The 72,089-nt window shown below is 46.4% G+C and overlaps 1 protein-coding gene and 1 long non-coding RNA gene across 4 annotated transcripts; one reads left to right on the top strand and one right to left on the bottom strand.

The window, feature by feature from the left end:
- Positions 1–19,153: 19,153 nt before the first annotated feature.
- LOC137349281 (zinc finger protein 132-like) lies at positions 19,154–23,271 on the bottom strand. 3 transcript variants are annotated; one of them, XM_068014817.1, is made up of 2 exons: positions 23,202–23,271; positions 19,154–20,255 (listed from the first exon to the last, which is right to left on the bottom strand). In XM_068014817.1, exon 2 carries the CDS (start codon positions 20,144–20,146, stop codon positions 19,277–19,279), a length of 870 nt encoding a protein of 289 aa, XP_067870918.1. In that variant the 5' UTR covers positions 20,147–20,255; positions 23,202–23,271; the 3' UTR covers positions 19,154–19,276. The 3 variants fall into 3 exon arrangements, with proteins under 3 accessions (XP_067870918.1, XP_067870916.1, XP_067870917.1); XM_068014815.1 differs by having other exon boundaries at positions 23,100–23,250; XM_068014816.1 differs by having other exon boundaries at positions 23,115–23,250.
- Positions 23,272–23,836: 565 nt separating this feature from the next.
- LOC137349310 (uncharacterized) lies at positions 23,837–55,636 on the top strand. The gene is made up of 3 exons (XR_010969319.1): positions 23,837–24,065; positions 27,445–27,561; positions 54,067–55,636. It is a non-coding gene; the product is annotated as an uncharacterized lncRNA (long non-coding RNA).
- Positions 55,637–72,089: the final 16,453 nt, after the last annotated feature.

The raw sequence follows: 72,089 nt of genomic DNA, 5'->3' as shown, positions 1-72,089 counted from the left end.
TCAAAGTTTTCATGTTTTTATTTGGAACTGATCGGGTAGATGGAGAGAAACTATTTCCGTTAGTTGGGGAATCCAGTATTCGGGACACAGTCTAAAACCTAAAGTCAGACCTTGCATTGTACTCCATCTGCTCATTTTCCCCACTTACTTAACTATCTGTTTCCCCTTGCAGACACTTTGTTTCCTCCTCACAACGTGCTTTCCTACCTACATTTGTATCGTCAGCAAGTTTGACTATAATCCACTCTGTCCCTTTATCCATGTCATTAATATAGTTCAGAAGTAGTTGGGACCCCAGCACTCATCCCTGTGACACTCCACTAGTTACAGTTTACCAATCTGAAAATGCCCCATCTATCCTGATTCTGTTTCCTGTTAATTAGCCAGTCCTCTAATCATGCTAATACATTACTGCCAACACCATCTTGTGTAATAACCGTTTCTGTGACACCTTATTGAATGCCTTTGGGAATCCAAATACACTACATCTGCTGGTTCCCCTTTATCCACCCGGTTCATTACATCCTCAAACAGCTGTAATAAGTTTGTCAAACATGATTTCCCTCTCATAAAATCATGGTGCCTCTGTTTTATTGTATTATGATTATCTAAACAAAGTGACTCCTGACAACGCAGCGGCCTGCTGACATCATCAGCGCGCTCCAAGCTGCGCACAGGAGCAAATGTGGAAACGGTCTCCTGCACTCGGATGCCGCACATGCGCAGCCGACATCTTTGTGTTGACAGGACTAACTGGCGCACGCGCAGGAAAACGCTCTCCCCGCTCAGCCACTCACTCCAGGCAACTCACTCCTCTCTCCTCCCCCACCCCCCACTCCGGCTGCTCGCTTCCCCCCCTCCCCATTGCCACTCCTTCCATCTGCCCAGCTTCATTTCCTAAAACTAAGTCTAAAACTGTGCCTTCTCTTGTTGGACTTGCTACATACTGGGCAAAAAGGTTCTCCTGAATGCACCTCAAGAATTCTGCTCTCTCAATTCCTTTCACACTAAAACTATCCCAGTTAATATTGGGGTACTTAAAATCCATGACTATTACTGCCCTATTGTTCTTGCACTTCTCAGAGATTTGCCTACATATCTGCTCTTCTATCTCCCTCTGACTGTTTGGGGGTCTATACACTCCCAGCAGTGTGATTGCCCCTTTTTTGTTCCTTAGCTCAATCCATATGGCATTATTTGATGAACATTCCAACGTATCGTCCCTCCTCACAGCTGTAATAGTTTTCTTGTGCAAAATTGCCACTCCCCCTCCTTTCTTATCCCCCTCCCTATCACGTCTGAAAACCCTGTAACCAGGAATGTTGAGCTGCCATTCCTGTCCCTCCTTAAGCCATGTTTCTGTAATAGCTATGATATCATACTGCCACATGTCTATCTGTGCCCTCAGCTCATCTGCTTTATTTGCAATACTCCTTGCATTGAAATAGATACCCTTGAGCACTGCCAAACTTAAAAAAAAAAAATTTCCAGCCTTTGTTTCCTCTGTCCTCCAGACTCATCCATTAATTTTCTGCCTTCCATTTTCATTTCTGATTTTGTCCAAACTGAGTCTACCCTCAGGTCCCCATCCCCCCGGCCAAACTAGTTTAAACCTGTCCCTTCTGCTGTTTGCAATGGGCAAGGTACAGGCCGTACTCAACCAGCCCGTGCTTTCAAAACTCAAAATGCAGTGTCCAAATTTTAGATGTGATTCTGCGATTGGCGACATTAGCGAAATAATCTGCAGTGTGTTAAAAATTACGCTGACAACCAATTTACGATTGTCAGTAGGTTTCGCAGTGTGGTGCATTTGCGCATACTGCAAGTTACATATATTAATACACAGGGCCCTGCTCTTTCCGGACTGAAAGAAGATGGACAAACCATGTGCTGTTTCAGCTAAACAAAATAAGTGACAGCCATTCGCTCGTTCATTCCTCAAGCAAATGTCTTGACCAATCAGAGACAAGCTCCCTGGTTTAAATTTCAAACAAAGCTTGGCAGTTAACTGTCAGTCACCATTAACTGGTGCATTCTCCATGGCAACACCTCTACCAATCAGAGTTCACTTGCCAACCAATCAGCACTCCCCTCATGCAGTATAAGTTGTTGTTTTCTCTTACGTTGGTTATTCTTGCGATTGTCCTGATGAGTGCAAGACAAAAAGCTTCGACAACATGTCTGTATTTTCAGCAATACTTCCCCAACAGCACTAGCAAAATATCCCACGTCATGTCACTTATATTGTACCTATTTGCTTACTGGTGAGACTATTTTTTATCAATCTGACATTGTTAAATATTCTTTATTTTGTATTAAATAGAATTATTTAGTTGCCACGATCGCTGTGGTGTTGTCCCCTTCTGAATGTCTGACAGAAGAAATTCATAAACAACAGTTCTCCGACTGAAGGAAAAATTCCTGGGAGAAATCCTGATCTATTCCACCAGATGGCAGCAAAACTTCAGGAATTATCGCGCAGCCTCTGTCTGGAAAAGCCGATGTCTGCCAGGATTATACAGGTCACAGTAACTGAAACTTTCATTCACTCTCACACTAGTTTAGAGGGTCTTGCAACACCGCAGTGTTTCAGTCTCTGTGGTGCAATCGGCTAGCACATTCGGCTGTTAACCGAAAGGTTGCTGGTTCGCGGCCACCCAGGAGAGTAACCTCTCACTGATTTTCTCCCCTTCAGCATTCATTGCCAGTTGCCACATAGTTCTGGGTTGTCAATGTGTACTTTCCTGCAGGAGCTGTTCTTCAAGCATTATCAGCTCTGCTCTTATGCATTAAATTCTCACCGGAAGTTTCATCAATGTTAATTTCAAATCAAATGAGGAAAACAACATATAAATGTACCGTCTACCTACATCTAACCCATAGGAATTACATTATATTATGGGCTGCAAAGAAGCGAATGAGAATTGATTCTGTGAATGCACAAAATGGGGCTAATGTACAGCTGGTATTTGGCAGAAGAATCCTGAACAAGGTGGATTTTATCATTTTAATGATTTAAAAAAAAACATTTTTTTTATTCATTCATGGGATGTGGGCATCACTGGCCAGGTCAGCATTTATTGCCCATCCCTAATTGCCCTTGAGAAGGTGGGGGTGAGCTGCCTTCTTGAACCACTGCAGTCCATTTGGGGTAGGTAGACCCACAGTGCTGTTAGGGAGGGAGTTCCAGGATTTTGACCCAGCGACAGTGAAGGAACAGCGATATAGTTCCAAGTCAGGATGGTGTGTGACTTGGAGGGGAACATGCAGGTATTGGTGTTCCCATGTATTTGCTGCCCTTGTCTTTCTAGTTGGTAGAGGTCGCGGGTTTGGAAGGAGCTGTCTAAGGAGCTGTGGTGCATTGCTGCAGTGCATCTTGTAGATGGTACACACTGCTTCCACTGTGTGTCGGTGGTGGAGGGAGTGAATGTTTGTAGATGGGGTGCCAGTCAAGCGGGCTGCTTTGTCCTGGATGGTGTCGAGCTTCTTGAGTGTTGTTGGAGCTGCACCCATCCAGGCAAGTGGAGAGTATTCCATCACACTCCTGAAATGTGCCTTGTAGATGGTGGACAGGCTTTGGGGAGTCAGGAGGTGAGTTACTCACCTCAGGAATCCTAGCCTCTGACCTGCTGTTGCAGCCATGGTATTTAAATGGCTGCTCCAGTTCAGTTTCTGGGCAATCGTAGCCCCAAGGATGTTGATAGTGGGGGATTCAGCGATGGTAATGCCATTGAATGTCAAGGGGAGATGGTTAGATTCTCTTCTGTTGGAGATGGTCATTGGCACTTGTGTGGCGCGAATGATACTTGCCACTTATCAGCCCAAGCCTGGATATTGTCCAGGTCTTGCTGCATTTCTACACGGACTGCTTCAGTATCTGAGGAGTCACGAATGGTGCTGAACATTGTGCAATCATCAGCGAACATCCCCACTTCTGACCTTGTGATTGAAGGAAGGTCATTGATGAAGCAGCTGAAGATGGTTGGGCCGAGGACACTACCCTGAGGAACTTCTGCAGTGATGTCCTGGAGCTGAGATGATTGACCTCCAACAACGACAACCATCTTCCTTCGCGCTAGGTATGACTCCAGCCAGCGGATGGTTTTCTCCCTGATTCCCATTGACCTCAGAATTGCTAGGGCTCCTTGATGCCATACTCAGTCAAATGCTGCCTTGATGTCAAGGGCAGTCACTCTCACCTCACCTCTTGAGTTCAGCTCTTTTGTCCATGTTTGAACCAAGGCTGTAATGAGGTCAGGAGCTGAGTGGCCCTGTCGGAACCCAAACTGAGCGTCACTGAGCAGGTTATTGCTGGGCAAGTGCTGCTTGATGACACTGTTGATGACGCCTTCCATCACTTTACTGATGATTGAGAGTAGGCTGATGGGGCGATAATTGGCCGGGTTGGACTTGTCCTGCTTTTTGTATACGGGACATACCTGGGCAATTTTCCACATTGCAGGGTAGATGCCAGTGTTGTAGCTGTACTGGAACAGCTTGGCTCGGGGTGCGGCAAGTTCTGGAGCACAGGTCTTCAGTACTATTGCCGGAATATTGTCAGGGTCCATAGCTTTTGCAGTATCCAGTGCCTTCAGTCATTTCTTGATATCACGCGGAGTGAATCGAATTGGCTGAAGTCTGACATCTGTGATGCTGGGGACTTCAGAGGAGACCGAGATGGATCATCAACTCGGCACTTCTGGCTGAAGATTGTTGCAAATGCTTCAGCCTTATCTTTCGCACTGATGTGCTGGGCTCCTCCATCATTGAGGATGGGATATTTGTGGAGCCACCTCCTCCAGTTAGTTGTTTAATTGTCCACCACCATTCACGGCTGGATGTGGCAGGACTGCAGAGCTTAGATCTGATCCGTTGGTTATGGAATCGCTTAGCTCTGTCTATCGCAGGCTGCTAATGCAGTTTGGCATGCAAGTATTCCTGGGTTGTAGCTTCACCAGGTTGACACCTCATTTTGAGGTATGCCTGGTGCTGCTCCTGGTATGCCCTCCTGCACTCTTCATTGAACCAGGGTTGGTCTCCTGGCTTGATGGTAATGGTGGAGTGGGGATATGCCGGGCCATGAGGTTACAGATTGTGGTTGAGTACAATTCTGCTGCTGCTGATGGCCCACAGCGCCTCATGGATGCCCAGTTTTGCATTGCTAGATCTGTTCGAAATCTATCCCATTTAGCACGGTGAAAGTGCCACACAACACGTTGGAGGGTATCCTCAATGTGAAGGCAGGACTTCGTCTCCACAAGGACTGTGCGGTGATCACTCCTACCAATACTGTCATGGACAGAAGCATCTGCGGCAGGCAGATTGGTGAGGACGAGGTCAAATATGTTTTCCCCTCTTGTTGGTTCCCCCACCACCTGCCGCAGACCCAGTCTAGCAGCTATGTCCTTTAGGACTCAGCCAGCCCGGTCAGTAGTGATGCTACCGAGCCACTCTTGGTGATGGACATTGAAGTCCCCCACCCAGAGTACATTTTGTGCCCTTGCCACCCTCAGTGCTTCCTCCAAGTGCTGTTCAACATGGAGGAGTTCTGACTCATCAGCTGAGGGAGGGCGGTAGGTGGTAATCAGTAGGAGGTTACCTTGCCCATGTTTGATCTGATGCCATGAGACTTCATGGGGTCCGGAGTCGATGTTGAGGACTCCCAGAGCAACTCCCTCCCCACTGTATACCACTGTGCCACCACCTCTGCTGGGTCTGTCCTGTCGGTGGGACAGGAAATACCCTGGGATGGTGATGGCAGTGTCTGGGACTTTGTCTGTAAGGTATGATTCCGTGAGTATGACTATGTCAGGCTGTTGCTTGACTAGTCTGTGGGACAGCTCTCCCAACTTTGGCACAAGCCCCCAGATGTTAGTTAGGAGGACTTTGCAGGGTCTCCAGGGCTGGGTTTGCCGTTGTCATTTCCAGTGCCTAGGTCAATGCTGGGTGGTCCGTCCAGTTTCATTCCTTTTTTATTGACTTCATAGCAGGAATGTGATGTTCAGGCAGCTGCCAGGATTAAAGATGGCACTGCTCAATTTATCACAGGAAATGCTGACGGCTAGATCGTTCGAGCAAACTAACCTCAACTTAAGTTGGATGGAAGCCCAGTAATCTGCTCCAATGTAGTTATAGGATACTAAGTGTCATTCTCAGATCCATTTAATATTCCAGTAATTCTGTTAAATACAAAGGGAATTTTATGATTGAATTTCCATTGGACAATAGTGAATTGGCACCCCGATCGATGGAAAAGACTGAAAGTGAAACGGCAGGTTTAAATTTCCAGTCTGAAGATGACTGTGGTAATTATTTTACAAAACTTTAATGTGTCTGTGTGACAGTCCTGAGACAACCATTTTAAGGCAGGTGATAACTCATTTAAAATATACTTGTTTAAAATAAATTGGTTAAAGTCTGCATTAAAATAGCAGTCGCAGGAGTTCACAGGAGCCTGTTAACTGCTGGTACAATTATACAACAGACATTTGATCTCCAGATAAAGAAGGGCCTGCAGCGTGTTTCCAGGAATTCCCTGTTTTATTGATTAGTGAGTGTTAGACACCAGGATAACTAAAAATACACAACCCGGAACATGCACAGGGGTGCGATCCCATCAGTTACTCTGGGATCACTCCCACTGTGGAACTCCACCACTGACCCTGTAGGCTCAGGGAGTGGGGCCTCCCGGAGTTGATGGTAAGAAAGTTGTGTTTCAGTATCCTGACAGATACATGGTGAGGAACCAGAGGAATCCTTACTAAGGAACTGTCTGGGGTTTTACCTGCCACTGTACTCCCCAAACTGTCTAACATTGAACTCAGTTTGGAACAAGATGATTTCAGTTTCTGAGAGAATAGGGACAAATATCACCCACAATTGAGGGAGACAAAAGCAGCCATTAGAGAAACTGAGATATCTTTGGAAAAGAAGATGGTTCACGATTGTGGTGACAGTGAAAGCTTTTCCAGCTATGTTAGGAGTCAGAGACATAGTAACATAGAGTTATATAAAATTACATCCAGTACATAGAGTCACAGCGAATCAACAGCAGTGGTTCACACATTTTTTTGCTTGAAGGGCCCCTTTATAAATGGATTAATAATCACAGAGCTCCCCCTCCCCCTTCCCCAACCTCCCATCTAAATTATACCAATAACTCCTTGTACATTTACATTTCTGAATGTAAAGTTCATCAGTGTCCTGTTAAAGGGACTTGCAGGAAAGTTTACCAGGTCTGTTCAATATAATGAACATTGATGTGATTGGTGATGTGAAAACTTTTATCCTCCCTTCAGCTGAAAGGTAACCCGACAGGAAATATCCACTGAGTCTCATTGTAAAATTAATTAAATAGTGAAAATGATACATTTGAGTTTAATTCAGCTTTCTCTCACCTCCCAGTGGGTCTGTCCTGTCCTGTCACTGCTGGGTCAGGCCCTGTCCAGTTCCACCAGCCCCGATAACATGGGACCATCTCGACATCCATGTGTGAGAAAGACAATCCCAGATCTGATTTGCTCCAAATTAAAGTTCATGTTTAATTGAAGGGCCTCATTTCACTCCTGGGGGTGGTTTGTTTCTTGAGGTTAAGATTATCATTAAAGTGACAACACACACTGTGTCCACCCATCATTCTCCCAGACTCACCATGACCTCCCAGTCAGGATCATGTGTCTATGAAGGGGAGGTTGTTGTCCTGTCTGGACCACCCTGAATACCCGTTCTCCATAACTGTCAGGAATAAAAAGTTCTGGGATTGTGAGAGGAGCCTCAGGGAATCAGTCTTGGTGATCCTGTAAAATAGAGGAATATTCAGCCCTTTCAGCCATACAGTTACATCATGACTGATCTGTATCTCAGCTACATTTACCCAGTTTGGTTCCATATCCCTTAATAACTTCTGCCAGTAAAAATGTCAGTCTCAAGTTTTGATATTCACTGTCTGTCTCTCTCTGTCTGTCTCTTGATTTACAGATGCCCTGACCTGACTCCATTTCTCCTTCATTTATAGACCCTCTCTAACCAGTCCCATTTCTCCTTTCTCTACTGATACTCCCCGACCAGACCCCATTTGTCAGTCAGGGCTCAGTTGAAGGCACTCTTGGTTAGTAAGTCAGAAGGATGTGGGTTCAAGACACACTCAAGGACTTGGGCACAAAAATCTCGGCAGGCGTTGCAGTGCAGGAGGTGCCGATATTAAACTGAGGCCTAGCCCGCTCTCTCAGGTGGACGTAAAAGATCCCATGGCACGATTTCAAAGAAGAACAGAGGAATATTCCCGGTGTCCTGGGTAATATTTAGCATCACATTAAACATCACAGAGAGAGATTATTTGGTCATTATCACAATGCTGTTTGTGAGATCTTGCTGTGCACAAATTCCTACTGCGATTCTGACATCACACTGATGACACTTGAAAACTCCTGCATTAGGCTGTAAAGCACTTTGGAACATCCTTGGTCTTGAGAAGCATTCAAGAAATTCAAGGCTTTTCTTTAAAAAAAATTCTCCATTTACAGACACGCCCTGACAAGTCTCCATTTCCCTTCTATTTACAGATGCTCCCTGACAAGTCTCCGTTTCTCCTCCATTTACAGGCGCTCCCTGACCAGTTCATATTTCTCCTCCATTTAGATACTCCCTGACCAGTCTCTCTTTCTCCTTCATTTACAGATACTCCCTGACCAGTCTCTCTTTCTCCTTCATTTACAGATACTCCCTGACCAGTCTCTCTTTCTCCTTCATTTACGGATACTCCTTGACCAGTCCCCATTTCTCCTCCAGTTAAATATGCCCGCTGACCAGTCTCCATTTATGCTCAATTTACAGATGCTCCCTGACCTGTCCCCATTTCTGTTCCATTTACAGACGCTCCCTGACCAGTCCCCATTTCTCCTCCATTTAGAGACGCTCCCTGACCAGTCCCCATTTCTCCTCCATTTAGAGACGCTCCCTGCCTCTCCTGGATTTTGGGACAGTCTCTGCTCTCGACTCTTGTTGAGATTGGGGCCGGAGGGAAGCGGTGGAGGTGCGGCTGGGGGTTGATCTAGTTGTTTGTTATGATCTCGCTGTTTAGATTGTCTCCTGGCTCCACACTCGGTGTCTATCAATCTCTATCTGTAAGTCTGTAATAGACCAATACAACGTCATTCTGTTATGGTTTGCATTTAAAAGGAATTATCAGAAGTTTGTACCACTGTGAGATTGGGTTGTGAACAGTAACATCTTCAATCTTTTATGTTGATCTTGTGCAGAAGAGCTGATGTGGATAAAAGGAGCTGATCTGCAAGGTAGGAGGTGTCTGAGAGTGAGAATGGAATATTCTTATATCAGAGTTCAGTGAGATCTGATCACTTACCCAGTGAGTGAGTCTGTATAAATGTAACTCAGATAGACACAGCTTGTGTCATAGTTCAGTGAGATCTGATCACTTACCCAGTGAGTGAGTCTGTATAAATGTAACTCAGATAGACACAGCTTGTGTCATCGTTCAGTGAGATCTGATCACTTACTGAGTGAGTGAGTCTGTATGAATGTAACTCAGATAGACAGCTTGTGTCATCGTTCAGTGAGATCTGATCACTTACTGAGTGAGTGAGTCTGTATAAATGTAACTCAGATAGACACAGCTTGTGTCATAGTTCAGTGAGATCTGATCACTTACCCAGTGAGTCTGTATAAATGTAACTCAGATAGACACAGCTTGTGTCATAGTTCAGTGAGATCTGATCACTTACCCAGTGAGTGAGTCTGTATGAATGTAACTCAGATAGACACAGCTTGTGTCATAGTTCAGTGAGGTCTGATCACTTACCCAGTGAGTGAGTCTGTATAAATGTAACTCAGATAGACACAGCTTGTGTCATAGTTCAGTGAGATCTGATCACTTACTGAGTGAGTGAGTCTGTATAAATGTAACTCAGATAGACACAGCTTGTGTCACAGTTCAGTGAGATCTGATCACTTACCCAGTGAGTGAGTCTGTATAAATGTAACTCAGATAGACACAGCTTGTGTCATAGTTCAGTGAGGTCTGATCACTTACCCAGTGAGTGAGTCTGTATAAATGTAACTCAGATAGACACAGCTTGTGTCATAGTTCAGTGAGATCTGATCACTTACCCAGTGAGTGAGTCTGTATAAATGTAACTCAGATAGACACAGCTTGTGTCATTGTTTAGTGAGATCTGATCACTTACTGAGTGAGTGAGTCTGTATAAATGTAACTCAGATAAACACAGCTTGTTCGAAGACTGACCTGAGGAGAATGAAGCTCTGAACTATGTACTAGACTTTTCCTTCTCCACAATTTCTGTACATTCAAAAATACTGATAATGTCATCAAAGAAAATATGTTGTTGTGAGTTGAATTATTTTGGTAGAATTAGAGTCAATGAGTGGGATTGACCCTGAGCCTCAGTCACCAATTTAAGGACAGGAAGAGAGAGAATCTGGAGAGGAGAAAAGAATTATTGGAAAACAGGCCCTGAAGCGGGAACAAGGAGCAGAGAGTTTGGGGGGGCGGGGGAGTGTATGGGACAGGGATTTATAGACCTAGGGAAATGAAAGGAGAAAGAATACTTCATAGAAACTCAGCCTGAAATGTTCGGCCCCCTGTAGGAGCGGGCTGGAGGTGAGGGGGCGGGGGGGGGGGCGGTGCGGGTGAGGAGGGTGTAAATTGAGTGGGAGGCAGGGGGTGTCAATCTTGTCACCTTCCTGCCCCCGCTGCAATTTTACAAGCAGTGCTGGAGGTGCCAAATGGCCCACCCGCCCCAGGCCAATTAATTGTCTATTAACTGCAGGAGGTTCAGTAGCTCAGAAGGCCGCCCTGTAGAACCTGGCAGCCTCCCTGTGGGCTGTGGGGAGGCCCTCCTGATACACCCCCCCACCATGACACAAGCCGCCCCACTGGAGCACCTCCCATCCCCCCCCTCAAGTGACCCCCATCTGTCTCACCAGTGACCAGCCGACTGTCCCCGACGAGGCCCCACACACGTACCTGGATTCCAGGGCCTCGTCCATGTTGCCCGTCCTGGCAGTGGGCCTGAAGAGTTGACAGGCCACTGATTGGCCAGCTGTTCTTGGAGGTGGGACTACGTTCCTCAGAGAGGCGGAAGTCTAGCCCGAGGCCTATTAAGGGCCTGGGCCACGTAAAATCATGGCCTCGCTCCCAGACCCGGCAGAGGCGGGCACGTCACTGACTTTTACTGCCAGTGGGCAGGGCCTCCAGCCCAATGTAAAATACTGGCCTAGAACTGTCTGTTCTGAATTTCTATCCTGTACTTACAGTCATGACTTTTGTAAACTCCTTTTTCAGGATCTTACAAGGAGAGGATTTGCAGACAGGAAACTCAAACCAAAATTCTTGGCAATATCTTCCAGAATCACTTAATTCATGTACAATCAGCCTCCAATTATGGAAGGAGAAATCTTTCTTTGTTCTGTCTGTGGCAACAGGTTTAAATCATTACTGAGGCTGGAAACACACTGAGACACACACACACCCGAGTGAGAGTGTTCCAGTGCACTGACTGTGGAAAGAGCTTTAACCAGTTACACAGCCTGAAAAAACATCACCCTTCACAGTGGGGAGAAACCGTCCACGTGTTCTGTATGTGAACGAGGCTTCAAGCGATCGTCCAAGCTGGAGAGACAGGCACCATGGAGGAGTGTGGAAATGTGAGGACAATGGAAAGAGATTCAATTACCCATTAGGTCTGGAATCTCATCTGCTCAGTCCTACTGGGGAGAGGCCGTTCACCTGCTCTGTGTGTGGGAAGGGCTTCACTCAGGTCAGGCAAACTCCTGTCGCACTGAGCTGTTCACAGTCAGGAGAGGCCATTCACCTGCTCTGTGTGTGAGAGATTCACCCAGTCATCCATCCTGTAAAAACACCAGCGAGTTCACATGTCACTGCAGGGGTGGATTCTGTTGTTACTGTTGTTAATCACACCCAACAACTTGCCTTCATATAATGTTTTGAACATCCCAAGGAGAGTTATCAAAGAAAATTTGACATGGAGCCAGATAAGGAGAAATTAGACACAAAGCTTCTTCAAAGAGGCAAATTTGAAGAAGCATCTCAAAGGAGAGGAAGAGAGGCGGGGAGTTTTCGGGAATGAATTCCAGAACTTGGGAACCAGCAGCTGAAAGCACAGCCACCAATGTTGGAACAAACAAAATATGGGACGTCCAAATGGTCAGAATTGGAAGAGGGCAGATGTCGTGGAGGGTTGTAGGGCTGGAGGAGATTACAGAGATAGGGAGGGGTGAGGACACGGAGGAGATTACAGAGATGGGGAGGGGTGAGGACACGGAGGAGATTACAGAGATAGGGAGGGGTGAGGACACGGAGGAGATTACAGAGATAGGGAGGGGTGAGGACACGGAGGAGATTACAGAGATGGGGAGGGGTGAGGACACGGAGGAGATTACAGAGATGGGGAGGGGTGAGGACACGGAGGAGATTACAGAGATGGGGAGGGGTGAGGACACGGAGGAGATTACAGAGATGGGGAGGGGTGAGGACACGGAGGAGATTACTGAGATAGGGAGGGGTGAGGACACGGAGGAGATTACTGAGATAGGGAGGGGTGAGGACACGGAGGAGATTACAGAGATAGGGAAGGGTGAGGACACGGAGGAGATTACAGAGATAGGGAGGGGTGAGGACACGGAGGAGATTACAGAGATGGGGAGGGGTGAGGACACGGAGGAGATTACAGAGATGGGGAGGGGTGAGGACACGGAGGAGATTACAGAGATAGGGAAGGGTGAGGACACGGAGGAGATTACAGAGATAGGGAGGGGTGAGGACACGGAGGAGATTACAGAGATAGGGAGGGGTGAGGACACTGAGGAGATTACAGAGATAGGGAGGGGTGAGGACACTGAGGAGATTACAGAGATAGGGAGGGGTGAGGACACTGAGGAGATTACAGAGATAGGGAGGGGTGAGGTCACGGAGGAGATTACAGAGATAGGGAGGGGTGAGGACACGGAGGAGATTACAGAGATAGGGAGGGGTGAGGACACGGAGGAGATTACTGAGATAGGGAGGGGTGAGGACACGGAGGAGATTACAGAGATAGGGAAGGGTGAGGACACGGAGGAGATTACAGAGATAGGGAGGGGTGAGGACATGGAGGAGATTACAGAGATAGGGAGGGGTGAGGACATGCAGTGATTGAAAACAAAGATAAGAATCTTAATATCAAGGGATTACTTGACCAGAAGCCAGTGTAGTGCAGCGAGCACAAGGGTGATGGGTGAACTGGATTTGATGTGTGTTAGGACGTGAGCAGTGGAGTTTATGATGACCTCAAATTTACCGAGGGTAGAATGTGGGAGGCTGACCAGGATCGTGTTGGAATAAACAAGTCTAGAGGTAACAAAGACATGGATGAGGGTTTCAGCAGCAGATCAGCTGGGGCAGGGGCAGAGTTGGCCAATGTTAGAGGTGGAAATAGACAGTCTTAGTGATGGGACAGATAAAAGAAAATGGAGCAGTGTTGACCATATGGCTCTGCCATTTAATACACGCATGGCTGATCTTAGACTTCAACTCCACTTTCCCACCCACTCACCATATCCCTTAATTCTGTAAGAGACCAAAAATCTATCTATCCCAGCCTTAAATGTATTCAACGATGGAGCATCCAGAACCCTCTGGGGTAGAGAATTCCAAAGATTCACAATGTTTTGGTGTCGCAATTTCTCCTCATCTCAGTCCTAAATGATTGGCCCCTTATCCTGAGACTGTGTCCCCGTGTTTTCGATTCCCAGACTAGCGGAAGCAATCTCTGTGTCTATCCTATCCAGCCCCTTCAGAATCTTGTATTTTTCAATTCGATCACCTCTCATTCTTCTAAACTCTGGAGAATATCGGCCCAGTTTACTCAACCTCTCATCATAGGACAACACCCTCATCCCAGGGACAAATTTAGTGAACATTCACTGTACTGCCTCCAGTGCATGTCTATCCTTTCTTAAATGTGGAGACCAAAGCTGCACATGGTACTCCAGATGTGGTCTCACTAAAACCCTCTACAATTGTAGCAAGACTTCTCTATTCCTGTACTGCAATCCCCTTGCAATAAAGGTCAACATGCCATTTGCCTTCCGAATTTCTTGCGGTACCTGCATGCTAACTTTCTGCATTTCTTGTACAAGCACACCCAAGTCTCTTTGAACATCATCACTTACAAGGTCACACCTTTTAAAAACTATTCTGCCTTTCTATTCTTACGACCAAAGTGAATAATTTCACACTTTCCTACATTATATTCCATCTACCATCTTGTTGCCCGCTCACTTAACCTGTCAAGATCTCTTTACAGCCTTTGTGTCCTCCCTGCAGCTTATGTTTCCACCTACTTTGTATCATCAGCAACCTTAGCTACATTACTCCCTATCTTTTCATCTAAGTCATTAATATAGATAGTAATAGCTGACACTCCAATACTGATCCTTGTGGCACTCCACTATTCACTGCCTGCCAACTTGAACTTGCCCACTTGTTGCTTCCTGTCCATTCACCAATCCTCTATCCATGTGAATATATTACCCCCAACACCCTGAGCCCTTATCTTGCCTATTCACCTTCTGTGTCGCACCTTATCGAATGCCTTTTGGAAATCCAGGTATATTACATCTACTAGTTCCCCTTTATCTACCCTACTAAGAAAGAAAATGTTGTCGAGGAGAATACTGAGATTCAGGCTACTTGGCTAGATGGGATTGAGGTTCACAAGGAGGAGGTGTTATCAATTTTGGAAAGTGTGAAAATAGATAAGTCCCCTGGGCCAGATGGGATTTATCCTAGGATTCTCTGGGAAGCTAGGGAGGAGATTGCAGAGCCTTTGTCCTTGATCTTTATGTCGTCATTGTCGACAGGAATAGTGCCGGAAGACTGGAGGATAGCAAATGTTGTCCCCTTGTTCAAGAAGGGGGAGTAGAGACAGCCCTGGTAATTATAGACCTGTGAGCCTTACTTCGGTTGTGGGTAAAATGTTGGAAAAGGTTATAAGAGACGGGATTTATAATCATCTTGAAAAGAATAAGTTCATTAGCGATAGTCAGCATGGTTTTGTGACGGGTAGGTCGTGCCTCACAAACCTTATTGAGTTTTTCGAGAAGGTGACCAAACAGGTGGATGAGGGTAAAGCAGTGGATGTGGTGTATATGGATTTCAGCAAGGCATTTGATAAGGTTCCCCATGGTAGGCAATTGCAGAAAATACGGAAGTATGGGGTTGAAGGTGATTTAGAGCTTTGGATCAGAAATTGGCTAGCTGAAAGAAGACAGAGGGTGGTGGTTGATGGCAAATGTTCATCCTGGAGTTTAGTTACTAGTGGTGTACCGCAAGGATCTGTTTTGGGGCCACTGCTGTTTGTCATTTTTATAAATGACCTGGAAGAGGGTGTAGAAGGGTGGGTTAGTAAATTTGCGGATGACACTAAGGTTGGTGGAGTTGTGGATAGTGCCGAAGGATGTTGTAGGGTACAGAGGGACATAGATAGGCTGCAGAGCTGGGCTGAGAGATGGCAAATGGAGTTTAATGCGGAAAAGTGCGAGGTGATTCACTTTGGAAGGAGTAACAGGAATGCAGAGTACTGGGCTAATGGGAAGATTCTTGGTAGTGTAGATGAACAGAGAGATCTTGGTGTCCAGGTGCATAAATCCCTGAAGGTTGCTACCCAGGTTAATAGGGCTGTTAAGAAGGCATATGGTGTGTTAGCTTTTATTAGTAGGGGGATCGAGTTTTGGAGCCACGAGGTTATGCTGCAGCTGTACAAAACTCTAGTGAGACCGCACCTGGAGTATTGCGTGCAGTTCTGGTCACCGCATTATAGGAAGGATGTGGAAGCTATGGAAAGGGTGCAGAGGAGATTTACCAGGATGTTGCCTAGTATGGAGGGAAGGTCTTACGAGGAAAGGCTGAGGGACTTGAGGTTGTTTTCGTTGGAAAGAAGGAGGAGGAGAGGTGACTTAATAGAGACATATAAGATAATCAGAAGGTTGGATAGGGTGGATAGTGAGAGTCTTTTTCCTCGGATGGTGATGGCAAACACGAGGGGACATAGCTTTAAGTTGAGCGGTGATAGATATAGGACAGATGTCAGAGGTAGTTTCTTTAGTCAGAGAGTAGCAGGGGCGTGGAACGCCCTGCCTGCAACAGTAGTAGACTCGCCAACTTTAAGGGCATTTAAGTGGTCATTGGATAGACATATGGATGAAAATGGAATAGTGTAGGTCAGATGGTTTCACAGGTCGGCGCAACATCGAGGGCCGAAGGGCCTGTACTGCGCTGTAATGTTCTACTAGTTACATCCTCAAAGAACTCTATTACATTTGTCAAACAGGATTTCCCTTTCGTAAAACCATGTTGACTTGTTCCAATCACACTGTGCTTTTCTAAGTGGATTGTTAAGATTTCTTTAATAATAGATTCCAGCATTTTCCCAAAGACTGATGTTAGGCTAACTGGCCTGTTGTTCCCTCGTTTCTCTCTCCCTCCTTTCTTGAAAAGTGGTGTAACATTTGCCAACTTCCAACCTGATGGGACCATTCCCGAATCAAAGGAATATGGCAAATAACAGCGAGCACATCGACTATCTCTGCAGCTATCTCTTTTAGATCCCTAGGGTGTAGACCATCAGGTCCAGGGGATTTGTTAGATTCTCGGCCCTTGTGTTTCTCCAGTACAAAAAGTATCTGCTGTTATCAATATCCTTAATTTCCTCACTCTTTTTAGCCCCGAGATTACTGTCTATTTCTGGGATGGAACTTGTTTCTTCTACTGTGAAGACAGACACAAAATATTTGTTCACTGCCACTGTCAGTTCCTCGTGCCTCATAATTTCTACTGTCTCTACTTCTAAGGGACCAACGTTTACTTGAGCTACTCTCTTCATTTTTATATGTCCATATAACTCTTACAATCTGTTTCTTATATTACTGGCTAGTTTACTTTCATATTCCATTTTTTTCCTTTTCTATCAACTTTTTGGTGGCCCATTGCTGGTTTCTAAAACATTGCCAATCCTCAGACTTGGTACGCTTTTTTGCAACATTGTAAGCCTCTTCTTTTAAGCTAATACTACCCTTAATTTCCTGAGTGAGCCACAAGGTGAATCTTTCTTGCTGCATTTTTGTTTTTGAATGGAATATATTTTTGTTGAACATTTTGAATTGTTTCTTTAAAGGTTTCCCACTGTTTTCCCATTGTTCATTTGCCACCATACCTTTTAGTCTATTTAACCAATTTACCGTAGCAAGTTCTCCCCTCATACCTGTGTAAGTTTGTTTAAGTATCTGATTGTTGTTTGTGATTGGAGTATGTCACTTTCAAACTTAACATGAAATTCAATGGTATTATGATTACTATTTCCCAGTGGATTGTTTACAAACTCATCTTCGAGACCACTCTTGCCAATTTCCTTGTCCCAGTCTATATGAAGATTAAAGTCCCCCACAATTGTTACATTGCCTTTGTTACAAGCTCCAATAATTTCTTGTTTTAATGCTCTGTCCAATGGTATAACTGCTTTTAGGTTCCTATAAAGTACTCCCACCAGTGTTTTCTGATTCTTGCTATTCCTAATTTCCACCCATACTGATTCTACTTCATGATCTTCTGAGGCCCGATCCAGTCTCACTAATGTCCTTAATTCATCCCTTATCAGGGCTACTCCTCCTCCTTGTCCATTGTCTGTTTTTCTGAAATATTGTGTATGCTGGAATATTTATTTACCAACCTTGATCACCATGTAACCATGTCTCTGTAATGGTTATTAGATTGAAATCATTTACCTCTATTTGTGCCACTTGGTCATCTGTCTTATTGCAGATGCTTCACTCATTCAGATAAAGAACACTTCATTTCTTTTTTTAAAACTTCTATTCCCTGCAATGACCTTATTCGCTGATGTACAATTTTCGTTAAACTCTCTTTCCCTACCTGTCCCATTCTGCTTGTCTTTACCCACAATGCTATACTGTTCCAGGGACTAGATCTGTGGTCAGAAGCTCATCTTGGGGCCAAATAGGGCACCAAGGTTGCAAAACACCTGGTTTAATCTCAGGGAGAGGGGAGGGATGGTGGAGTGGAGACCAAAGACAATGGCTTCAATCTTCCCGATACTAAATTGGAGGAATGTTCTGCTCATCCACCAATAGATATCAGACAAACAGTGTGATAATTCAGTCAGGAGAGATGGTCGTGACGTCGAGCTGGGTACGATCAGCATACATGTGAAAACTAACACTGTTTTCAGATGGTGCTGTTGAGGGACTGCATGTAGATGAGAAATAGGAGGAGGCCAAGGATAGATCCTTGGAGGAGACCAGAGGTAACTGTGTGGGAGTGGGAAGAGAAGCCATTGCAGGTGATACTCTGGCTATGATTAGATAAGAATGGAACCAGGAGGGTGCAGTCCCACCCAGCTGGATAACAGTGGAGAGGTGTTGGAGGAGGATGGTGTGGTCAACCGTGTCAGAGGCTGCAGACAGGTGGAGAAGGATGAGGAGGGATAGTTTACCTTTGTCTCAGTTACATGGGAAGTCATTTGTCATTTTCATAAGAGTTGTTTCTGTCCTGTTGCAGGATCAGAGACCTGATAGAAGGGAGTCAGACGTGGAATTCCAGGAAGATGGGCATGGATTTGGGAGAAAACGAAATGTTCAACGATTTTGGAGAGAAATGGGAAGTTGGGGATGGGGCTTCAGTTTGCAAGGACGGTGAGGTTAAGGGTTGGTTTTCTTGAAGAGGGGATGATGAAGAAAGATTTAAAGCAGCAATGTACAGTACCTGAAGAGAGAACCATTAACAATATCAGCGTACATGGGGAAGTTTAGTGGGAATAGAGTCGAGGGAGCAGGAGGTGGGTCTCATGGACAATATGAGCTCGGAGAGGACATGAGGGAGATAGGAGAGAAACTAGAGAAAAATGTGGGTTCAGGGCTCGGGCAGGAGGATCTTTAGAGGCAGTTTGACCTGGTGGGCTAGTGGAAGGGAGGGAGCCAGCTGATCCTCACACTTGGAGGAGAGGGAGGAGGAGACAGGGGAGAGGGAAAGCACTTCAAAGAGAACTAACTTGTGTTTGAGTTATTAAAAAGACTCGACACACTGTGTTTAACACAAAACTGATTTATTTGACCTTTATCCAGAATATTAACCCAACAACTGGGCTGGAATTTATCAGCAGAAACAGACCCCAGTGAACATGGTTCAGTCCTGCACGTGATTAACAGCAGAATCCAATCACCGTAGTTACATGTGAACTTGCTGGTGCTTCAGAAGGCTGGATGACTGAGTGAATCCCTTCCCACACACGGAGCAGGCAAACGGCCTCTCCCCAGTGTGAACTCGCTGGTGTTTCAGCAGGTTAGATGAATTAGCAAATCCCTTCTCACATTCGGAGCAGGTGAACGGCCTCTCCCCAGTGTGAATGCGCTGATGTACAGTGAGGTTTCCCAATCGTCTGAACCCAGTCCCGCAGTAAGAGCACCTGAACGGTCTCTCATCAGTGTGAACACGTTGATGGGACATCAGTTCAGCGGAACTTTTATAGCAATTCCCACAGTCTGAACATTTAAAAGGTCTCTCCCCAGTGTGAACTCGCCAGTGTGTCAGAAGCTGGGATGACCGAGTGAATCCCTTCCCACACTCTGTGCAGGTGAACGGCTTCTCCCCAGTGTGAACTCGCTGGTGTACAGTGAGGTTGTCTGATCGCCTGAACCCAGTCCCGCAGTGAGAACACCTGAACGGTCTCTCGTCAGTGTGAACACGTTGATGGGATATCAGTTCAGCGGAACTTTTGTAGCAATTCCCACAGTCTGGACATTTAAAAGGTCTCTCGTCCGTGTGAACTTGCTGATGTCTCAGCAGATGGGATGACTGAGTGAATCCCTTCCCACACTTGGAGCAGGTGAACGGCCTCTCCCCAGTGTAACTGTGTGGATGAGTTTCCAGCTCAACTGGATAATTCAACCCCTTTCCACATTCCCCATATTTACATGGTTTCTTCCCAGTGTGACTGCACTTGTGTTTTGACAGGCCAGATGATCGGCTGAAACCTCGTCCACACACACAACATGTGTACGGTTTCTCCCCACTGTGACCGCTGCTTTTTCCTTCCATGTTCAAAATCCAGTGATTTTCGGGTTATGATAAACTGGGCGACTCTTTCAGATCCTGACCTGACGTTTGCTTTGTATTTCACGGCTGCAATTCCTCCCCATTCAAAACCCTGTGAAATTGATTTAAAACAGCAAAAAAAGAGAATGAGAGAACCCACAAAAACACAAAGGCAGGTTGTGAAATGGAGCTGAATGAATCTGGTTATTTATGAGGCCGGCACTAGGGAAAAGTGACCATGAAAGATGCTGGATTGACGTACAACCCCAACTGGTTCACTAATGCCCTTCAGGGAAGAGAACCTGTCACCCAGTCTGGACCTACACAAGACTCGGACCTTGATGGGAGGAGAGAGGGAGAAAGGGAGAGGTGCGAGGGGCAGAGAGAGGAGAGGGATTTTATATATCGACAGAACTTTGACAGAACCTATTAAACTACCAACCTCCACCACCTGGAAGGACCAGGGTAGCAGGTGTATGTGAACACCATCACCTCCAAGTTCCCCTCCAAGTCACACACTATCCTGACTTGTCTGACATCCAGTACTGGATGAACAGAAATTTCCTCCAATTAAATACTGGAAAGTCTGAAGCCATTGTCTTCAGTTCCTGTTACAAACTCCACTCCCTAGCCACTGACTCCATCTCACTCCTGGCAACCGTCTGAGGCTAAACTAGATCATTCATAACCTTGGGGTCATATTTGACCCTGAGATGAGCTTCCAACTACATTTCGGTGCCATCACTCAGACTGCCTATTTCCACCTCAATAATATTCCTCAACTTCGCCACTGCCTCAACTTGTCTGCCTCAAACGTTTTGTTTTATTTGTTGAGGGGAACATGGGCATCGTTGACAAGGCCAGCATTTATTGCCCATCCCTAATTGTCCTTGAGGTGGTGGTGGTGGTGGTGAGCTGCCTTCTTGAGCCACTGCAGTGCTAAGTACACCTACAGTGCTGTTAGGAAGTTCCAGGATTTTGACCCAGCGACAGTGAAGGAACGGTGATATAGTTCCAAGTCAGGATGGTGTGTGACTTGGAGGGGAAGTTCCAGGTGGTGGTGTTCCCATGTATCTGCTGCCCTTGTTCTTCTAGGTGGTAGAGGTCGTGCGTTTGGAAGGTGCTGTCAAAAGAGCCTTGGTGCATTGCTGCAGTGCATCTTGTAGATGGTACACACTGCTGCCACTGCGCATCGGTGGTGGAGAGAGTGAATGTTTATGGATGGGGTGCCAATCAAGCGGGCTGCTTTGTCCTGGATGGTGTCTAGCTTCCCGAGAGTGTTGTTGGAGCTGCACCTGTCAAGCAAGCGGAGAATATTCCATCACACTCCTGATTTGTGCCTTGTAGATGGTGGACAGGCATTGGGGAGACAGTAGGTGAGTTATTCGCCACAGGATTCCCAGCTTCTGACCTTTTCTTGTAGCCCAGCATATATGTGGCTGGTCCAGTTCAGTTTCTTGTCAATGGTGACCCACAAGAGGTTGATAGTGGGGGATTCTACAATGGTAATGCCACTGAATGTCTTGTTTGAGATGGTTATTGCCTGGCACTTGTGTGGCGGAAATGTTACTGCCACTTATCAAGCCTGGATGTTGCAATCCATGCATTTGTTACCTCTCAACTTGACCATTTTAATGCACTCTTGGCCGGTCGCCCACATTTTACCTCCGTTACTTGGATCAGAATCCTGGAACTTCCTTTCTAACAGCACTGTGGGTGTACCTACATCTCAAGGGCTGCAGCAGTCCAAGAAGGCAGCTCACCACCACTTTCTCAAGGGATGGGCAATAAATGTTGGCCTAGCTAGCAAACAAATTTTAAAAAACCCAACACTATACTGCCTGTATCCTTACTCAAACCAGGTCCACCCATCAGCACAAGAACACAAGAAATAGGAGCAGGAGTAGACCATAAGGCCCATCGAGCCTGCCCTGCCATTCAATACAATCATGGCTCATCTTGGGCTTCAATTCCACTTTCTTGCCCGCTCCCCATATCCCTTGATTCCCTGTGAGATCAAAACTCTCTCTATCCCAGTCTTAAATGTGTTCAATGATGGAGCATCCAGAACCCTCTGGGGGAGAGAATTCCAAAGATTCACACCCCTTTGAGTGAAGTAAAGAACTGTACTCATTGACCTACACAGGCTCCCAGTTATGCAGCACCTCAATCTGAAATTCTCATCCTTGTTTTCAAATCCCTCCATTCCCTCACCCCTCACTATCTCTATAATCTCCTCCAGTCCTACAACCCTCAGAGATCAGGGCTCATCGAATTCTGGCATCTTGAGCATCCCCGATTTTCATTGCTCCAGCAATGGTGGCCATGCCTTCAGCTGCCAAGCTCATAAACTTCTCAATGGGCAACTGGAATCGACATTATATGCTGGTCTTGCTCGTGATTACCATATCCCAACAATGGAGTAAAACAAAATCTGCATATGTAAAAGAGATTCAAAGCCTCTACAGAAATATTTGTTACCAAAACAATACTCTTTTACATTACGTGGTGGTGTCTGTTTAGCAACCACGTCGCCCGTGGAATCTACCTCCCTTGACAGTCTCACATTGGAAATTACTGGGCCCGCCTGGGCTCAAAAATACTCAGGATTAAAGCCAGCAGCTGCTGCTCCATCTCCACTCCAGATCAAACTGATGGAACAAAAAAGACTGACACTGGAGGTCAGGGACTGACTTCCACATCCAACACCCAACCCGATACAGACTGGATCTTCATTGCTCCGTCTGTGTTTCCCAACTCAGGCCTGAAATAAAGCAAAAACAAAATACTGCAGATGCTGGAACTCTGAAATAAAAGGAGAAAATGCTAGAAAGCATTGTGGAGAGAGAAACAGAGTTAATGTTTCAGGTGCATCGAGTCACCGGCGCCTGCAGCCTGGAACTCGCAGTGGGAGAAAGAGGAAGAATGAAGGGAGGCAATATAATCCAACACTCACAGCAACCGACATTACCGGGATAGGGAGACAGAGTTTAAAAACACTCAGCAACACGGCTCCAGTAAAACATTCCAGGAGGAAATGGGGGAGCAGTTAGTCTACCTGCTCTGATATCCCCAGATGTAATTCACAAGGGTTGGATGACCGCCATTACGAGCACGGCGCATGCTCCAAACACTGTTTGGCAGTGCGCTTGCGCCAAACCCTGTTTGGCAATTCGCATGCCCCAAATCTACAGTACCGCGCCTGCGCATTGGACTCCTGTGGTGTGACTTTTTCTAGCGCCGACAATTTGGGTAGAAGCTCCGCCATTTGCACCTCCCAATGCGAGCGGCAAGTAGTCGGGAATGGGGAAGAGAAGCGGTGATTGCGACCATTGAGGTGGTTTGGGTTTAAATCGCGTCTTTGTGTCAAATTGAGCAGCGCCATCTTTATTCCTGGCAACTGCCTCGGACGTAGCAGATAGAGATGTTTTGGTCGATGAGGATGCATTTGCTAGTGATGCACCATCTAGTGGTTACGTTGCCAGCAAACGCGTCCTTAATATTTGTTCGCTGTTTTTTCCATTTTATTTCTGAGTATGAAACATGAACTTGCAATCCATTCTATTAGATGTAAATGGCAGCCTATACTGCCCAGAATGCTCCGCGCGGAAGAAGGCGGCCTATCTCCAATAGAAGGGCCGGAACGCGCAGGTGCAGAAAGGACAACCCCCCGGGGCCCGCCTGTGCACGCGGAGCATACGTATTGAGATTCCAGGAAGCTGTGGGGGTGAGTGCAGCCTCAGTTACGCTGAATCACCGCGGTTCTCAGGCCTTGAATTGGAGCCGCCGGGTCCAGCGGACATGGGCGAGGGCCCCTTGGGGAGCACCATTAAAGCGATGGTGTAGCGCCTTCACCATCCCCGCCGCTTCCAGGTTTCTTCTCCTGTTTCCAATGAATCAGGAAGTCTGAGTTGATTGGCTGGTAAGTATTGTAACTTTATTTCCCTTTCTCCAAAGTTAGTCCAAGGAGCTGGAAATTCAACATTGCAGTTTTCTGCAGAATAACGGGGAGCTTCCTGAGATTGAAGTGACACCAACCGGAAGGAAATGAGTAACTAGTGAGTCTTCTCTTTTATATTTAAGTAGTGAGGTTTATTAGTATTAGTAAAGTTTATCAAATAGATAGATGAATGGTAGGGCTGCTGCAATCTCTACTATGGAAAATTTATGGCACAGGAGGCCATTCAGCCCATTGTGTCTGTACCAACTGAAAAATATGTATCCAGATTAATCCCACTTTCCAGTTGTTACGACCTCCGAGAGATCGTCAATGTGAAAAATACGAGATATGAACACCTATTTAACAAATTGCAGGAGATTTCACGTTCTTATACAAGACTTAAAACAAATAAAATAAATCCCCAATTAACTAAATAGAATTTGGTAACTAGCTGACACCCCAAGTTACAGTCAGTTATTTTCTTTACTTATTCAACACTTCAATATCTCACACCACATTCCGAAGAAGGGTCACTGACCCGAAACGTTAACTCTGCTTCTCTTTCCACAGATGCTGCCAGACCTGCTGAGTGATTCCAGCATTTCTTGTTTTTGATACATTACACAATCCTTTTTGATAAATTTGTTTGTGGTTAAAAGTCCCAAATTTCTCCCAGTTGCAATGTGCTGGATCTCCCAGACTTTTCAAAAGGCAATATTTTCCTTCGCTCCCTTCTCCAAGCACCTCCGACCTGGACATCTGTGGATAATGCGATTTCTGATGATGCTGTGAACCCTTTACTCCTCCGCAAACTTCGACTGTCAAAAAAAAGGTTCAAGTTTCCACAGCCTTTTGCTGTATATCTTCAGAGAGCAGGCGTTCTCTCTCTCTCTCTCTCTCTCCAGCTGCTCCTGCTGGCTGCCTTCTCTTACAGCTTCCCTTGAGGCCTCATCCCGATGGGTTCTCTTCTTACAGCCTGCTTGATGCACATCCTGTGCTATGTTAGAATTCCAGAACACTTCCTGTGTCCCGGATAACCATTTATGCAGGAAGTGCTGTCAGTTGCAACAGCTCGAGCTCTGGGTTTTGGAGCATGAGCAACAACTGGTGTCACTGCGATGCCTCCGTGAGGTTTAAAACTTTGTGGATAGCACATTTATAGATGTGGTCACTACGCAGCTTAAGAATATGCAAGGAAAGAGGCAATGGCCAACAGACAGTCAAGAAGAAACAGGCAGGTAGTGCATCCCACTCTCCAACCAGTATTCAGCTCTGAATACTGAGGAAAGTGGTGGTTCATCTGGGGAATGCAGCCAGAGCCATGGCAACACGAGTGGCTCAGCTGCACAGGGGTGCACAGAGAAGACTGGAAGAGCAATAGTGATAGGAAATTCAATAGTTAAGGGAACAGACAAGTGTTTAGAAACATAGAAAGTAGGAGCAGGAGTAGGCCATTCGGCCCTTCGAGCCTGCTCCACCATTCATTATGATCATGGCTGATCATCCAACTCAGTAACCTGTTCCCACTTTCGCCCCATACCCTTTGATCCCTTTAGACCCAAGAGCTATATCTAACTCCTTCTTGAAAACATACAATGTTTTGGCCTCAACTGCTTTCTGTGGCAGCAAATTCCACACATTCACCACTCGCTGGGTGAAGAAATTTCTCCTCATCTCAGTCCTGAAAGGTTTACCCCATATCCTTAGACTATGACGCCTGGTTCTGCACCCACCCACTATTGGGAACATCCTTCCTGCATCTACCCTGTCAAGTCCTGTTAGAATTTTATACGTTTCTATTAGATCCCCCTCACTCTTCTGAACTCCATCGAATATAATCCTAACCGACTCAATCTCTCCTCATACGTCAGTCCCACCATCCCAGGAATCAGTCTGGTAAACCTTCGCTGCACTCCCTCTATAGTAAGAACATCCTTCTTCAGAAACGGAGACCAAAATTGCACATAATATTCCAGGTGTGGCCTCATCAAGGCCCTGTATAATTGCAGCAAGACATCTCTGCTCCTGTACCCGAATCCTCTCGCTATGAAGGCCAACATACCACTTGCCTTTTTTACCGCCTGTTGGACCTGCATGCTTACCTTCAGCGACTGGTGTATGAGAACACCCAGGTCTCGTTGCATATTCCCCTCTCTCAGTTTATAGTCATTCAGATAATAATCTGCCTTCCTGTTTTTGCTACCAAAGTGGATAACCTCACATTTATCCACATTATACTGCATTTGCCCACTCACTCAACTTGTCCAAATCACCCTGAAGCCTCTCTGCATCTTCCTCATAACTCACCCTCCCACCCAGTTTTGTGTCATCTGCAAATTTGGAGATATATTTTGTTCCCTCATCTAAATCATTAATATATATTGTGAATAGCTGGGGTCCTAGCACCGATCCCCACGGTGCCCCACTAGTCACTGCCTGCCATTCAGAAAAAGACCTTTTTATCCCTACTCTTTGTTTCCTGGTTCCTGCTCCCCCCCCGCCCACACAATGGGGAGTCCATGCACTTGGGTTTCTGTATAATTTATTTCCTAATTTTATATTGGTCTGGCCCATTCATCACCCCATTCCAGCAAAAAAAAAAATCACAGTTCACTTGGGGCTTCAATGACTGAGCTTTTACCCAACATTCCACATGGTGAGGAATGTTCCCTATTCACACCACAGGAGACCACTGTGCAGGCACGGTGTGGAACAGCGTTTAGAGTGGGCATGGTGCAAGTCACATCTGCAGCCGGTTAACGGTGGTGGGTGGGTGTAGAGGTTTCAGAAACACCTGGTGTAGGCGTGAACACCCCCGATAAGAAGATCCCGGTCCTGCATCAGAGGGTTAGATAGGGTGGATAGTGAGCGTCTTTTTCCTCGGATGGTGATGGCAAACACGAGGGGACATAGCTTCAAGTTGAGGGGTGATAGATATAGGACAGATGTGAGAGGTAGTTTCTTTACTCAGAGAGTAGTAAGGGCGTGGAATGCCCTGCCTGCAGCAGTAGTAGATTCGCCAACTTTAAGGGCATTTAAGTGGACATTGGATATACACATGGATGAAAATGGAATAGTGTAGGTCAGATGGTTTCACAGCTCGGCGCAACATCGAGGGCCGAAGGGCCTGTACTGCGCTGTAATATTCTAATTCTAATTCTAATGCATTTGCACCGAGCAGGGCGGCAGCTGCGGGTCTTCTCTCGGTGACAGGCCCGGGGTTAACGGCCGGCAGATTTCCAGGGGACAATGTGCAGCAGGGCGCATGCGCAGTCATCCTGGACCAGGAAGCAGGAGGAGGGAATGTTGTGAATTTCTATCCTGGACTGACAGTGATGGCTTTTGTAAACTCCTTTTACAGGGAAGGGAGGATACACAGATGGGGAATCTCAAACCAAACATCACATCAAGATCTGACAGAGTCACTCGATTCATCAGGACCTGAATATCATCGGCCTTTGAATGTGGAAGGAAAAAGGTTTGTCTGTTCTGTCTGTGGGAAAAGATTTCAGGTATCAGTGTGACTGGAAAAGCACTGAGATAAACAAAGCCCTGGTTAGACCACACCTGGAGTATTGTGTTCAGTTCTGGGCATCACACCTTAGGAAGGATGTATTGACCTTGGAGGGAGTGCAGTGTAGATTTACCTGCACTCCAAGGGTTAAATTACAAAGAGAGATTACACAAATGAATCATAGAGTAATTACGGCACAGAAGGAGGCCATTCGGACCATCTATTCCATGCTAGCTCTCTGTTGAGGAATCCAGTCAGTCCCATTCCCCTGCTCTATCCCTCTAGTCCTGCAGGTTTATTTCCCTCAACTGCCGATCCAATTTCCTTTTGAAATCATTGCTCGTCTCAGTTTCCACCACCCTCATAGGCAGCGAGTTCCAGGTTATTATCATACACTATGTGAAAACGTTATTCCTCACATCACCCCTGTATCACTTGCCCAAAACCTTAAATCTGTGTTCTCTACTCCTTGTACCATCAGCTAATGGGAACAGCTTATCTTTGTGTGCCTTGTCTAAACCTGTTGTAATTTTGCACACCTCCATCAGATCTCCCCATCCACCTGCTTTGCTGCAAGGAGAACAGTTTTTCCTTATCTAAGCCTGTCATAATCTTCTATACTTCTATTAAATCTCCCCTCAATCTCCTTTGTTCCAAGGAGAACGATCCCAGCTTCTCCAGCCGAACCTTCCCTCATCCCTGGAACCATTCTGGTAAATCTCCTCTGCACCCTCTCAAGGACATTCTCATCCTTCTTAAAGTGTGATGACCAGAACAGGACACAATACACTAGTTGTGAACTAAACAGAGCTTTCTAAAGGTTCAGCATAACTTCTCAGACTTTGAAATTATGTTAAAGGTGTATAGATCACCAGTTAGGCCATAGCTGGAGTACTGTGTACAGTTCTGGTCACCACACTACAGGAAGGATGTGATTGCACTGGAGAGGGTGCAAAGGAGATTCACCAGAATGTTGCCTGGTCAGTTATGAAGAGAGACTGGATAGGCTCGGGTTGTTTTCCTTGGAGCGGAGAAGGCTGAGGGGGGACCTGATTGAGGTATACAAAATTATGAGGGGCATTGATAGGATAGATAGGAAGAAACTTCTTTTTCTTCCTTGGAGTGGAGGGGTCAATAACGAGGGGGAATAGATTTAAGATAGGGGCAGGAGGTTTAGAGGGGATTTGAGGAAAATCTTTTTCACCCAGAGGGTGGTTGGAATCTGGAACACACTACCTGAAGAGGTGGTAGAGGCAGGAACCCTCAACATTTAAGAAGTATTTAGATGAGCACTTGAAACGCCATAAAAGTCCTGCCGCCTTTAATAATCTATGCACGTGGAGAGGCAGGGATTAATCAAGGATAGTCAGCTTGGCTTTGTCAGGGAGAGATTGTGTCTAACAAATTTGATTGGATTTTTCGAGGAGGTGACCAGATGTGTCGATGAGGGTAAAGCAGTAGATGTTGTCGACATGGACTTCAGTAAGGCTTTTGATAAGGTCCCACATGGGAGATTGGTGAAGAAGGTAAGAGCCCATGGGATCCAGGGTAATTTGGCAAATTGGATCCAAAATTGGCTTAGTGGCAGGAGGCAGAGGGTGATGGTTGAGGGTTGTTTTTGCGAGTGGAAGCCTGTGACCAGTAGTGTACCGCTGGGACCCTTGCTGTTTATAGTGTACATTAATGATTTAAACGTGAATATAGGAGGTCTGATCAGTAAGTTCACAGACAACACGAAAATTGGTGGTGTCATAAGTAGTGAGGAGGAAAGCCTTAGATTACAGGACGACATAGATGGGCAGAGCAGTGGTAAATGGAATTTAATCCTGAGAAGTGTGAGGTGATGCACTTTGGGTGGACTAACAAGGCAAGGGAATATACAATGGATGGTAGAACCCTAGGGAGTACAGAGGGACCTTGGGGTGTTTGTCCATAGATCACTGAAGGCAGCGGCACAGGTAGATAAGGTGGTTAGGAAGGCATATAGGATACTTGCCTTTATAGCTGAGGCATAGAATATAAGAGCAGGGAGGTTATGTTAGAGCTGTGTAGAACGCTGGTTAGGCCACAGCTGCAGTACTGTGTACAGTTCTGGTCACCACACTATAGGAAAGATGTGATTGCACTGGAGAGGGTGCAGAGCAGATTCACCAGAATGTTGCCTGGGCTGGAGCATTTCAGTTATAAAGAGTGATAGGCTGGGGTTGTTTTCCTTGGAGCGGAGAAGGCTGAGGGGTGACCTGATTGAGGTATACAAAATTATGAGGGGCATTGATAGGATAGATAGGAAGAAACTTTTTCCCTTAGCGGAGGGGTCAGTAACCAGGGGGCATAGATTTAAAGTAAGGGGCAGGAGGTTTAGAGGGGAGTTGAGGAAAAGAAATTTCACCCAGAGGGTGGTTGGAATCTGGAACACACTGTCTGAAGGGGTGGTAGAGACAGGAACCCTCACAACATTTGAGAAGTATTTCGATGAGCACTTGAAATGCCATAACATACAAGGCTACGGGCCAAGTGCTGGAAAATGGGATTAGATTGGCCGGGTGCTTGACGGTCAGCACAGGTACGTTGTATTTTTGTGCTGTAAAAGTCTATGACTCGATGATCCTCGGATCCCCCTGTCCCTGCAAAACTTTTATAAATGTGCTATTTAGTTTATATTGCTTCTCCCTTTTCCTTTTTGCCAGAATGCATCACCTCATTATAAGGGTTGTGTTCCCTGGAATTTATACGGTTAAGGGGTGATTGATCCAAGATATTAATTAGAACTGAGGGTAGATGGAGAGAAATTCATTCCACTGGTTGGGGAATCTAGGACCAGGGGGCATGGTCTAAAACATAGAGCCAGATCTTTCATGAATCCACTCCTCGGCCCGTAAACCTGAACGTTAATGGAGGTGAGGAGAGAGTGACTGCCCTTGACATCAAGGCAGCATTTGACTGAGTGTGGCATCAAGGAGCCCGAGCAAAAGTGGAGTCAATGGGAATCGGAAAAGCTCTCCGCTGATTGGAGTCATACCTCGTGCAAAGGAAGATGGTTGTGGCTTTTGGAGGTCAATCATCTGAGCTCCAGGACATCACTACGGAAGTTCCTCAGAGTAGTGTCCTAGGCCCATACCATCTTCAGCTGCTTCATCAATGACCTTCCCTCCATCATAAGGTCAGAAGTGGGAAGTTCGCTGATGATTGCACAATGTTCAGCACCATTCGCGACACAGATACTGAATCAGTCCATGTAGAAATGCAGTAAGACGTGTATAATATCCAGGCTTGGGCTGATGAGTGGCAAGTGACATTCACACCACACAAGCGCCAGGCAATGACTATCTCCAACAAGAGAGAATCGAACCATCTCCCCTTGACATTCAATGGCATTACCATCACTGAATCTTCCACTATCAATATCCTGGGAGTCACCATTGACCAGTAACTGAACTGGAATGCTGTGGCTACAAGAGCAGGTCAGGGGCTGGGAATTCTGTGGTGAGTAACTCACCTCCTGACTCCCCAAAGCCTGTCCACTATCTACAAGGCACAAGTCAGGAGTGTGATGGAATACTCTCCACTTGCCTGGATGGGTGCAGCTCCAACAACACTCAAGAAGCTTGACACCATCCAGGACAAAGCAGCCCACTTGATTGTCACCCCATCTACAAACATTCACTCCATCCACCACCTATGCACAGTGGCAGCAGTGTGTACCATCCACAGGATGCACTGCAGCAATGCACCAAGGCTCCTTCGACAGCACCTTCCAAACCCGCGACCTCTACCAACTAGTAGGACAAGGGCAGTAGATACGTGGTAACACGACCACCTGCATGTTTCCCTCCAAGCCACACACCATCCTGACTTGGAACTATATCGCCATTCCTTCACTGTCACTGGGTCAAAATCCTTGAGCTCCTTTCCTAACAGCACTGTGGGTGTATCTATACCACATGGACTGCAGCGGTTCAAGAAGGCAGCTCACCACCACCTTCTCAAGGGCAATTAGGGATGGGCAATAAATGTTGGCCCAGCCATCAATGCCCACATCCCATGTACGAATACAAAAACACATCCAGGCCCTTTAAACCCGAGCATTAATCCACCCCTGGGCCCTATAAAGCCGAGCATTAATTCACCCCTGCTGTATGTACGCAGAATTGCAGCCTAGAAACTGGCCATTCGGCCCCCCTAGTCTGTGCTGGTGTTTGTAATCCACATGAGCCTCCTCCCAATCTAATTACCTTGTCCCACCCTGCCCCCATATCCCTTTATTCTCTTCTCCCTCATAAATGTATTGAGCCTCCCCTTAAACACATCATTGCTATCTGCTTCAACCACTCCACGTGGCAGTGAGTTCCACATTCTCACCACTCTCTGAGTAGAGAAATTCCTCCTAAGTTCTCTATTTGACCTGTTAATGTCTGTCTTATATTGCTGCTCCCTTGTTCTGACTCACTGATAATTTTAAAGACCTCTATCAGATCTCCTCCTAGTCTTCTCTTTTCCAGAGAAAGGAGCCCCAGCCTGCTCAATCTTGCTGGATAGTAACATCCTCTCTGGTGACATCTTTGTAAATCTATTCTGCACTTTCTTCAGTGTTTCAATATCCTTTTTTAATCTGGAGACCAGAACTGCTCACAGTCCTTCTAAGTGAGGTTCTCTATAAATTTAACATTCCCTCCCTGCTGTTATATTGTATTCCTCTCGAAAAGAACATCAGCTCTTTCTTTGCTCTCTTATCGACTTGTGTTGCTCCTTTTAGTGATTTATGTGACTCTGTTCCCAGATCTCCTTGCTCCTCTGTTCCATTTAATTTCTTACATTCTAACCAATAACTGGCCTCCTTATTCCTCCTCCCAAAATGAACCAGCTCACATTTCACTATGTTGAATTTCCTTTCCCATTTATCTGTCCAGTCTGCCAGCCTGTTTATGTCTTCCTGGATTTCAGTGCACTCCTCCACATTATTAGTTCTGCCACCCAATTTAGTGTCGTCTGCAAATTGTGAAACCATCCTCTAATTCCTGAGTCCCAATGTAGGTAATGAACAGAAGTCCTATTGTACTTCACACCATAGTTGATGGCCCGGGCACTTGGATATCTGTATAATTTATTTAATAATTTCATTCATTGCTTTTCCGGCCCCAATCTCAATGGGATGACACAAAAATAAGCCTCAATTCAACAATTGGAACGTTCAATGGTGGATTAATTACCCAGGCCGCACCATGGGTCAGAAAGTCCCTATCAATGACTGCAGGAACATAGTGGCCTGGCGCAGGATCGTGTTGTGCTCTGAGGATGTGCAGTGCGGGTCCTGAACAAATCCATTTCACTAACAAATGTTGAAATGTTTGCTCTGCATCCGCAGGGTTTCATCTGTTTAAAGCCACAGCAGAAAGGGCCAGTTTGCTCCTGGAGTCTGAGAGAAATCTGGTTTAAAAATGATGCAGAGTTTCAGCCAATGAGGGAGATTGGCGCCTCAGGCTTTGCCCCTCACACTCCCTATTGGTAGGCAGACTGCTCAGGGAGTGTCTGAAAATGGAGGAGAAATGGAGACTGGTCAGGGAGTGTCTGTAAATGACAGAGGAGTGGTAAACAGTGAGAAGGAAGGGACCAGATCTCTGGAGGATATTGACAGAATGGTGCAATGGGCAGATACATGGCAGATGAAAATTAATGCACAAGAGTGTAAAGTAATGCAGTTCAGAAAGAAGAATGAGGAGAGACAATATAAATTAAATGGGGAGATGTTGGCATAGTGTTAATGTCACCAGACTAGTACTCCAGATGCCCACACTAATGTCCTGGCACACAGGTTCAAATCCCAGCATAGCAGCTGGTGAATATAAATGTAATTAATAAAAGTCTGGAATTGAAATCTAGTCTTAGTAATGGTGCCAGGAATCTATAATTGATCCCATCTGGTCACTATTTTCCATTAGGAAAGGAAATCTGTCCTTACCTGGTCTGGCCGACATGTGATTCCTGGTGTATAGCAATGTGGTTGATTCTGAAATGACCGAGCAAGTCACTCAGTTGTATCTAACCGCTACAAAGTCAATAAAGAGAGTCCATAAATGGAGGGGAAATGGAGACTGGTCAGCGAGTGTCTGTAAATGACAGAGGAGTGGTAAACAGTGAGAAGGAAGGTACCAGATCTCTGGAGGATATTGACAGACTGGTGCAATGGGCAGAGACATGGCAGATGAAATTTAATGCAGAGAAGTATAAAGTAATGCATTTTGGAAGGAAGAATGAGCATAGACAATGCAGACTAAATAATACAATTTTAAACCGTATAGGATCAGTGACCTGGGGCTGCCTGAACACAAATCTTTGAAGGTGACAGGACAAATTAGTAAAGCTGTTTAAAAAGCAGACCAGATCCTTGCTTTGTAAATAGAAACCTCGAGGAGAGAGGCAAAGAGTATCTGCTAAACCTTTATAAATCACTAGTTAGATCTCATAGGAACGGAGGAAACAGGAGCAAGAGTAGGCCATTCAGCCCCTTGACCCTGCTTAACCATTCTAACTAGCTCATCGCTGATCTACCTCAACACCATGTACATGCACTGTCCCCATATTCCTTGATATCTTTAACATCTAGAAAGCTAACGATCTCTCTCTTAAACATACTCAATAACAAAGCTTCACAGCAGACTCAGCTAGAGTATTGTGTTCAGTTCTGGGCACCAAACTTTGGAAAAGAATCAAGGTCTTGGAGAGGAGATTTACTAGAATGATACCAGGGATGAGGGTTTTCAGTTCTCTGGAGAAGCTGGGATTGTTCTCCTGAGAGCAGAGAAGGTTAAGGGGCGATTTAATAGACATGTTCAAAATGATGAGAGATTTTCATTGAGTAAAGACGTCTGCAAACGCGACATGAAATCGTGTGACATTGATCACAAGTCGTGGGAGTCAGTTGCCAGCATTCGCCAGAGCTGGCGGGCAGCCATAAAGACAGGGCTAAATTGTGGCGAGTCGAAGAGACTTAGTAGTTGGCAGGAAAAAAGACAGAGGCGCAAGGGGAGAGCCAACTGTGCAACAGCCCCAACAAACAAATTTCTCTGCAGCACCTGTGGAAGAGCCTGTCACTCCAGAATTGGCCTTTATAGCCACTCCAGGCGCTGCTTCACAAACCACTGACCACCTCCAGGCGCGTATCCATTGTCTCTCGAGATAAGGAGGCCCAAAAGAAAAAAAAAAAAAAGAATAAGAGAGGGAGACACAGTTTCCACTGGCAGGAGGGTCAGTAACCAGAGGACAGAGATTTAAAACAATTGACCAATAAAGCCAGTAGAAGGAGGTGAGGAGAAATGTTTTTAGACAGCGAGTTGTTCTGATCTGGAATTCACTGCCTGAAAGGGTGGAGGAAGCAGATTCAATAATAACTTTCAAAAGGAAATTGGATAAAATCTTCAGAGGCAAAATCTTCCAAGGCTATGCGTAAAGTTTAGAGGAGTGGGACTAATTGGATAGTTCTTTCAGAGATCCCAGCACAGACATGATGGACCGAATGGCCTTCTGAGCTGTACATTTATATGAAATTTCAATAATTTGTATCTGCATAAGAAGGAGAAATGGAGAGTGGTCAGTGAGAGCCCATCACCAGAACTGGGAGATGTTACAACAATGGACAGGGAGGGACAGAGTGTCGGGGGAGAGAGCACGTACACACAGAGAGAGTCAGCACCTTCAGTGAGTGTAGATTTGAAACCAGTCAGATTCAGCTGTTACACTCACAGAAGGGGCAAGGATGAAAAATGAAGTGAACTGGAGCAGTTATGAAGTATAAAAAATGAACTGGTGAGTTAAACTCCAAAACATGGACACATTGCTGCAGACAAGATTGGGTAGGGGTCAGGTGACTCCCCTCCTGTAATACAAAATACATCTGGGCTGTTGGAGACCAAAACCCACCATCACATCTGGTCCAGCCCTGGGAAGACATTAAAATGGGAAACAGGCAATTCAAAGCAAAGCAGCTCCTATCTTCAACATAAAAGCAAAATACTGCGGATGCTGGAAATCTGAAACAAAAACAAGAAATGCTGGATTCACTCAGCAGGTCTGGCAGCATCTGTGGAAAGAGAAGCAGAGTTAACGTTTCGGGTCAGTGACCCTTCTTCGGAACCCGAAGAAGGGTCACTGACCCGAAACGTTAACTCTGCTTCTCTTTCCACAGATGCTGCCAGACCTGCTGAGTGAATCCAGCATTTCTTGTTTTTGTTCCTATCTTCAACAATTGTGTTATCAATTGACACAAAGATAGGTAGGAAAGTAACTTGAGAAGAGGACATAAGGGGCTACAAAGGGATATAGATAGGTTAAGTGACTGGGCAAAGACCTGGCAAATGGAGTATAATGTGGGAGAGTGTGAAATTGTCCACTCTGGCAGGAAGAATAAAAAAGAAGCATATTATCTAAATGGTGAGAGATTGCAGAGCTCTGAGATGCAGAGGGATCTGGGTGTCCTGGTGCATGAATCACATGAGCTTAGTCTGCAGGTACAGCACGTAATTAGGATAGCTAATAGAATGTTATTGTTTATCGCAGGGGGAATTGAATACAAAAGTAAGGAGGTTACGCTTCAGCTATACAGGGCATTGGTGAGACCACATCTGCAGCACTGTATACAGTACAGGTCTCCTTATTTAAGGAAGGATGTAAATGCATTGGAGGCAGTACTAGACTAATACCTGGAATGGGCGGGCTGTTTTACGAGGAAAGATTGGACAAGCTAGGCTTATATCGCTGGAATTTAGAAGAGTAAGAGGCGACTTGATTGAAACATGTAAGATCCTTGGGGGTCTTGACAGGGTGGATGTGGAAAGGATATTTCCCCTTGTGGGAGAATCTAGAACTGGGGGTCAGTGTTTAGAAATAAAGGGTTATCCATTTAAGACAGATTTGAGGAGAAACCTTTTCTCTCATTGGGTCGTGAGCCTTTGGAATTCTCTTCCTCAAAGGGTGGTGGAAGCAGAGTCTTTGAATATTTTTAAGGCAGAGGTAGATAGATTCTTGATAAGTAAGAGGTGGAAGGTTATCGGGCTGGGTGGAAATGTGGAGTAATCTGTTCAGCCATGAACTGATTAAATGGTGGGGCAGGCTCGAAGGGCCGAGTGGCCTACTCCTGCTCCAAATTCATATGTTTATGTGTGTGAATGTGTGAGTGGGTGAAGGTTGTGAACAATTCAGTTTTTGTGGAAAAATTTGTTATCTTTCTTTCTTTAAACATACAAGAAAACCTGTTGTTGGTCTGTTTATTTGACCTTTAAAACACTCAGGGGTTGAAACACTAGTTTAACAAAAACACTATCTGTGGTCAGTTCAGAGGTGAAAAGTGGAAGCCAGTCACCCCATTTCCTACCTGTCTGCAACAGGGGACTGAGTGTAATGTATCCAGGTTTACTGACGATACAGAGTTAGGTGGGAAAGTAAGCAGTGAGGAGAACACAAACAGGCTGCAGAGGGATATAGACAGATTGGGTGAGTGGGCAAGAGTATGACAGATGGAATACAATGTGGTGAAGTGTGAAGTCATCCACTTTGATAGGAAAAATAACATAAGTCAGTTCTTTTTATGAATGGTGAGAGACTAAGAAATGTTCACATTCAGAGGGACCTGGTGTCCTCGTACATGAATCACAGAAAGTTAACATGCAGGTACAGCAAGCAATTAGGAAGGCAAATGGTATGTTAGCTTTTGTTACAAAGGGATTGGGGAATAAGAGTAAAGAAATCTCACTACAATTATACGGGACATTGGTGAGGCCCCACCTGGAGAACTGTGTGCAGTTTTGGTCTCCTTACCCAAGGAGGGATATACTTTCACTTGAGGGAATTCAGTGAAGGTTCACTCGTCTGGGTCCTGGGATGAGGCGATTGTTCTATTTATTCACAGAATGTGAGCATCTCTGGAAAGGCCAGCATTTATTGCCCATCCCTAATTGCCTTTGAGAAGGTGGTGGTGAGCCACCTCCTTGAATATAACTCAGTGACTTGCTAGACCATTTGATAGGACAGATAAGTCAACCATATTTCTGTGGGTCTGGAGTAACAGAGACCAGATCGGGTAAGGTCGGCAGACTTCCTTCCTTAAAAGACATTAGTGACAATCCGGTAGTTTCATGGTCACCATTACTGATACTAGCTTTTTTAATCCCAGATTTATTTAATTGCTTGAGTTTAAATCCTTAAACTGCCGTGGTGGGATTTGAATTCATGTCTCCGCATCATTAGTCCAGGCCTCTGGATTACTAGTTCAGTAACATAACCACTGTGCTCCATCTCCTCCTATGAGGAGAGATTGAGTTGACTAGGCCTATATCCCTGAATTGAGAAGAATGAGACATGATCTGACTAATAGATAAATTTTTAAGGTACTTGTCAGGGTAGATGCTGAGAAAATGTTTCCCCTGTCTGGGGAATCTAGAACACTGGGTCACAGTCTCAGGATAAGGGGTCGGACATTTAGGACTGAAATGAGGAGAAATTTCTTCACTGAAAGGGTTGTGAATCTTTGGAATTGTCTACCCCAGGGAGCTGTGGATGCTCAGTCATTGAGTATATTTAAGACAGAGATTGATAGATTTTTGGGTACTGAGGGAATTAAGGGATATGGGAATAGTGCGGGAAAGTGGAGTTGAGATAGAAGATCAGCCATGATCTTGGTGAATGAGAGAGCAGGCTCGAAGGGTCAAATGGCCTTCTCCAGCTCCTATTTCTTTTCATTAAACCTCAGTCTGGTTCCTCTCAAGCTGCTGAGTGAGTGAATTAAATCTTTCTTGACAAATCACCAAGATACCAGATTACAAGTCATGCTGGAAACATCATTTATTGGTTACAAACCACAACTTAGTTAAATCTGGGCACACAGACACTTTATAGACATGTCTTTCTTTGGCCTCCTTATCTCGAGAGACAATGGGTAAGCGCCTGGAGGTGGTCAGTGGTGTGTGGAGCAGCACCTGGAGTGGCTGTAAAGGCCAATTCTAGAGTGACAGGCTCTTCCACAGGTGCTGCAGAAAAATTTGTTTGTCGAGGCTGTTACACAGTTGGCTCTCCCCTTGCGCTTTTGTCTTTTTTCCTGCCAACTGCTAAGTCTCTTCGACTCGCCACAATTTAGCCCCGCCTTTATGACTGCCCGCCAGCTCTGGCAAACGCTGGCAACTGACTCCCACGACTTGTGATCAATGTCACAGGATTTCATGTCGCGTTTGTAGACGTCTTTAAAGCGGAGACATGGACGGCCGTTGGGTCTGATACCAGTGGCAAGCTCGCTGTACAATGTGTCTTTGGGGATCCTGCCATCTTCCATGTGGCTCACATGGCCAAGCCATCTCAAGCGTCGCTGACTCAGTAGTGTATATAGGCTGAGGGCGTTGGCCGCCTCGAGGACTTCTGTGTTGGAGATACGGTCCTGCCAGCTGATGCCAAGTATTCTCCAGAGGCAGCGAAAATGGAATGAATTGAGACGTCGCTCTTGGCTGACATACGTTGTCCAGGCCTCGCTGCCATAGAGCAAGGTACTGAGGACACAGGCCTGATACACTTGGACTTTTGTGTTCCGTGTCAGTGCGCCATTTTCCCACACTCTCTTGGCCAGTCTGGACATAGCAGTGGAAGTCTTTCCCATGCGCTTGTTGATTTCTGCATATAGAGACAGGTTACTGGTGATAGTTGAGCCTAGGTTGGTGAACTCTTGAACCACTTCCAGAGCGTGGTCGCCAATATTGATGGATGGAGCATTTCTGACGTCCTGCCCTATGATGTTCGTTTTCTTGAGGCTGATATTTAGGCCAAATTCATTGCATAGACATGTATAAACACATATAAATGTAATCAGAGTTATCCAGCAGTTGAGCACTAATAGGAAGAGTATTTCACAAAACAAGTAACAAATACTGGGGTGAGAGTGAAGACAAAACAATCTGAATATTTTTGACAAGGAATTATGTAATTATAGCACTGTTATTGAAGCAAACTGGTTGAGTAATGGCAATTTTGTACAATTTTGCATCTGTAATGAATAAAATTGCTCTGTACTCAGAATACAATTTCATGAGACTTACCTGACAGCTGATAATTGGTTTTACAGAGCTTCATGTTCTCAATGTCCTGCTTCTGCCTATTTATAGCTTGTTCATGTAAAAGGTGTTCTGTGAAAATGTGTCAGTTTTAATGGAAAGTAATATATATAAACATACCAGATGGCACGTTCTGGTACCTTGGTAAGTGATGTGCACAAATCAGTAGGTATAGAAATTAATAAAAAGTAAACATTTATGAGACATTGACAATCCAGAAACTTGAACATAAGTGGGGTCATTGTTCTTATTTTGTGCTATGACACAATCAGCTGAACTGAGCAGAAAGTAAAACCAGGTAGGGAGGATTGTATACCAGTTATACAGCCTGTCCAATTTACTGTCCATTAACTTAAATGGACAGGAATATCACATACATTCTGTGAGGAGCATGTGATACTCCTGATCCAATTTTCTTTTAGACTATTATTGACCTCCAAGAACAAAAAAAGAAAATAACCTCATTAACTTTAGCAAACGTGGTGCCTCTATAGATAGAATGCTTGTTTTTAAATATCATGACTCATGGTAGATTTTATAATTTAAAATAATTAGTCACATTATAAAGATTCTAAACTATAATCATCTTGTTTGCAGTGCAGATCTCATAATCATAATGAAAACTAATTTATAAATGTGGTTTTCCTCTTCAACTGCAATGTAAAAATTGTTCAACATCTTGCTAGTGACAGTGGAAAAGCAATGAGACTAGTGTACCTTTAGGAAGCAAATCCTGCACTCCAGGTCCCACTACCTGGTGGGACATCCTGCCCCATGTGCCCAAAGATCTGCGGGTCGAGAATCAGCCTGTTCAGTGACCTGAAGACCCATGGCAGAAACTCGTGACCTTGAGTAGACGTCATCCTCGAATCGAGGGACAGCCGACGACAACCTCTATAGTAACAAGTTTGAGGTTCTGTTGCATCATCCCCAAATCAGGCTCAAAAGTTTGGTAATGGCCCTGTGACAATGCAGCGCGTCCAATGGACAGCTGGATATCCCAACAGTGATGAACACTTCTGGCTCCTGTTCTACTGCATCAATTGGTGCAGTGGCAGCTGCATTTAACAGCAAGGTGAGCTGAAAATCATAACTATTGTGTTAGCTTGGAGAAAGGCAGCACTCTGTATATACATATTCATACATGTACAGAGTATTGTGCCATCAACTTCAGAAACTCAGTGACCATTTATAGTGACTGCAGAGAGCTCACAGGATAGTTGCACTGTAGCCAATACACAGCACTTGTGGTGCAGGACAGTCTTTTCCAGACAATCTTAATCCATGTCAAACCACACATTGAAGAAAGATGGCCAGAGTTATACTCCTTGCCTTGCATCACTATGGTGCAAAAGACAGCTTCACACTGACTCAAGGTTGACAGCCGGGTTGTCCAACCTTTTCGCGTGGCATTGGTGGGGGCGGGGGGGGGGGGGTCGACATTACAATTTTTGTCTTACAAGGGGGGCAGATGAGCCAATTTCAGAAAGATAAAGGCATTAAAATTGATCTTACTATTAATCAAAACAACAACAAAGGTGCATTTTTGTGAAGAAGCTTTAAATGAGAATTATAGTTTATTGACTGACATTCTGGTCACGATGTTGGACACTGATTTAATGAGATCCCTGGCATTTCTGTGCCTGCACAAGCAGTCAATGTTTGCCCGCACACTTCCTGTACTGATGCAGAGTATTCTGGATAGATGTCATTCTGTCAGGAGGGATCTTGATCACTCTCTCCCTCTCTCTGTGCCCCTTCTTTCTGCCCCCCATCTCTCTCTGTCCCCTTTTTTCTCAGTCCACTCTCTCTCTTCCCCCTCTCTCCATTTGCCCTCCTCTCTCTCTGCTCCCCTCTCTGTCCCCCTCTGCCCCCTCTCTCTCTGCCTGCCATCTATCTCTCTCCTTGCCCCTCTCTTTCCCTCTCTCTCTACCCCCTCTCTCTCTCTCTCCCCTGTCTCTGTCTCCATAACTCTCTCTCTCTGCCCCCCTCTCTTTCTCTCTGCCTCTCTCTCATCCCCGTCGCTTACGTCCACCCCCTCTCTGCCCCCCCTCTGCCCCCCCCCTCTCTGCCCCCCCCCTCTCTGCCCCCCCCTCTCTGCCCCCCCCTCTCTGCCCCCCCCCTCTCTGCCCCCCCCCTCTCTGCCCCCCCCCTCTCTGCCCCCCCCCCCTCTCTGCCCCCCCCCCTCTCTGCCCCCCCCCCTCTCTGCCCCCCCCCCTCTCTGCCCCCCCCTCTCTGCCCCCCCCCTCTCTGCCCCCCCCCCCTCTCTGCCCCCCCCCCCTCTCTGCCCCCCCCCCCTCTCTGCCCCCCCCCCCTCTCTGCCCCCCCCCCCTCTCTGCCCCCCCCCCTCTCTGCCCCCCCCCCCCTCTCTGCCCCCCCCCCTCTCTGCCCCCCCCTCTCTGCCCCCCCCTCTCTGCCCCCCCCTCTCTGCCCCCCCCCCTCTCTGCCCCCCCCCCCTCTCTGCCCCCCCCCTCTCTGCCCCCCCCCCTCTCTGCCCCCCCCCCTCTCTGCCCCCCCCCCTCTCTGCCCCCCCCCCTCTCTGCCCCCCCCCTCTCTGCCCCCCCCCTCTCTGCCCCCCCCCCTCTGCCCCCCCCCCTCTGCCCCCCCCCCCTCTGCCCCCCCCCTCTCTGCCCCCCCCCCTCTCTGCCCCCCCCCCTCTCTGCCCCCCCCCCTCTCTGCCCCCCCCCCTCTCTGCCCCCCCCCTCTCTGCCCCCCCCCCTCTCTGCCCCCCCCCCTCTCTGCCCCCCCCCTCTCTGCCCCCCCCCTCTCTGCCCCCCCCCTCTCTGCCCCCCCCCTCTCTGCCCCCCCCCCTCTCTGCCCCCCCCCTCTCTGCCCCCCCCCCTCTCTGCCCCCCCCAATTACGAACCCCTGATGAGGATGAGGAACGGCCCCGGGTACAGTTTACACCCAAGAGCTGGATGGAACCCTTTGGCAGGCTGAATTCTGGCCCCCAGGCCGTATGTTGGACAACCCTGGTTTACAGTGTGGGGCAGCAGACAGTGAAAGTGGAGATGAACAATGAATGGAATTCAGCCATACACCTGAGCAAACCGATAAGTGGAAATTCCAGATCACTTCAGTTGCTGTAAAGACATATTTATTTTATACAGTTCATGCTCAATGCAGGATATTCACATTCAGTAACCAGTTTGTGCAGAGTTTAGTTTAGTTTAGTTTAGAGATACAGCACTGAAACAGGCCCTTTGGCCCACCGAGTCTGTGCCGACCATCAACCACCCATTTATACTAATCCTACACTAATCCCATATTCCTATCACAGCCCCACCTGTCCCTATATATTTCCCTACCCCCTACCTCTACTAGGGGCAATTTATAATGGCCAATCAACCTGCAAGTCTTTGGCATGTGGGAGGAAACCGGAGCACCCGGAGGAAACCCACGCAGACACAGGGAGAACTTGCAAACTCCGCACAGGCAGTACCCAGAATCGAACCCGGTTCTGTCAACCTATCTATATTGGTCTGCAACCTCCTTATGTCCTCTTCACAACATACTTTCCTGCCTATCTTTGTGTCATCTTCTAATTTAGCTACCATGCCATCACTCCCCTCATCTAAGTCATTGATATAAATTGTAAAAAGTTCAGGCCCCAGCACAGACCCATGCAGGACTTCACTCGTCACATCCTGCCAATCAGAAAAGACCCAGCCAGCCAATCTTCTATTCTTGCTAATATGTTACCCCCGACACCATGAGTTGCTACTTTGTGCAGTAACCTTTTATGTGGCATCTTTTCGAATGCCTTCTGGAAATCCAAGCACAGTATGTCAATGGGTTCCCCTTTATCCACAGTGTATGTTACTCCTTCAAAGAACTCCAATAAATTGGTTAAACATGATTTCCCTTTCATAAAACCATGCTGACTATTCCCGATTACCTTGAGTTTTCTTTGTGCCCAGCTATAGCCTCCTTAATGATTGATTCTAACACCTTCCCCATGACAGGTCTGTGTATACAAACACCTTTTTAGCCATTCACAGAAGACTGACACACTGAAGTTGTGAAGGAGTATGCAGGTTCACCCACTTTCCTGGTTGAAGTTCATTTCCACCGAGGTGTAAGAAAATAAAAAATAAGAATGACTTAAAAACAGCTTTGTGGTTGTCCGGCGTTAAAAAAACACAAAATGGAAAGGGAGAAGCCAATGGTGGATTTCCGAGACCCCAATGTCGGAAATCTGCCATTTAGCAGAAACTTCGCATCCCAAGTTACTTGTGAACTCGCTGGTGTTTCAGCAGGGTGGATAACTGAGTGAATCCCTTCCCACACGTGGAGTGGGTGAACAGTCTCTCCCCAGTGTGAACCCGCTGGTTTGTCAGCAGGGTGGATAACTGAGTGAATCCCTTCCCACACATGGAACAGGTGAACGGTCTCTCCCCACTATGACTGCGTCGATGAGTTTCCAACCGGCTGGGCAATTTAATACCTTCCACGGTCACCACATTTCCACAGTTTCGCAAGTGTCCTTGCGTCTCTCCCGGTTGGATGATCAGTTGAAGCCTCGTCTACACACGAGACACCTCAATGATTTTTGCCTGCTGTGAATGGTGTGATGTTTTTCAGGCTGTGTAACTGGTTCTTTCCACAGTCAGTCACTGGAACACTCTCACTCGGGTGTGTGTGTCTCGCTGCCTTTCCAATCTCACTGATGTTTGAAATCTTTTCCCACAGAACAGACAAACATTTCTCCTTCCACATTCAAAGGCTGATGATATTCAAGTCCTGATAAATTGTGTGACTCTGAGATCTTGACATGACTTTTGGTTTTGCATTCCTATCTGCAAATCCTCCCATTCCAACACTGTAAAAGGAGTTTACAAAAACCATCATTGACATTCAAGATAGAAATTCACAACATTCTCCCCTCCTGCTTCCTGACCCAGGATGGCTGTGCGTGCACCCTGCTGCACATTCCCCTCCAATCTACTTCCCTTCACAATCTCACATTGGAAACTGTTGGACCCGACTGGGCTCAAAAGTACTCGGGGTTAAACCCAGCAGTTTCTCCTCCATTTTAAGTCCAGATCAAACAATGCAACAAAAAAGACCTGCACAGAATTTCAGGGACAGACTTCCACATCCAACACTGACCCAGATACAAATGCCTCTTATTTGTCCATCTATGATTCTTGACTCAGTTTTCTGAGCAACACCTGCATTAAAACAAAAGCAAAATACTGCAGATGCTGGAAATCTGAAATAAAAACAAAAAGTGCCGTAAATACTCAGCAGGTGTGGCAGCATCTGTGGAGAGAGAAGCAGAGTTAACATTTCAGGTTTGTAACCTTTCATCCAAGTCTGTGTCTTCGAACCATAGAAAAACTATGGCACAGCAGAAGGCCTTTCAGCCTGTCGTGTCCTTGCCGGCCGAAAAATCTAGCCGCCCATCTACCCACTTTCCAGCACCTGGTCCATAACTTTGCCAGTTTCAGCACTTCAGGTGCATGTCCGGGTTCCTTTTAAAAGAATAAAAGAATTCCAGACACCCACCACCGTCTGGGTGAAAAAATGTTTTCCTCATGTTCCCTCTAATCCTTCTACCAATCACCTTAAATCTGTGTCCCCCGGTAATTGACCTCTCTGCTCAGGTAAAACAGATCCTTCCTGTCCACCCTATCTAGGCTCCTCATAATTTTGTACACCTCAATTAAGTCACCCCTCAGCCTCCTCTGTTCTAAGGAAAACAACCCGAGCCTATCCAATCTTCCTCAAAGCTGCAACTTTTGAGCCCTGGCAATATTCTTGTAAATCTCCTCTGTACTCTCTCCAGAGCAATTGTGTCCTTTCTGTAATGTGGCGACCAGAATTGTATACAATACTCCAGCTGTGGCCTAACCAGCATTTTATACAGTTCCAACATTACATCCCTGCTTTTGTATTCCATACCTCGGCCAATAAAGGAAAGTATTCCATATGCTTTCATTGCCACTCTATCTACCTGTCCTCCCACCTTCAGGGACCTGTGGACATGCACTCCAAGGTCTCTCACTTCTCTTCTTTTGGGCCTCCTTATCTCGAGAGACAATGGATACGCACCTGGAGGTGGTCAGTGGTTTGTGAAGCAGCGCCTGGAGTGGCTATAAAGGCCAATTCTGGAGTGACAGGCTCTTCCACAGGTGCTGCAGAGAAATTTGTTTGTTGGGGCTGTTGCACAGTTGGCTCTCCCCTTGCGCCTCTGTCTTTTTTCCTGCCAACTACTAAGTCTCTTCGACTCGCCACAATTTAGCCCTGTCTTTATGGCTGCCCGCCAGCTCTGGCGAATGCTGGCAACTGACTCCCACGACTTGTGATCAATGTCACACGATTTCATGTCGCGTTTGCAGACGTCTTTATAACGGAGACATGGACGGCCGGTGGGTCTGATACCAGTGGCGAGCTCGCTGTACAATGTGTCTTTGGGGATCCTGCCATCTTCCATGCGGCTCACATGGCCAAGCCATCTCAAGGGCCGCTGACTCAGTAGTGTGTATAAGCTGGGGGTGTTGGCCGCTTCAAGGACTTCTGTGTTGGAGATATAGTCCTGCCACCTGATGCCAAGTATTCTCCGAAGGCAGCGAAGATGGAATGAATTGAGACGTCGCTCTTGGCTGGCATACGTTGTCCAGGCCTCGCTGCCGTAGAGCAAGGTACTGAGGACACAGGCCTGATACACTCGGACTTTTGTGTTCCGTGTCAGTGCGCCATTTTCCCACACTCTCTTGGCCAGTCTGGACATAGCAGTGGAAGCCTTACCCATGCGCTTGTTGATTTCTGCATCTAGAGACAGGTTACTGGTGATAGTTGAGCCTAGGTAGGTGAACTCTTGAACCACTTCCAGAGCGTGGTCGCCAATATTGATGGATGGAGCATTTCTGACATCCTGCCCCATGATGTTCGTTTTCTTGAGGCTGATGGTTAGGCCAAATTCATTGCAGGCAGACGCAAACCTGTTGATGAGACTCTGCAGGCATTCTTCAGTGTGAGATGTTAAAGCAGCATCGTCAGCAAAGAGGAGTTCTCTGATGAGGACTTTCCGTACTTTGGACTTCGCTCTTAGACGGGCAAGGTTGAACAACCTGCCCCCTGATCTTGTGTGGAGGAAAATTCCTTCTTCAGAGGATTTGAACGCATGTGAAAGCAGCAGGAAGAAGAAAATCCCAAAAAGTGTGGGTGCGAGAACACAGCCCTGTTTCACACCACTCAGGATAGGAAAGGGCTCTGATGAGGAGCCACCATGTTGAATTGTGCCTTTCATATTGTCATGGAATGAGGTGATGATACTTAGTAGCTTTGGTGGACATCCGATCTTTTCTAGTAGTCTGAAGAGACACTCTATCTACCTGTCCTCCCACCTTCAGGGACCTGTGGACATGCACTCCAAGGTCTCTCACTTCTACCCCTCTCAATATCCCCCTGTTTATTGTGTATTCCCTCGCTTTATTTGCCCTCCCCAAATGCATTACCTCACAGTTATCTGGATTGAATTCCATTTGCTCTTTTTCACAAACAGGCCTGGAAGTTTCTCTAATAACTCGGAATGGGAGAAGGAGGAAGAATGAGGAGAGGCAATATCGTCCAACACTCACAGCAACCTACAATCCACCGACATTATAGGTGGACTGATTAGCAAGTTTGCAGACGACACTAAGATTGGTGGAGTAGCAGATAGTGAAGGGGACTGTCAGAGAATATAGCAGAATATAGATAGATTGGAGAGTTGGGCAGAGAAATGGCAGATGGAGTTCAATCAGGGCAAATGCGAGGTGATGCATTTTGGAAGATCCAATTTAAGAGTGAACTATACAGTAAATGGAAAAGTCCTGGGGAAAATTGATGTCCAGAGAGATTTGGTTGTTCAGGTCCACTGTTCCCTGAAGGTGGCAACGCAGGTAAATAGAGTGGTCAAGAAGGCATACGGCATGCTTTCCTTCATCGGACGGGGTATTGAGGACAAGAGTTGGCAGGTCATGTTACAGTTGTATCGGACTTTGGTTCGGCCACATTTGGAATACTGCGTACAGTTCTGGTCGCCACATTATCAAAAGGATGTGGATGCTTTGGAGAGGGTGCAGAGGAGGTTCACCAGGATGTTGCCTGGAATGGAGGGCGCTAGCTATGAAGAGAGGTTGAGTAGATTAGGATTATTTTCATTAGAAAGACGGAGGTTGAGGGGGGACCTGATTGAGGTGCACAAAATCATAAGAGGTATAGACGGGGTGGATAGCAAGAGGCTTTTTCCCAGAGTGGGGGATTCAATTACGAGAGGACATGAGTTCAAAGTGAAAGGGGAAAAGTTTAGGGGGGTTATGCGTGGAAAGTTCTTTACGCAGAGGGTTGTGGGTGCCTGGAACGCGTTGCCAGCGGAGGTGGTAGATGCGGGCACGATGGCGTCATTTAAGATGTATCTAGACAGATACATGAATGGGCAGGAAGAAAAGAGATACAGACCCTTAGAAAATAGGCGACATGTTTAGATAGAGGATCTGGATCGGCGCAGGCTTGGAGGGCCGAAGGGCCTGTTCCTGTGCTGTAATTTTCTTTGTTCTTTGTATTACCGGGATAGGGAGACAGAGTTTAGAAACACTCAGCAACACGACTCCAGTAAAACATCCCAGGAGGAAAAGGGGGAGCAGTGTGTGTACCTGCCCTGATATCCCCCTCCCCAGGCCTGTCAGTCAAACCCCCCACTCCTCCCAGTCCACAGCTCAGCCTATCAGCTTGCAGCTTCCTGCACCTTGAGCCAGCCCTGCCCAGGTGTGGCCCAGTCCAAGGTGAGTCTTTGTGGAACCAGGGAGTGGGGGACCTCCTGCCCTGTGCTGTGTCCCAAATGGTTCCTGCCTCCCTCCCCTCCCCCAGGCCCCTTTATAACTGAGCTCAGTTTCCTTTAAAGTTTTGTCCTTTGATGTTACACTTTATTAATCTTTAATTCCTCCAAAAGAGCTGGAAATCTGCAGCGGTCAGATTCAGACTTTCCAAAAAAGCCCCGCCTCTCACTTGAGTAAATCTCCCGCTTCGTCCTCCAGTCCCGCCCCCACTCTTCCTATTGGTCGGAAGCTGCCGTCAATCAGGCGGGCATTGTGAGCTGCCAGGTAAGAGGTGCAGAGGGAGCGGCTCCCGGGTTCAGTCCGGCCGGAAAGCGCAGTGTGAGTGGCAAACTCCAGGAGGATCAGCTGTAAATAGAGAGGAAATGGAAACTGGTCAGGGAGCGTCTGTAAATGGAGGAGAACTGGAGACTGGTCAGGGAGCGTCTGTAAATGGAGGAGAACTGGAGACTGGTCAGGGAGCGTCTGTAAATGGAGGAGAAATGGAGACTGGTCAGGGAGCGTTTGTAAATGGAGGAGAACTGGAGACTGGTCAGGGAGCGTCTGTAAATGGAGGAGAACTGGAGACTGGTCAGGGAGCGTCTGTAAATGGAGGAGAACTGGAGACTGGTCAGGGAGCGTCTGTAAATGGAGGAGGACTGGAGAGGGTGTGTCTGTAAATGGAATAGAAATGGGGACTGGTTAGGGAGCGTCTGTAAATAGAGAAGAAATGGGGACTAGTCACGGAGCAAGTGTAAATGGAGGAGAAATGAGGACTCGTTAACAAGGGTCGGTATATAAAGGAGCAATGGTGACTGGTCAGAGAACGTCACAGTGGCGCAGTGGTTAGCACCGCAGCCTCACAGCTCCAGCGACCCGGGTTCAATTCTGGGTACTGCCTGTGTGGAGTTTGCAAGTTCTCCCTGTGTCTGCGTGGGTTTCCTCCGGGTGCTCCGGTTTCCTCCCACATGCCAAAGACTTGCAGGTTGATAGGTAAATTGGCCATTATAAATTGCCCCTAGTATAGGTAGGTGGTAGGGAAATATAGGGACAGGTGGGGATGTGGTAGGAATATGGGATTAGTGTAAGTGGGTGGTTGATGGTCGGCACAGACTTGGTGGGCCGTAGGGCCTGTTACAGTGCTGCATCTCTAAACTAAACTAAACGTCTGTAAGTGCAGGATTGTTTTTCTTTTAAAACAAGCCTTGCATTTCTCTAATATAAAAGCAAAATACTGCGGATGCTGGAAATCTGAAACAAAAACAAGAAATGCTGGATTCACTCAGCAGGTCTGGCAGCATCTGTGGAAAGAGAAGCAGAGTTAACGTTTCGGGTCAGTGACCCTTCTTCGGAACTGCATTTCTCTTGTGCACTTCATGACCACAGATCGTCCCAAAGTGCTTTAAAGCCAAACAAGTAATTTTCAAGAGTAATCATTGTAATGTTGGAATCACAGCACAATATGCACACAGCAAGACCCCATAAACAGCATTGTGATAATGACCAAATAATCTCTCTGATGTTTAATGTGATGCTAAATATTAGCCAGGACACCGGGAATATCCCTCTGTTCTTTGAAATAGTGCCATGGGATCTTTTACATCTACCTGAGAGAGAGGCCAGGCCTCAGTTTAATGTCCTGTCTGAAAGACGGCACCTCCGACAGTGCAGCAGTCCCTCAGTCCTGTATTGCAGTGCCTGCCTCGATTTTTGTGCTCAAGTCCTTGAGTGTGTCTTGAACCCACATCCTTCTGACTCAGAACCCAGAGTGTCTTCAACTGAGCCCTGACTGAGAAATGGGGTCTGGTCAGAGAGTATCGATAGAGAAAGGAGAAATGGGACTGGTTAGAGAGAGTCTGTAAATGAAGGAGAAATGGAGTCAGGTTGGGGCATGGGGAGTGAGAGACTGACAGTGAGAGCCAGACAGAATGAATTTCAAAACTTGAGATTGGCATATTTCTACTGAGTGAGGTTACAGAAACATAGAAAAATAGGAGCAGGTGTAGGCCATTCGGCCCTTCGAACCTGCTCCACCATTCAATACGATCATGGCTGATCATCCAAACTCAGTAACCTGTTCCCACTTTCTCCCCGTATCCGTTTAGCCCTAAGAACTAAATCTAACTCTTTCTTGAATATATTTAATGATTTGGCCTCAACTGCTTTCCGTGGTAGAGAATTCCACAGGTTCACCACTCTCTGGGTGAAGAAATCCCTCCTCATCTCAGTCCTAAATGGCTTACCTCTTATCCTTAGACTGTGACCCCTGGTCCTGGACTCCCCCACCATCGGGAACATCCTTCCTGCATCTAGTCTATCCGGTCCTGTTAGAATTTTGGAGGTTTATATGAGATCCCATCTCATTCTTCTAAACTCGAGCGAATACAAGACTAATCGACCCAATTTCCCTTTAAAGGTCAGTCCTGCCATCCCAGGATTCAGTCTGGTAAACCTTCGCTGCACTCCCTCCATAGCAAGAACATCCTTCCTCACATAAGGAGACCAAAACTGCACACAATATTCCAGATGTGGTCTCACCAAGGCCTTATATAATTGCAGCAAGACATCCTTGCTCCTGTACTCGAATCCTCTCGCTATGGAGGCCAACATACCATTTGCCTTCTTAACTGTCTGCTGCACCTGCATGCTTCCTTTCAGCAACTGTTGCACAAAGACACCCAGGTCTCACTGCACCTCCCACTTTTCCAATCTAGCACTGTTCAGACAATAATCTGCCGTTCTGTTTTTGCCACCAAAGTGGATAACCTCACATTTATCCACATTATACTGCATCTTCCATGGATTTGCCCACTCACTCAACCTGTCCAAATCACACTGGAGCTTCTCTACATCCTCCTCACAGCTCACACTCCCATCCAACTTTGCGTCATCTGCAAACTAGGATATATTACATTTAATTCCCTCATCTATATCATTAATATACATTGTGAATAGCTGGGGCGTAGCACTGATCCCTGCGGTACCCCACTAGTCACTGCCTGCCACTTGGAAAAAGACCCGTTTATTCCTTGTTTTTTTTTAACTCTTTGTTTCCTCTCTGCCAACCAGTTCTCTATCCACGTCAGTACCTTACCCCCCAATCCCATATGCTTTAATTTTGCACGCTAATCTCTTATGTGGGACCTTATCGAAAGCCTTCTGAACGTTCAAATACACCACATCCACTAGTTCTCCCTTATCTATTCTACTAGTTACATCCTCAAAAAATTCCAGTAGATTTGTCAGGAATGGTTTCCCTTTTATAAATCCATGTTGACTTTGTCCGATCTTGTCATTGTTTTCCAAGTGCTCTGCTATCACATCTTTTATAATGGACTCTCGCATTTTCCCCACTACTGATGTCAGGCGAACCGGTCTACAATTCCCTGTTTCTCTCTACCTCCTTTTTTAAATAGTGGGGTTACATTAGCTACCCTCTAATTCGTTGGAACGTTCCAGAGTCTATAGAATCTTGAAAAATGACCAGCAATGCATCTACTATTTCGAGGGCCACTTCCTTAAGTACTCTGGGATGTAGATTATCAGGTCCGGGGGATTTATCGGCCTTCAATCCCATCAATTTTCCTAACAACATTTCCCTATTAATACTGATTTCATACAGTTCCTCCTTCTCACTAGACCCTTTGCTCCCCAACATTTCTGAGAGGTAATTTGTGTCCTTCTTTGTGAAGACAGAACCAAAGTATGTATTTAATTGGTCTGCCATTTCTTCCTTCTCCATTATAAATTCCACCGTTTCTGACTGTAAGGGACCCACATTTGATTTCACTAATCTTTTTCTCCACATATCTATACAAGCTTTTCCAGTCAGTTTTTATGTTCTCTGCAAGCTTATGCTCATACACTATTTTCCCCTTCTTAGTCAATTCCTTTGTCCTCCTTTGCTGAATTCTAAACTGCTCCCAATCCTCAGGTTTGCTGCTTGTTCTGGCCATTTTATATTTCTCCTCCTTGGATCTAATACTATCCCTCATTTCTTTTGAAAGCCATGGTTGAGCCACCCTTCCTGTTTTATTTTTGCACCAGACAGGAATGAACAATTGTTGTAATTCATCCATGTGCTCTTTAAATGCTCGCCATTGCCTATCCACTGTCAACCCTTTAAGTAACACTCCCCAATCTATCATAGCCAACTTTCACCTCATACCTTCACAGTTTCTTTTATTTAGATTCAGGACCCTAGTCTCAGAATCAACTCTCTCACTCTCCATTGTAATGAAGAATTCTATCATGTTATGGTCGCTCTTCCCCAAGGGACCCCGCACAACAAGAGTGTTAACTAATCCTTTCTCATTACACAATACCCAGTCTAGGATGGCCTGTTCTCTAGTTGGTTCCTCAACTTATTGGACAAATAACCATCACGTAGGCATTCCAGGAATTCCTCCCAAACTATTATTGCTAATTTGGTTTGCCCAATCTACATGTAGATTAAAATCACCCATAATTACAGTTGCACCCTTATTGCATGCGTCTCTAACTTCCTGTTTAATGACATCCTCTACATCACCACTGTTGTTTGGGGGTCTATATACAACCCCAACGTTTTCTGCCCCTTGGTGTTTCTTAGCTCCACTCATACAGATTCCACATCAGGATTCTCTGAGCTAATATCCTTCCTCACTATTGTATTGATTTCCTCTTTTACTAACAACGCTACTCCACCTCCTTTCCCTTTTTGCCTGTCTTTCCTAAATATTGAATACCCTTGGATGTTCAGTTCCCATCCTTGGTCACCTAGCAACCATGTCTCCGTCATTGCAACTATATCGTATCCATTTACGCAGTTAATTCGCCTACCTTATTGCGAATACTCCGCACATTGAGACAATTATGCCTTTCGGGCTTGTCTTTTTAACATTCTTAGTCATCTTAGTATTATTTCGTACAATGGTCCTCTTTGTTTCTTGCCCTTCATTTCTATGCCTTCCACTTTTGCCTTTTTGTTTCCAGTCTTTCGTTACTATCCTTATTTCTTCCTCCTCAGTCTCCCCACTCAGGTTTCCATCCCCCTGCCATTCTAGTTTAAATCCTCCCCAACAGCATTAGCAAATGCCCCTGCGAGGACATCGGTTCTGGTCCTGCCTAGGTGGAACCCGTCCTGCTTGTACAGGTCCCACCTTCCCCAGAACCGGTCCCAATGTCCCAGGAATCTAAATCCCTCCCTCCTGCACCATTTCTCCAGCCACGCATTCATCTGGTCTATTCTCCTGCGACTATACTCACTAACACATGGCACAGGAAGTAATCCTGAGATTACTGCCTTTGAGGTCCTGCCTTTAAATTCAGCTCCTAACTCCTTAAATTCATCTTGCAGGACCTCATCCCTTTCTACTAACATGTACCACAACCACTGTCTGTTCACCCTCCCCCTTCAAAATGTCCTGCAGCCGCTCCGAGACATCCTTGACCCAAGCTCCAGGGAAGCAACATACCATCCTGGAGTCTCGTTTGCGGCCACAGAAACGCCTGTCTGTTCCCTTTACAATTGAATCTCCTATCACTATGGCTGTCCCAGTCTTTTCCCCCCACTGCTCCCACTCATGTGTTCCTCTATTTTACAGGAACACCGAGACTGATGCCCTGAGGCTCCTCCCACAATCCCAGGGCCTTCTATTCCTGACAGTTATGGAGAACGGGTATTCAGGGTGGTCTAGACAGGACAACAACCTCCCCTTCATAGACACATGATCCTGACTGTGAGGTAATGGTGCGTGCGTCTGGGAGAACGATGGGTGGACACAGTGTATGTTGTCATTTTAATGAGAATCCTACCCTCAAGAAATAAACTACACCCAAGAGTGAAATTAGGACATTCAATTAAACATGAAATTTAATTTGGAGCAAATCAGATCTGGGATTGTCTTTCTCACACATGGATGTTGAGATGGTCCATGTTTATCGGGGCTGGTGGAACTGGACAGGGCCTGACCCAGCAGTGACAGGACAGGACAGACCCACTGGGAGGTGAGAGAAAGCTGAATTAAACACAAATGTATAATTTTCATTATTTCATTTTACAATGAGACTCGGTGGATATTTCCTGTCGAGTTACCGTTCAGCTGAAGGGAGGATAAGTTTTCACATCACCAATCACATCAATGTTCACTATATCGAACAGTCCTGGTAAACTTTCCTGCAAGTTCCTTTAACAGGACACTGATTAACTTTACATTAAGAAATGTAAATGTACAAGGAGTTTACAGTATAATTTAGGTGGGGGTGGGGAGGGTCTGTGATTACTAATCCATTTGAAAAGGGGTCCTTCAAGCAAAAAACTGTGTGAATCACTGCTGTTGATTTCATGTGACTGTATGTACTCACTGTAATTCTCTGTAACTCTATGTACTCACTGTAATTCTCTGTAACTCTATGTACTCACTGTAATTCTCTGTAACCCTATGTTACTCTCTATGACTCCTGACGTAGCTGGAAAAGATTCCGCTATTATCACCACAATGGTGAACCATCTTCTTTTCCAAAGATCTCTCAGCTTCTCTAATGGCTGCTTTTGTCTCCCTCGGTTGTGGGTGATATTTGTTCCTATTCTCCTGGAAACTAAATTCATCTTGTTCCAAACTGGGTTCAATGTAAGACAGTTTGGGGAGTCAGGCCTCATTCACCGCTAGACCTACACCGGCAGGTAAAACCCCAGACAGTTTCTTATTAAGGATTCCTCTGGTTCCTCACCATGTATCTGTCAGGATTCTGTTACAATCAGGTGAGAAAGATGTCCAGGGGTCCCTCTCAACCTTCACCTGGTCTTACCTCAACAGGGTTTCATTTTTAAAAACACCGTGGTTTTAGCTCCTCCTTGGTGAAACATTTCTTCACCGCTTTCCAATTATAAGGCAAAGAAACCAGCAGAAACAGGTTTTCTTAGATTGAAAGAAAGGTTGAAATTTATTAAACTTAAACTCCAATTTTGTTAATGCCTACGGATACATGATGCGACCACGCTTGCATGCGTATGTGATACACACATGCAGATAGAGACAGAAAAGAGCAGAAGAAAAATAAAGTGGAAATGTTTGAGACAATCTCTGAAGAGGGTTTTTGTTATGGTTCTTCGAGCTCACTGTAGAGTCTTTGGTTGTAGGTAGATCTTGATTTTCGTTGGGGCCCTGTATTCTTCTTAAACCTTGTTTGCTCTGGGAGAATTTTCTCTCTTGGGATTCATGTGTCTTCAGTGGATTTGGAGTTCCGTGAGAAAGAGATGGGAGCAGACAGGAGAGGCTGTGGCGAGCCAGCCAGGGGAGGTCTTTTCAGTCCAGGAGCAAACAGACACTCTGAATTCAAACTGTTTGTACAACTCAGAAAAACCCAGGTTGCCAAGCAGGTTAGTCATCTGACTAGCTGGTCTAACCATGTCTGTTTGTGGATTCTCTGGTCTTAGCCAACCCTGGAATGTCTCTTCTTACACACAATACCTGGTGTTCAAAGTCCATTGTGGATTAAATTGGAGCAGGGAAAAACCCCTTTGTATTCCAAGCACTGGCTGTTAGTATGCCAAAAAAAAATTTCCAGCCAAGGGCCTGGTGATTTTTTAAACAAGTCCTTTCTTCACTTCAGCAACAGTTTGAAATTTAATGTCCATTTGGCAAAATTAATATGTCTCATTCTTGGCAGCTGGCGGTTCAGCATGACAATATTGAAACCCAGCTTTCTTACCGTCCACACCTGGAGGCCCCACTCCCTGAGCCTACAACCTTCAGCAGGATTAGTGGTGGAGTTCCACAGTGGGAGTGATCCCAGAGTAACTGTCAGGATCACACACCCCGTGGATGTTCCAGGTTGTGTATTTTTAGTTATCCTGGTGTCTAACACTCACACATCAATAAAACAGGGAATTCCTGGAAACACACTGCAGATCCTTCTTTATCTGGAGATCAAATGTCTGTTGTATAATTGTACCAGCAGTTAACAGGCTCCTGTGAACTCCTCCGTCTGCTATTTTAATGCAGACTTTAACCAATTAATTTTAAACAGGTAGATTTCAAATGAGTTAACACCTGCCTTAAAATGGTAGACTCAGGACTGTCACACAAACACATTAAAGATTTGGAGAATAATTTCTGCAGTTATTTTCAGACTGGAAACTTAAACCTGCTGTTTCACTTTCAGTCAGGAACAGATCTCAGTTTTACACCAATCTCTGATTTAGAACATAGAACATTACAGCGCAGTACAGGCCCTTCGGCCCTCGATGTTGCGCCGACCTGTGAAACCATCTGACCTAAACTATTCCATTTTCATCCATATGTCTATCCAAGACCACTTAAATGCCCTTAAAGTTGGCGAGTCTACTACTGTTGCAGGCAGGGCGTTCCACACCCCTACTACTCTCTGAGTAAAGAAACTACCTCTGACATCTGTCCTCTATCTATCACCCCTCAACTTAAAGCTATGTCCCCTCGTGTTTGCCATCACCACCCGAGGAAAAAGACTCTCACTATCCACCATATCTAACCCTCTGATTATCTTATATGTCTCTATTAAGACAGCACGTTTCCAGCATTCACTGTTGTTCTTCCTGACTCTAAACACAGTTGGAAAGGAGCCTTCTGTTCCGTGCCCAGGAGCTCTGAACCATGGAAGAGAGCGGCTGGGACACATTTCTTACAGGCCTCAGGATTAACCCACACGGGGACTTTTCTGTCAGTGAAGACAGACGAGAAAGACCAAAGTGCCGTTTGTCCCTCTCAGTGTGATCCTGAAGGACTGTGTTCAGGCTGAAGTTCTGTTCCTGCCGTACGATCCTCCCCCCAGATTGTCCTTTCTGAGCTGCAGCCAGGTGATGCTGAACACTCAGGTGGGAAAGACAAAAATCTACAACAGTGTGTTGAAAACAATGTTGATTTGTTTCACGTTTATCCAGAATATTAAACTCCAGCCACATTACAGGGATTAGTCTCATCAGCAAAAACAAACCCCAAATGTTCAACAGTAACATAGAAAAGTTATAACACAGAAGGAGGCCATTCAGCCCATCATGTCTGTGCTGACCATTAAGAGATATCCAGTCGAATCCCACTTTGCAGCTCTTGGTCTGTAGCCTCGTAGGTTACGGCTCCTCAATTTCATATCCAAGTACTTTTTAAATGTGATGAGGATTGCTGCCTCGATCACACTTTCAGACAGTGAGTTCCAGACACCAAACCCCCAACCCTCTGGGTGAAAAGATTTCTCAACTGTCTTCCAGTCCTTCTGCCAATTACTGTAAATCTATGTCCCCTGGTTATTGACCTCTCTGATAATGGAAATATCTCCTTCCTATCCACTCGATCTCAGCTCCTCAATTTTATACACCTCAGCCTCCTCTATTTCAAAGAAAACAACCCTAGCCTAACCAATCTTTCCTCACAGCTAAAATTCTCCAATTCTGACAACATCCGTATAAATTTCCTCTGTACCCTCTCTAATACAATCACATCCTTCCTGTAATGTGGTGACCAGAACTGCACACAGTACTCCAGCTGTGTCCTAACCAGTGTTTTATACAGTTCCAGTATAACATCCCAGCTCTTACATCCTATGCCTCACCCAATAAAAGAAAGCATCATGTATGCCTTCTTAACCACCTTATCTACCTGTCCAGCCACCTTCAGGAATTTGTGGACATGCATTCCAAGATCCCTCTGTTCCTCTGCACTTCTCAGTATCCTATCATTTATTGTGTATTCTCTGGCTTTTTTTGTCCTCCCAAATACATTACCTCTCACTTCTCAGGATTGAATTCCATTTGCCATAATCTGCCCACCTGACATTGATATCTTCCTGCAGTCGACAGCTTTCTTCCTCACTGTCAACTACACAGTCACTTTTTATCTCATCTGTAAACTTCTTAATCATGCCCCCTACATTCAAGTCTAAATCACTGAAATATACCACTGTGGAACCCCACTGGAAACAGGCTTCCAGTCACGATTCAGTCCTGGATGTGATTAACAGCAGCATCCAACCTCTGCAGTCATTTGTGAACTCGCTGGTGTTTCAGCAGGGTCGATGACTGAGCGAATCCCTTCCCACACATGGAGCAGGTGAACGGCCTCTCCCCAGTATGAACTCGTTGGTGTCTCAGCAGGCTGGATGACTGAGTGAATTCCTTCCCGCAGTCTAAACAGGTGAACGGCCTCTCCCCAGTGTGAACTCGCTGGTGTGTCAGCAGGTTGGATAACCGAGTGAATCCCTTGCCACACTCTGAGCAGGTGAATGGCCTCTCCTCAGTGTGAACTCGCTGGTGTTTCAGGAGGTGGGATGACCGATCAAATCCTTTCCCACACTCGGAGCAGGTGAACGGTCTCTCCCCAGTGTGAACTCGCTGATGTGTCAGCAGGTGGGATAAGCGAGTGAATCCCTTCCCACACTCAGAGCAGGTAAACGGCCTCTCCCCCGTGTGAACTCGCTGGTGTGTCAGAAGATGGGATGATTGAGTGAATCCCTTCCCACACTCTGAGCAGGTGAATGGCCTCTCCCCAGTGTGAACTCGCTGGTGTGTCAGCAGGCTAGATGAAGTAGTGAATCCCTTCCCACACTCTGAGCAGGTGAACGGCCTCTCCCCAGAGTGAGCTCGCTGGTGCGTCAGAAGTTTAGATGACTGAGTGAATTCCTTCCCACACTCGGAGCAGGTAAACAGCCTCTCCCCAGTGTGAACTCGCTGGTGTTCCAGCAGGTGAGATAACTGAGTGAATCCTTTGCCACACTCAGAGCAGGTGAACGGCCTCTTCCCAGTGTGAACTCGCTGGTGTATCAGCAGGTGGGATGAGCGAGTGAATCCCTTGCCACACTCAGAGCAGGTGAACGGCCTCTCCCTAGTGTGAACTCGCTGGTGTGTCAACAGATTAGATGAGCGAGTGAATCCTTTGCCACACTCAGAGCACGTGAATGGCCTCTCCCCAGTGTGAACTCGCTGGTGTGTCAGAAGGTGGGATGACTGAGTGAATCCCTTCCCACACTCAGAGCACGTGAATGGCCTCTCCCCAGTGTGAACTCGCTGGTGTGTCAGCAGGCTGGATGAAGTAGTGAATGCCTTCCCGCACTCTGAGCAGGTGAACGGCCTCTCCCCAGAGTGAGCTCGCTGGTGTATCTGAAGATTAGATAACTGAGTGAAACCCTTCCCACACTCAGAGCAAGTGTGCAGCTTCTCCCCAGTGTGAACCCGCTGGTGTTTCAGCAGGGTGAATGAACAGGTGAATCCCTTCCCACACTCAGAGCAGGTGAACGGCCTCTCCCCAGTGTGAATCCGCCGGTGTTTCAGCAGGGTGGATGAACAGGTGAATCCCTTCCCACACTCACAGCAGGTGAATGGTCTCTCCCCAGTGTGAGTGCGTCGATGAATTTCCAGCTCACACGGGTAATTGAATCCCTTCCTACAGTCCCCACATTTCCACGGTTTCTCCATGGTGAGGGTGTCCTTGTGTCTCTCCAGGTTGGATGATCAGTTGAAGCCTCGTCCACACACAGAACACGTGTATGGTTTCTCCCCGCTGTGAATGGTGCGATATTTTTTCAGGCTGTGTAACCGGTTAAAACTCTTTCCACAGTCAGTACACTGGAACACTCTCACTCGGGTGTGTGTGTCTCAGTGTGATTCCAGTCACACTGATGTTTTAACTCTTTTTGCACAGTCAAAATAGACAAACACTCCTCCCACATTCAAAAGCCAATGATGTCCACATCCTGATGTATCAAGTGACTCTCACAGATCTTGACGTGATTTTTGGCTTGACATTCCCATCTGCAAATCCTCCCATTCATATATCCTGTAAAAGCAGTTTACAAAAGCCACCGCTGTCAGTCAGGATAGAAATTCAGAACATTCTCCCCTCCTGCTTCCTGGCCCAGGATGGCTGTGCATGCACCCTGCTGCACATTCCCCTCCAATCTACCTCCCTTCACAATCTCACATTGGAAACTGTTGGACCCGAGGGGCCTGGATAGAGTGGAGGGAAGGGTCTCTTCACCTTGTCACAGAGGTCAGTGATGAGGGGGCATAGATTTAAAGCAATTGATAGAAACATTAGAGGGGAGATGAGGAAAAACGTTTTCACCCAGAGGGTGGTGATGGTCTGGAACTCACTGCCTGAAAGTGTAGTTAAGGCAGAGACCCTGAACTCATTCAAAAGGAGTCTGGATATGCACTTTAAGTGCTGTAATCTGCAGGGCTGTGGACCAAATGCTGGAAGGTGGGATTAGAATGGGTGGATCATTTTTTGGCCAGCACAGACACAATGGGCCAAGTGGCTTCTTTCTGTGCCATAAACGTCCTATGATTTCTCTGACTGGGCTCAGAAGTACTCGGGGTTAAACCCAGCAGCTTCTGCTCCATCTTCACTCTAACTCCAACTGATGCAACAAAAGAAGACCTACACAGGAGGTCGGGGACCAATGTCCACATCTGACACCCACCCAGACAAACCGGCTCTTAATTGGCCCGTCTGTGTTTCTGAACTCAGTTCGGTGAACAATGCCCGCGATAAAATAAAAGCAAAATGCTGCAGATGCTGGAAATCTGAAATGAAAGGAGAAAATGCTGGAAATGCTCAGCATCTGTGGAGAGGGAAACAGAGTTAACGTTTCAGGGGCATCGATCTGCCGGAGCCTGCAGCCTTGAACTCAGAGTGGGAGAAGGAGGAATAATGAGGAGAGGCAATATCGTCCAACACTCACAGCAACCTACAATCCACCTCCATTACTGGGATAGGGAGACAGAGTTTAGAAACACTCAGCAACACGACTCCAGTAAAACATCCCAGGAGGAAAAGGGGGAGCAGTGTGTGCACCTGCCCTGATATCCCCCTCCCCAGGCCTGTCAGTCAAACCCCCCACTCCTCCCAGTCCACAGCTCAGCCTATCAGCTTGCAGCTTCCTGCACCTTGAGCCAGCCCTGCCCAGGTGTGGCCCAGTCCAAGGGGAGTCTTTGTGGAACCAGGGAGTGGGGGAGGGGGGGACCTCCTGCCCTGTGCTGTGTCCCAAATGGTTCCTCCCTCCCCTCCCCTCCCCTCCCCCAGGCCCCTTTATAACTGAGCTCAGTTTCCCGCATCTGCCACCCCGCTCGATGCAAACGCGGGACCGGGAGCTTCTAATTGGGGGTGTTGAGGCCTACACCGGGTGTTTCTGAAGCCTCCACGCCCACCACCAGCGCTTACCGACTGCAGATCCGACTCTCACTGCACATACTGCAAACACCTCTGACCTTTCGCCTCATCGGAGCAAGAGCGGACGGGGCTGCCTGCTCGCCACGCCCCTCACTTGATCCGGTTGGTTGGAGGATCCTCAACTCGCACGGACCTCCAGCCCCGCCCCCTCTCCCTATTGGTCCGCTACCGCCGCCAATCAGCGGGTAGCCAGGTGGTGTGAGCTGAGCATGCGCGGCCGGCAGGGTCTGAGGCAGAGAGCGCGGTTCCAGCAGGGAGACCGCAATTGTTGACAACGCAATCGGTAGGTGGCGCTGTTTTGGCACATGCGCAAATACAGCATGTGCCACGAAAACGTCACAGCTGGCGACTGCAGCAGCTGCCAGGACTAAAGATGGCGCTGCTCAAAGAATCACAGAGATGAAACCTAACAAACACGTGGCAGAATACAATGGCCGGAGTGAGTGAGTGAGTGGTGCGGGCCGGGGAGAACAGCGCGGGGGCCGGGGACAGCAGCGCGGGGGCCGGGGAGATCAGCGCGGGGGCCGGGGAGATCAGCGCGGGGAGACCAGCGGTAGCGGTGCCGGGGGGCGAGGAGAAAGAGGGGGAGGGAGAGGGAGAGAAAGAGGGAGACGGAGGGAGAGGGAGAGAAAGAGGGAGAGAAAGACGGGGAGGGGAGAGAAAGAGGGAGGGGTAAGGAAGGGGGGAGTGTGAGAATAAAAAATACTGAAATGTTGTTTCTACAGCTTGTGGAAAGTTACCAAGAAGTCATTTGTGCACAACATAATGAAATTACTGAAAAAGAGAACTGATGAGGATATGTCAGTGGAGACCTTAAGACAGTACATCATTGACAAAGAGAATTGATAAGGGTATGTAAGTACAGACCTTAAGACAGTACATCACTTAAAAATTGTGCTTAGGCAGATAACAGAGAAACAGCAAGAGTTAGAACAAAGGATGTAGTGAATAAGAAACTGCCCCACGAAGATAATGGCTGACAGCTGCAAGTTAAAACACATAATGGAGAGCCAAATAAGGTAAAACAAAAACAAGAGTTAGGGGCTAGAAAGTTAGAGTAGGGGGAGAAGTAAACAGAGGAGGAGACTGTAGCAACCATAGGATAGGTTAGTGTCAAAATACGTTATAACCAATAATGTAAAATAAAGGCGTGGACAAATGGATTTGTATTGTATAAACATGAACTGACTATGTTGATCGGTGTGCCTGCTTGTAGGACACCCGATCTTGCAAGACCGTTAAATAAACTTACTTCTTCAGAGTTTGACTTGGTGTAAATTATTATTAAGTGGGCTACGTTTCTCACAGGAGGGAGAGAGCTGGGGGGAGAGGGAGGAAGGGGAGAGAGTGGGGGGGGGGAGCAGCGGAACGGAAGAGGAGCGCCTTTTTCTGTGCATGCGCCATAAACACAACAGCAAAAGACTTACCGGCCAGTCCCTGGACCCGGCGACACCAAGGTCTTCGCACGCTCGCTCCCCGCGGCTCTCTACGGCCTCTCGCTTCCGGCTCTCTCCATTCAGCTGATCCCTCCAGCTGCGGATGCCCAATCCAGTTGCTTTCTCCCCTACCAGTTGCTATCTCTACTTCTCCACAGTACTTCAGGCATTGCAACTGTTTGGTCCCTGCATTTTGCATGCTCCCTCTCCCCACCCCTCCCCGCTCTCCCCACCCCTCCCCCTCTTCACCCACCCCTCCCTCTACCCCCCCACCATAGTTGAATATCTGAAGTGCAGTTGCAAAACAAAACCTCAACAATTCTGGGTTTAATTATTGAAAAGTTTTATTAGGTTCATTAAGTATCCGAGGAACTGCTGTGCATGGATACATGAGTGTTGTGTCCAGCATTCCCGTTAGACAGACAGGCCGAGTCTCTGCTATGCACAGCTAAAGAGATTGTTCCTGGAGAGCCTTGTGGTGAATGAACGCTTGGCTGTCTATTCCACTACTGTATTGTCCATGTGAAGAAGGCAAAGTCACAAGAGTCTGAGCTCAGTCTATTCTTGGTGAATGTTCCCCAAGCGCATCCCAATGTGCATTCCCAATTCATCCATAAATGCAATGTTCCTTTCCACATCATGACAAGCTCCGCAGCATGATCCAGTTGCCTTCGTTGCTTGAACGCTGACCTTAAGTCTCAAGGATTGTTTTCTCGACGGCATGTTTTACATGAAAAGAAATAAAGCAAATCAGAGTCAGAGCTTGCCTCCCTCCATCCACTGAAATTACTGTTGTGCACACCTTTTTAAGCTCTGCAGCGAAGGCACCAATTGCTAACGTCGCCAATGAAGCACTTATTAGCCACCTCAGATGCAGGAATCAGCACATCCTTGCGTCCTCTCCTGCACTGCCTCCTTTGCTTGAATGCCGTCCTTAAGTGTCAAGGATTGTTTTCTCAAGGGCACGTTTTACATGAAAGAAAATAAGGAAAGAACATCAGTGTCAGAGCTTCCCTCCCTCCAATGGAATTACTGTTGAGCATGCTTTATGCTCTGCAGTATAGGCATGTACTGATAACACCGCCAATGAATCACTTAGTACCCACCTCAGCTGTAGGAGGCAGGATGATGTTACTGCCCCTATCTCGTGATGGTTCAATGCTGCTCTCAGGGAAAACATGAATGATGTGAGGGTGCTGGAAAAGAAGCACATTTCTTTTGGGCTATGAACATAAAGCTGGCCATTTAGCCCAGCAGTTCCCTGCCAGTGGTTATGTTACTCGTGCGTCTTTCCATCCATTCCCATTTAATCCTGCCTACTACTATCACCAGTTGTGTTCACAGCAAGAGCATTCACATTTCTGCTACCACTGGACATGGCATGCTTGTTTCTTTTAGTGCTCAGTCTCTTCTTGCTGAATGTTCCCCAAGTGCTTGACCCCTTTGGACACTCTCTCTGCTTGACAGGCAGCAACTGGCAATTGCGGAGTCTCACAAGGCTCTGCATGGTTGTTTCAACGTCGGATGGGGAAACAGGTGGCTGTGTGTCCATGAGCACTGCCCTGATGGGTGTAGGAGCAGGTGACTGTGTAACTGAGCAGCAAGGAGAGGGTACCGCAGGTAGGGGAAGTGGAGATTTGAACAGGCAGGCATATGTATGGTCCATCAGATCATTAGGCCAGGGGGTGAGACGCTCAGGATCCAGGGTTTGTGACACGTGACTGATGTCCAGAGCGCGGCCACCTCCATCCGAAGGTGCTTCCGGGCAATTGTTGGGCATAGTAAATGGCTCCATCTCATCAGCCAGTCCTTGCTGCCAGCGGAGAGTCTGTTGCCGCAGCCAGTCCAGTCTCCTCATGAATGCTGCCGTTCCACTCTGCAGAACGGCCTGTTGTAGCTGGTACAATTGATCTGAAAGCAAGCGGTATTTTTCATTGTGGCTGAGGGGCCTTGGTGTTCCTCTGTAATCACAATGGCAGCAGCCATGCCTGTCGTCGTTGGTGTCTGAGATGCACGCCAGCGACAATTGGGGGCGAGCCTGTCCAAAGGCAGACCCAGATGCCTCTGCACAACAACAGCATGTTTGCAGGGCAACAAAGTCTGAATGGAGAAGATGCAGCTGCAGGTCGCCTGGCCATCATGTATCTGCAGTGTGTACTGTTTGGCGCCAGAAATCACAGTCACTGTGCCTTCATCCTGCTACATGCGGTGGCCCAGACAATGGAAATGTTTTCAGAGCAACTTACAACAGGGACTGGAGAACATGCGGTGGCCCAGACAATGGAAATGTTTTCAGAGCAACTTACAACAGGGACTGGAGAACATGCGGTGGCCCAGACAATGGAAATGTTTTCAGAGCAACTCACAACAGGGACTGGAGAACATGCGGTGGCCCAGACAATGGAAATGTTTTCAGAGCAACTCACAACAGGGACTGGAGAACATGCGGTGGCCCAGACAATGGAAATGTTTTCAGAGCAGCTTACAACAGGGGCTGGAGAACATGCGGTGGCCCAGACAATGGAAATGTTTTCAGAGCAGCTTACAAAGGCAGAGCAACTTACCTTGGAACAATCTCCTGTGTCAAATAAAAATGAAGCAAGTCTCCAAAACGAATAAATAATTCAGATAAAATGCGAGAAAATGCCCGACGAAACCTCCCCTCCTTCCACTTTCAAAAAGTCGCGCCGAAGCTTTGACGCATGCGCAGAGGCCAAACTGGCGCGTCGGTGAGGAAGACGAAATAACGCGATGACGTCATCTGCGCATGCGCACAACGGTCCTGGCAGGTCGGACCGCAGCGCATGCGCAGGGGGCATGAGACCGTCTGCGCATGTGCGCACCGCGGCGCATCCTGATGACGTGTCCGATGAAGTAGCGTTGTCATGAATTACTTTGGTCCCAAAATCCAGGGGAGGCAGGGAGCGTCTCTAAATGGTGGAGAAATAGGGAGTGTCTCTAAATGGTGGAGAAATAGGGAGTGTCTCTAAATGGTGGAGAAATGGAGATTGGTCAGGGAGTGTCTATAAATGGAGGTGGAATGGTGACTGGGCAGGGAGTGTCTCTAAATGGAGCAGAAATGGGGGCTAGTCAGGGAGCGTCTCTAAATGGAGGAGAAATGGGGACTGGTCAGGGAGCGAGTGTAAATGGAGGAGAAATGGAGATTGGGCAGGGAGCGTCTCTAAATGAGCAGAAATGGGGACTGCTCAGGGGGCATCTCTAAATGGAGGGGAAATGGAGACTGGGCAGGGAACGTGTGAAAGGGGGACTGCTCAGGGAGTATCTGTAAATGGAGGAGAAATGGAGACTTGGTAGGAAGCGTCTGAAATGGAGGAGAAATGGTGACTGATCAGGGAGATACTGCAATTGAAGGAGAAGTGGAGACTGTTAAGGGAGCATCTTTAAATGAGGGGAAATGGGGATTGGTCAAGGAGCACCTTTCAATGGAGGGAAATGGGGACTGGGCAGGGAGTGTCTGCAAATGGAGGAGAAATGGGGAGTGGGTGGGTGGGGAAGCTTCAGAAACACCCGGTGTAGACGGAATCCTGTTTAAGAACCTCCAGGTATCACATTTGCAGCTGTGGAACTTTCTCTTGGTAACAGGCCCAGGTTAACGGCCACCATTCCGGTAAAGGAGGGGAAAGTACAATTTGCGGCAATCTTGGCACAGGAAGACCAAGAGGGCGAGGCCTCAGTCCCTGTTCCCAACTGTTCCTAGCGCCCAGGACAGAAAAGCATTGGAGTCACTTGTGTGTCCAGAGGGGACAGTGACTGAAGCCTGTACAATGTGGATACTGGAGCTGGACAGAGGCAAATGTATCAGATCCGCAGCAGGTGAGTGACCGCTGAGTGCAGGAGAGGAATGGAGCCGGCAGGGAGGCTTCAGAAACACACGGTGCAGGCCTCAACACCCCCAACAAGATGCTCCCAAGCAGGGCGGCAGCTGCGGGGCTTCTCCATTCCTATAGTGCGGTGACCAGAACTGCGTGCAGTATCCAGCTGTGTCCTAACCAGTGTTTTATACATTTCCAGCATAACCTCCCTGCTCTTATATTCTGTGCCTCGGTTAATAAAGGCAAGTGTCCCATATGCCTTCTTAACCACCTTATCTACCTGCTCAGCCACCTTCAGGGATCTATGGACATGCACTCCAAGGTGTCTCTTGTTTCTCTACTCTTCTCAGTATCCTCCCATTTATTGTGTATTCCCTTGCCTTCTTCACTTTTGCCATATGTATTACCTCACACTTCTCCAGATTGAATTCCATTTGCCACTGTTCTGCCCTCCTGACGAGTGCATTGATCTCTTCCTCCAGTCTACAGCTTTCTTCTTCGTTGTCAACCACACGGTCAATTTTTGTATCATTTGCAAACTTCTTACTCATACTGAGGCAAAGAGTGCGGTTCCAGCAGGTGAGAGGGAGGCGGGTTCACAGAATTGTTACAGTGCACAATGAGGCCATTCAGCCCATGATGAATGCACCAGCTCTCTGACAGAGCAATTCATTCTGTTTCAATCCCTCCCCCTCCCACAGTGACCCTGCACATTCTTCATTTTCATATCACAGTCAAATTCCCTTTTGAATGCTTCAGTTGAACCTGCCTCCACCACAGTCTCAGACAATGCAGTCAAGACCTTAACCACTCTCTGCATGAAAATAGTTTTTCCTCATGCTACTTTTGCTTTTGCTTCTCTTAACAAATTCTTCAAATCTGTGCCCTCTCGTTCTCGATCCATTCGCGAGTGGGAACAGTTTCTCTCTATCTACTCTGTTCAGACTCCTCATGATTTTGAATACCTCTCTCAAATCATCTCTCAGCCTTCTCTTCTCCAAGGAAAACAGTCCTAACTTCTCCAATCTATCTTCAACAACTGTGTTATCAAAAACCCTGGCAGAGAGGGATTCAAAAGCCAAAATAATAGGTGTGACCCAACACCACGGTATCATGATGAGCCACCTTCAAACCCCATTTTTAACAATGGTGCACATTCAAAGACATTGTATAAACCCTGCAGGGGAGAGTATTCTTTGGTCACATGACTGAAACCAAGCTGATGAGACTTTTTTCTTAAAGTGAGAAAGAAAGAAATAGAGAGAGACTGAAGGCCGTACTTCCATCCAGAGAAGCTGTGAGGCCAACCAGCTGAGCAAAGGTGCCCTGTCTGCAAAAACAGTTTCAAACCATCTTTGAACAACTGAGGCAGAGAGAAATTGCAAGGTGACTTTGAATTCCACAACATCGGAAGCAAACCAGAAGTCTGCAATACTTCAGTGAGTTCAAGATTACAAACATCCAGGCCTGCACCTTTGAAAAGACCTTTCTCCCAAACAAGTCAACAGGTTTTTGCAAACCACAAAACACTTACATCACTTGGGACTTGAACCGCATCTTACCTTTTCCTTTCTATCGACCTATCCTTATATGTGTGAATGGGTGAGTGGGTGAAGATTGCAAACAATTCAGTTATTGTGGAAAAAATAGTTATCTTTCTTTCTTTAAACCTTTGAGAAAACATGTTGCTGGTCTGTTTATTTGACCCTTTAAACGCTCAGGGGCTGAAACACTAGTTTAACAAAAACACTATCTGTGGTCAGTTCAGAGGTGAAAAGTGGAAGCCAGTCACCCCATTTCCGACCTGTCTGTAACAGGGGACTGAGTGTAATGTATCCAGGTTTACTGATGATACAGAGTTAGGTGGGAAAGTAAGCAGTGAGGAGGACACAAACAGGCTGCAGAGGGCGATAGACAGGTTGGCTGAGTGGGCGAGAACATGGCAGATAGAATACAATGTGGTGAATAGAAAGTCATCCACTTTGATAGGGAAAATAAAAAATCATTTTTTTATGAATGGTGAGAGACTGAGGAATGGTTGCATTCAGAGGGACCTGGTGTCCCCGTACGTGAATCACAGAAAGTTAACATGCAGGTACAGCAAGCAATTAGGAAAGCAAATGATATGTTAGCTTTTGCTGCAAAGGGATTGGGGGATTAGCGTAAAGATGTCTCACTACAATTATACAGGACTTTGGTGAGGCCCCATCTGGAGTACTGTGTGCAGTTTTGGTCTCCTTACCAAAGGAGGGACATACTTGCCCTTGAGGGAATTCAATGAAAGTTCACTAGTCTGGGTCCTGGGATGAGGAAATTGTTCTATTTTTTTCACAGAATGTGGGCATTGCTGGAAAGGCCAGCATTTATTGCCCATTCCTAATTGCTCTTGAGTAGTTGGTGGTGAGACGCCACCTTGAATATAACTGAATAGCTTGCTAGGCTGTTTCATAGGGCAGTTCATTCAACCACGTTTCTGTGGGTCTGGAGTCACATATAGGCCAGATCGGGTAAAGACAGCAGATTTCCTTTCCTAAAGGAAATTAGTGAACCAAGTGGGTTTTTCGGACAATCCGGTAGTTTCATGGTCACCATTACTGATACTAGCTTTTTAAAATTTAATTAATCGAATTTAATTCCCTAAATGACCGCGGTGGGATGTGAATTCGTGTCTCTGCATCATTTGTCATACAAATCTATGAATTAGGAGCAGGAGTAGGCCACTCGGCCCCTCGAGCCTCCTCCGCCATTCAATAAGATCATGGCTGATCTGATTGTAACCTCAACTCCACATTCCCACCTGCACCCTGATAACCTTTCGTCCCATTGCTTACCAAGAATCTATCTAGCTCTGCCTTAAAAATGGTCAAAGACTCTGCTTCCAGAGCCTTTTGAGGAAGAGAGTTCCAAAGACTCACATAAGAACATAAGAAATAGGAGCAAGAGGAGGCCATTCAGCCCCTCAAGCCTGCCCCGCCATTCAATAAGATCATGGCTGATGTGTCCCAGGCCTCAACTCCTCCTTCGAGCCAGCTCCACATACCCATCAACTCCCCGAGATTTCAAAAATTTATCTACCTCCTCCTTAAATACAATTAGTGACCTGGCCTCCACAACTCTCTGAGGTAGAGAATTCCAGAGATTCACCACCCTCTGAGAGAAGAAATTCCTTTGCATCTCAGTTTTAAATGTGTGCCCCCTTATTCTGTAACTATGTCTCCTAGTTCGAGAATCCCCCATCAGTGGAAACATATTCTCAACATCTACCCTGTCAAGCCCCCTTAGAATCTTATATGTTTCAATAAGATCACCTCTAATTCTTCTAAACTCCAATGAATAGCGGTCTAACCTGTTTAGCTGTTCTTGATAAGACAGCCCCTTCATCCCAGGAATCAGCCTGGTGAACCTTTTCATCCCAGGAATCAGCCTCCAATGCTAGTATATCCTTCCTCAAATACGGGGACCAAAACTGTACACAGTACTCCAGGTGTGGCCTCACCAACACCCTATACAGTTGTAACAAGACTTCCCTATTTTCAAACTCTAATCCACGAGCAATAAAGACCAAAATTGCATTTGCCTTCCTAATTACTTGCTGCGCCTGCATGCTAACTTTTTGTGTTTCATGTACAAGAACACCCAGATCCCTCTGTACTGCAGTACTTTGTGGTCTTTCTCCATCTAAATAATAATCAGTCTTTTTATTCTTCCTACCAAAGTGGATAAGCTCACAATGTCCCACATTGAACTCCATCTGCCAAGTTTTTGCCCACTCACTTAACCTACCGATATCCCTTTGCAGATTCTTTGTGCCCTCTTCACAACATGCCTTCCCACCTATTTTTGTATCGTCAGCAAATTTGGATACACTACACTCTGTCTCTTCCTCTACGTCATTAATATAGATAATAAATAGTTGAGGCCCTAGGACCAATCCTTGTGGCACTTCACTAGTTACAGCTTCCCAAACTGAAAAAGACCCATCAATCCCGACTCTCTGCCTTCTGTGTGTTGGCCAATCCTCAATCCGTGCCAACACATTACCCCCAATACCCTGAGCTCTTATTTTGTGCAATAAACTTTTATGTGGCACCTTATCGAATGCCTTCTGAAAATCCAAATACACATAATCTACTGGTTCCCCTTTATCTATTCTGCTTGTTATATTCTCAAAGAACTCTAACAAAGTTTTCAAACATGATTTCCAGTTCATAAAACCATGTTGACTCTGTTTGTTTGCATTATGCTTTTCTAAATGTCCTGTTATTTCTTCCTTAATAATGGACTGTAGCATTTTCCCAATGACAGATGTTAAGCTAGCTGGTCTAGTCTATAGTTTCCTGCTTTCTGTCCCCCTCCTTTCTTGAATAGGGGTGTTACATTAGCGGTTTTCCAATCCGCTAGTACCTTACCGGAATCCAGTGAGTTTTGTATATTATGACCAATGCCTCCATTATCTCTGCAGCCCCTTATTTTAAAACCCTTGGGTGCAGGCCATCAGGTCCTGGCGACTTGTCTGTCTTTAGACTCATCAGCTTGTCCAGCACCTTTTCCCTCATGATTGTTACAAGTTCCTCCCTCCCATTTACACCTTGCTCATCTATTATTGTCGGGCTGTTTATAGTGTCCTCCACCGTACAGACCAATGCAAAATATTGGTTTAAATTATCTGCCATTTCACTGTTCCCTGTTATTAATTCCCCAGTCTCATCCTCTAAGGGTCCCACACTTATTTTAGCTACTCTCTTCCTTTTTTATATACCCATGGAAGCTCTTACCGTTTGTTTTTATATTTCTTGCCAATTTACTCTCATAATCAATTTTCTCCCTCTTTATTAGATTTTAGTCATCCGCTGCTGGTTTCTAAACAATTCCCAATCCTCTGGCCTACCACTAGCTTTCTCCGCTTTGTATGCCTTTGTTTTTTGATTTGATACTCTCCTTAGTTCCTTTGTTATCCATGGGTGGTTCATCGTTCTCATCAAGTCCTTCCTTCTGACCAGAATAAATGTTTGCTGAGTGTTATGAAATATCTGCTTAAAAGTCTGCCACTGCTCATCTACTGACTTCCCCTGTAGTCTATTTTCCCAGCCCACTTTAGACAACTCTTTCTTCATACCTCTGTAATCGCCCTTGTTTAAGTTGAAGACACTGGTTTGAGACC

This window comes from Heterodontus francisci, chromosome 34, assembly GCF_036365525.1.
Source record: "Heterodontus francisci isolate sHetFra1 chromosome 34, sHetFra1.hap1, whole genome shotgun sequence".
In the NCBI taxonomy this organism is placed as follows: domain Eukaryota; kingdom Metazoa; phylum Chordata; class Chondrichthyes; order Heterodontiformes; family Heterodontidae; genus Heterodontus; species Heterodontus francisci.
The sequence above is the reverse complement of the archived record's forward strand: the minus strand, read 5'-3'. Positions and strand labels throughout refer to the sequence as shown.

What these genes read in the sequence shown, in the direction of transcription:
- LOC137349281 (XM_068014817.1), bottom strand. Translation starts at nt 20,146, where the DNA reads ATGGAAGGAAAAAGCAGCGGTCACAGTGGGGAGAAACCGTACACATGT.